Source organism: Cetorhinus maximus, chromosome 34 (assembly GCF_964194155.1).
Source record: "Cetorhinus maximus chromosome 34, sCetMax3.hap1.1, whole genome shotgun sequence".
In the NCBI taxonomy this organism is placed as follows: Eukaryota; Metazoa; Chordata; class Chondrichthyes; order Lamniformes; family Cetorhinidae; genus Cetorhinus; species Cetorhinus maximus.
Window position 1 is genome coordinate 4,240,336 of NC_135912.1, and position 60,948 is coordinate 4,301,283.

A 60,948-nucleotide genomic window follows, 5' to 3' on the forward strand; every position below is an offset into this window, starting at 1 on the left:
TGGGGTACGTTCACCCTTTTCTTCACTGCCATTGGGTTCAAATCCTGGAACTCCCTACTGAGCAGTACAGCGGTGTCGGAGATTAATCACACCGAGGCATCATTAATACGTAGAAACCCCATTCATTACTCGTGCACAAGGGAGACAGCACACAAAAGAGCTACTGTACAGTCTCGTAGCAGAATACACACAGACCTGTTAAAAGCATTTTTACAGCCAATCAGTAAATTTTGCACAAACCTATCCGCTTATTTGCATAAGTTAACTGACCAATCCATACAGTAGTAAATTTTCGTTCCCAGCACAACAGATGTTGCACTTACGTAAATGCTTATCAAGATCCTGATTACATTCGGCCTGAGGAAGAACAAAATGGAATGTCTCAGGGCTCATCCTACAACTGAGGTCAGACAAGATGGTATTGTTCTCAAGGTTGCAATATTTCTCTCTTAGGCCTGGGCGTAATTCAATTTCCACATTAACCCTTTTAGCACTAAATGGGTTCCCTATAGTTGTCTAGGCCACCACAGCGGGAGCATCTTCACTACAGCAGCTCAATAGGATGGCCCAGCAGTGGTCTCATCAAGGGCCACTGGGGCAGCAGGTAGTCAGCGGCATCCACATCGCAAGCATTTATGTATAACCGGAAACAAAACAAAGGCAAGCAGCTACTACTCATATGGGTAGAGCTGTTCAGTTCATCCCAGTTCCCCGTCTTTCCCCATCACCCTGTAAAATTTTCTGTTCAAGTATTGATCCATTTCTCTTTATTAAGCCTTTATTGAATCTGCTTCCACCGCCTTTACAGACAGAGCATTCCAGACCATAACAACTCGCTGTGTAAAGAAAGGTTTCCTGAGCTCTGGTCCTTCTGTCGATCGCCTTAAATCCATGTCCCTCTGGCCGCTGACCCTCCTGCCACCAGAAACAGCTTCTCCTTATTTATCCGGTCAAAACCCATTCATGATTTTGCACACCTCTGTCAAATCTCCCCTTAGCCCGAGAACAACCCCAGATTCTCCAATCTCTCCACCTAACTGAAGCCCCTTAACCCCTGATATATGCAAACGCACGAATTAGGAGTAGGAGTAGGCCATTCGGCCCCTCGAGCCTGCTCCCCCATGCAAGAAGATTATGGCTGATCTGATTGTCACTTCAACTTCACTTTCCTGTCTAAACCCACCCAGCCCGATAACCTTTGACTCTCTTGTCAATCAAGAATCTATCCAACTCAGACTTAAAATATTCAATGACCGACCCCACCCCTCTCTGGGGAAGGGAGTGTCACAGGCTCAGGTCGCTAAGTGGTCCTACTTTAAAATGGAGCAGGAAAAGGGTGACCTGGGGGTGTATGTACACGGGTCTTTGAAGGCAGCAAGCAAGTTGTAAAGGTTGTTAAAAATGGCATATGGGATCCCTGACTTTATTAATAAAAGCATAGGGCACAAAAGTAAAGTGAAATCAATAATACTCAAAATAAAAGTGGAAACTTCCTTGCAGATTCCTTCAGGAGGCAATTTGATAAAGCTGTTCAAAATCTTGAGGGATCTGGACAGAGTAGATAGGAGAAAAAAAAACGTCTCCGTTGGTGGAAGGATCGAGAACCAGAGGGACACAGATTTAAGACGGTTGGCAAAAGAAGCAATGGCGACAGGAGGAGAAACTTTTTCACGCAGCGAGCGGTTAGGATCTGGAATGCGCGGCCTGGGAGTGTGGTGGAGGCAGGTTCCATCGAGGCACCCGAGAGGGAATCGGATTATTATCTGAAAAGGAAGAATGTGCAGGGTTACGGGGAGAGTGGCATTGCTCGTTCAGAGAGCTGGCACACAGACACAATGGGCTGAATGGCCTCGTTCTGTGCTGTTAACAATTCTGTGAGCCTGCGGTTCCATGAAGTAAGGAGGTCAATGCAAATATTTATAAGGCTCTTGTGAGGTCTCAGCTGGAACATTTGTGTCCAATTGTGGGCACCATTTCATATGAAAAGATGTCAATGCCTTGGAGAGGGTCTAGAACAGATTTGTGAGAATGACATCAGGCTATTGGTGGGACCACATCTGGTGTACTGTGCACAGTTTTGGTGTCCTTATTTAAGGAACGACATAATTGCATTGGAAGCAGTTCAGAGACTGATTCCTGGGATGAGGTTATCCTATGAGGAAAGGTTGAGCAGGCTGGGCCTGCGTCCATTGGAGTTTAGAAGAATGAGGGGCAATCTTATTGAAACATATAAGACCCTGAGGGGGCTTGACAGGGTGGATGCTGAGAGGATATTCCCCCTTGCGGGAGAGACTAGAACTAGGAGACAGAATTTATAATAAGGGGGTCTCCCATTTAAGATGAAGCTGAGGAGAATTTTTTTCCTCTCAGAGGGTGGTCCTGAGTCTGTGACGCTCCCTTCCCCAGAGAGGGGTGGGGTCGGTCATTGAATATTTTAAGGCCGAGTTAGATAGATTCTTGATTGACAAGAGAGTCAAAGGTTATCGAGGGTAGACATGGAAGTGGAGTTAAGAGGGCAATCAGATCAGCCATAATCTTATTGCATGGGGGAGCAGGCTCGAGGGGCCGAATGGCCTACTCCTACTCCTAATTCGTACGTTTGCATATATCAGGGGTAAGGGGCTTCAGTTATGTGGAGAGATTGGAGAATCTGGGGTTGTTCTCGGGCTAAGGGAAGATTTGACAGAGGTGTGCAAAATCATGAATGGGTTTTGATCAGGTAAATAAGGAGAAACTGTTTCTGGTGGCAGGAGGGTCAGCGGCCAGACAGACATGGATTTAAGGCGATCCACAGAAGGACCAGAGCTCAAGAAACCTCTCTTTAACAGCGAGTTGTTATAGTCTGGAATGCTCTGTCGAGAAAGGTGCTGGAAGCAGATTCAAAATCAAGGCTTAATAAAGAGGATTGGATCAATTCTTGGACAGAAAATTTTACAGGGTGATGGGGAAGGATAGGGAACTGGGATGAACTGAACAGCTCCACCCAAGACCCAGTAAAGGCACAATGGGCCAAATGGCCTCCCAATCGTACAGGGAAGAGGCCCAAGCACATTCTGTGGTGACCCGACACACAATTGTTCCTTCAGGTTGCTGATGATTGAAGGATCCTGGGGCTGGGGGGGGTAGGTGGGCAGTGGAAGGAGTGAGGATGAAGTGACATCTCACACTCTGGCTGTGACTGGACTATCAATGAAAACAACAGGAAGCCCACCACAATTAGCAAAGCGCAAGAAGCAGCAGTCATGACAGGCTGGGAAATACCCAGAGCTGCCAAGCAGGCCTGGGCAACTTGCCTAGTGCCTTGGCCTGAAGGCTACCTTCCTCTCTGCTCTTTGCAACCCTGACAAGTGCCTTCCTCTAGTGGTTGCAGGACACCTGCGGTCTGTCCGCTAGAAAGACCCAAACCTCCCTGTCGCTTGCCATTTTAACACTCCACCCTGCTCTCTTGCCCACATGTCTGTCCTTGGCTTGCTGCATTGTTCCAGTGAAGCCCAACGCAAACTGGACGGACAGCACCTCATCTTCCGACTAGGCACTTTACAGCCTTCTGGACTGAATATCGAATTCAACAACTTTCGATCTTGAACTCCCTCCCCCATCCCCACCCCCTTTCCGTTTCTTCCCCCTCCCTTTTGTTTTTTCCAATAATTTATATAGATTTTTCTTTTCCCACCTATTTCCATTACTTTTAAATCTGTAATGCCCTGTCAGTCTTTCCACCCCACCCCCACTAAAGCTGTACCTTGAGTGTCCTGCCATCCATTCTTAATTAGCACATTCTCTTAGATAATATCACCACCTTTAACACCTCTTTGTTCCTTTGTCTGTGACATCTTTTGATTATCTGCTCCTATCACTGCTTGCTTGTCCCTACTACCACCACCACCTCCCAACTTCTCTCCCCCCACCTTAAACCAGCTTATATTTCACCCCTCTCCTAACTTTACTCAGTTCTGCTGAAGGGTCATGAGGACTCGAAACGTCAACTCTTTTCTTCTCCACCGATGCTGCCCAGACCTGCTGAGTTTTTCCAGGTAATTCTGTTTTTGTGTTATCATGATTTAGTTTCACTCTGCACTTCCTCCTGGAATTCCATTATTTTATTCTATATATAATATATATGAACCACAAACCCTCTGTGTTAGGTTCCGGCCTGCAACTAGCTGCCTCTTTCCTGTTTAGTTCCAATTATCTTGTTTCCTGTAATGACTGTCACACTGTCCGCTCATGAAATTCGATGCCTATTCAGCTTGTACTTTGCAGCCTGGCGCAAAGACCCTTTGCCAAAGTGTTCATTGACAACAGATGACCCTCAACGAGTGAGGGACACCCTCCCCCTTGGGGAACGGGCTTACAGAGGACAATTAAGGGGAGTGCCAGCGGAAAGCTACAAATTATAGGCATTCTGTCACTCGGGTTCCTCTGTCTGTGCCCTGGCCGTGCGTTACACTGTGGGCTGCGGACAGCTTCACTTTCTGTGGCTGCGTCTTAAACATTGCCTTTCTTGCAATCTCCTGTTGCCCAACTGTTGACAAGCTTAACATTGTCCCGCCCCCGTCAATTGCCGAGTGCCTTCCAGCATTATTTCCGATTTCCCGGCCCCTTGTCACACTTGGCTTTTGTCGACTGTCGCATTCAGTGCTGTTAATCTGCCTCAGCCTCCTCCAAACCCCCACCCACACAAGATAGAAACAAAAAAACTGCGGATGCTGGAAATCCAAAACAAAAACAGAATGACCTGGAAAAACTCAGCAGGTCTGGGCAGCATCGGCGGAGAAGAACAAAGTTGACGTTTCGAGTCCTCATGACCCTTCAACAGAACTGAGTAAAATTAGGAGAGGGGTGAAATATAAGCTGGTTTAAGGTGGGGGGTGGGGTGGGGAGAGAGAAGTTGGCAGGGTGGGGGATTGGTTGTAGGGACAAGCAAGCAGTGATAGGAGCAGATAATCAAAAGATGTCACAGACAAAAGAACAAAGAGGTGTTGAAGGTGGTGATATTATCTAAAAGAATGTGCTAATTAAGAATGGATGGCAGGACACTCAAGGTACAGCTCTAGTGGGGGGTGGGGTGAAATAAGACTAACAGGGCATAAAAGGTATAGATTTAAAAATAATGGAAATAGGTGGGAAAAGAAAAATCTATATAAATTATTGGAAAAAACAAAAGGGACGGGGGGGAAGAAGCGGAAAGGGGGTGGGGCTGGAGGAGGGAGTTCAAGATCTAAAGTTGTTGAATTCAATATTCAGTCCGGAAGGCTGTAAAGTGCCTAGTCGGAAGACGAGGTGCTGTTCCTCCAGTTTGTGTTGAGCTTCACTGGAACAATGCAGCAAGTCAAGGACAGACATGTGGGCAAGAGAGCAGGGTGGAGTATTAATTGGCTTGGAAAACTCAACAATGAAAGATTAATGTCCTGGACACTGTAGCGAGCAAAGATATTATGGGCGTTAACAACAAGGTCCCCTTTTCCCTGTTTTCTCTTGGACACTTTTGTTCTTAAAAAAAAACGGAGATGGGGGAACGAAAATAAAGGCTGTTTGATTGACAGTCGAGTATCGTCTAATTGAAGAGCGTTTGACTGCTTTCCAATTGGTGCTGAAAGGTGGGGATCCAATCAATGGCAGGAGCGCGGGGCGGTGTGGAGACGGGAGGTCATGTGATGAAACGTCCAGGAATCCATCTAAACAGGGTTGGCAACACTAATCTTATTTATTTGGGAGATGGGAATACTGAGCTTCTCAGATATTTTAATTTACCCTTGACATTAATGCAAGTTTGAAGAGAATGAAATGCTGAGTCTGAATATTGTTGAAAAGAGAGGTTTTGCTGAAGCTTTTTGTCTCGCACTCATCAGGACAAACACAAGAATGCCAAATTTCAAACAATAACAACAATTTATACTACAGGAGAAAAGGGTGCTGATTGGTTGGCAAGTCGACTCCGATTGGCCATGGGGAAAGCAAAGGGCGACTGTAGACTCCCCGAGCTCCCGAGTAATTCAAATGAGGGCAGAAGGCTTGATCTTATTCCTTTTGTTTGCAGAGAACAGGTCCCTGCGTATGAATGTATGACTGACCTATAAAATCAGCACCCTTTTCTCCTGTAGCATAAATCGTTGTGATTGTTTGAAATTTGGCATTCTTGTGTTTATCCTGATAAACGCAAGATGCAAAGCTGCACATACTTTTCAGCAATAGTCAAGTACTGTGACATCTGGTTAATACATTTGATTGATGGAAACACTGAAAGAACCTGCTGTGTCCTTGATTGTGGCATCAAAAATAACTCACATGCACAGACTCGTCAGTTGCTGTAAGTGTGTCATCTTGGCTGCTCACACTAGCCTCAGCAACATTAGTCCCTCAGGGTCTTGTGTGCACCATATTTTTTGCAGGATTAATTATATATCCCTAACTTGACGCTATATCATTGCATGCTATCCACATCTAATTGATATGTGAGTGCATTTACCTGACATGTCACTATGTTAAGTGGCATACTCATCGAATTTGGTTCATTGTTCTCTCCACGCTGGTCAGAAATAGTTTTCCCTCTCATCTTTTAGTGCAGCCCGCAGTGAACTCCACTCATGATTCACACTCCCCACCCCCATGCCCAGAATCTCTGGCGTCCTTCCCATTATAACTAACATGCCTTTTTTCTCTCTTACCACAGACTTATTGCGTAATGCCAGTCACAACCTCCAGCCACTGACCCTTTCATGGGGTGTGGGTGTTGCTGGCAAGGCTGGCATTTGTTGCCCAACAAACAATGTGCTGAGTGGCTTCGCTTAGCCATTTCAGAGGGGCAGTTAAGAGTCAACCACATTTGCTGTGGGTCTGGAGTCACATGTAGGCCAGACCAGGTAAGGACGGCAGATTTCCTTCCCTAAAGGGCATTAGTGAATCAGGGGTTTTTTTTTTGCCTGACTCATAAAGATAGTTTCACGTTTTCCATAACTGAAACAAGCTTTCAATTCCAGATTTTATTAATTGAATTTTAGAATCCACCAGCTGCCTTGGTGGGATTTGAACCAGTGCCCCCAAGAGCTTTAACCTGGGCCTCGGGATTACTAGTCCAGTGACATTACTACCCAGGCCTCCATCTCACTCTGATTGACCGAGTCAGCTACTTGAGAATCAACTTAAGATGCAAACAAAGGAACATATGAAATAGGAGCAGGAGTAGGCCATTCGGCCCCATGAGCCCGCTCTGCCTCTCATTCAGATCATGGCTGATCCGTTTGTGTTTCGAATCCCACGTTCCCATCTATAGCCAATAACCTTCGGATTCCCTTGCCTAACAAGAATCTATCTAGCTCCGCCTTAAAAATATTCAGTGACCCCCATCTCCACCGCCTTCTGAGGTAAAGAGTTCCAGAGTCGCACATCCCCCTGAGAGAAAAAAACTTTCTCTTTGTCCCTGTCCTAAAAAGGTGACCCCTTAAGTTTAAAACAGTGCCCAGATGTATACACACCGATGGTCATTTGACCTGAGGTGCGTACTCTCACAGAGTAGGGAGGCCTCAAAGGTGACAAGCCTACCAAAGCAAGTCCAGCATCAAGTCAATCCAACCCAGCAAAGCGATACTTGGGGGAGGCGGTTGTTGCTGGTCTATTAATCCAGAGACCCTGGTTAAAGCCCTGGGGATCTGGGTTCCAATCCCGCCACGGCAGATGGTGGAATCTGAACTCAATAAAAATCTGGAATTAAAAGTCTAATGATAACCAGGAAACCATTGTCGATTGTCGTAAAAACCGATCTGGTTCGCTAATGTCCCTTTAGGGAAGGAAATCTGCCATCCTTACCTGGTCTGGTCCTACATGTGACTCCAGACCCACAGCGATGTGGTTGACTCTTAAATGCCCTCTGAACAAGGGCAAAAGGGCAATTAGGGATGGGCGATAAACGCTGGCCTAGTCAGTGACACCCACATCCCCTGAATGAGTAATAAAAAAAAGAGCCTCACGGGCCTTCAGTTCTCAAGGGCACAGTTGATGAGTGTTTGTCCAGGTCAAAGGGCACACTGATCACATGCAAGGTAAGGGTGATATGATGGGCTGAATTTTCGAGGTCGGGAATGGAGTTGTGCGAGGCCAGAAAGTACCGCTGCCAGACCAGCGTGCCAGTCCCCAACCCTGTTTCCATCACTAGCCAATTTTTGCTGAGGCAGATTCAGAGCCAGCCAATCCCACGAGACGAGTAACCAGCTAGACTCACGAGGAGTCATGGAGGCCAGCTGGGATTTTTCTGGCTGAGCTCCGGTTTCTCAACACGAAGATGGCCCCTGTTTAACTGCCTGAAGTGGGGGGGGGCATCCAGCGGTAGGCTGGGGGGAACCAGCGATACAAGCAGGCCTACACTGGCTCCTTCTGCCTGCTTGCGTGTGGGCACAGCCAATGGCCGACCTGCAGAGGGATTCCACACCCCACCACCCCACCCCACACCCCCTTCCACCACTTCTTGTTCTGTTTTTCATTTTAAGCCTCCATATTGAAGTGCCCTCCCAGTCACTACCCTCTACTGCAGCCTCCTGCCCCTCTCGTGTTGGAAGGCCTCTGGTTGGCCCTCCAGCTTAGAGAGCCAATTCGGGGTGGGGGGGGGGGGGGGGGGGGCGCCTCCGTGACACTCCCAAAGAGCGACAGCTTCCCTCCGCCCGCCCCCACCCCCGAGAGAGCGAGTTCAGGCCCTGGGGGAAAGGTCAGCCCTATATTCGCACCCCTAACCCTGCAAATGGCCTCACTCTTATACCCAGTTGAGGTGGGGAGGGGGGAAGAAAATCTCCCAGTGAAACATGGGCAAAGCCTCAGTCGACCATCAAGAGCAGAGAGCAATGGACGACGAGAGGATGGTGCTGAAAGGGTTAATAAAATGGGACCAAGTGCTGCTGGCAGGGGGCCTAAACAAATCACAGAGTCCAGTCATCGAGCAGTGGGCAGATTCCTTAATACTCTTGGAATTTAGCACGTAACAGGAGACATTTTTCACTCCAGCCCCCAGAGAGAGATGATCAATTGGGTTTGCAGCTCTCACTCACAGTTCATTCCATACTGCCGGCCTCAGTTGCAAAATGAAAGGAGCACAAAGAACCATTACTTATAGCTCGAGGATTCAGATATGTCCACTGTTCCTTGAAGCTTTCCATGCTGAATAGCTGGATCCACTTTGCTGCTGTCAGTGAGTGTCATCATGTTGTACGTAAGATAGTTCTAGCTTTGGAACCACAGAAAGAAGGCCCATTGAACCCACCATGGCCGTGTGCCCTCCCTGAAGGAGGACCCCACTTAGCCCATCCCCAGCCCTTTCCCCACCCAGCCCATCGCCCCTGTGCCCTCTGTCTGAAAGACCTCGTACCCTTCAGCCCATCTCCCCTGTCAGAAAGATCTCGCACCCTTCGGCCCATCTCCCCTGTCAGAAAGATCTCGCACCCTTCGGCCCATCTCCGCTGTGTCATCTCTCTGAAAATCTTCCCTCCCCCCAGCCCCAGTTCGCTGCCGTTCTCTTTTACGTTTTACTTTTTTCAAAACTTTCTCCCTTTTTCGAAGCTGTTACAGACCCCGTTCCTTCCACGGATTCGGGCCAGGAATCCCATCGCCTGTCAACCCGCTGAGGAAGATCTTTCGCTAATCCCTCGCTTTGTACTTTTGGCGACCATCTTCAATTGGTTCCCTGGCTCATTGACTTGTGGAAATAGCTTTTGCCGAATTATATTATCAAAGTCACCGGGCGGGATTTTCCGGCTTGTCCACCACTGGGACCGCCCGTTCCCACCCGGGCTTTTGACTGGGCTGCCGAATATCCCACGGCAGGTCCAGTTCTTGTTTCTCTTTTACCCTAACCTGCTCCACTTTCTCCCCTCCTGGGGTTGCCAACTGTGGTTAAATATATCCCTAAAGATTTCATCACATGACATCCCCCCCCACCCTTCCCCCACTCAAACACTCTAGCCATTAGTCAGCCGACACATCCATCCTTGGGCCATACTGCCTTCCTTTCTTAAAAAAAATTCATTCATGGGATGTGGGCATCACTGGCTCGGCCAGCATTTGTTGCCCGCCCCTAATTGCCCTTGAACTGAATGGCTCGCTCGGCCATTTCAGAGTCAACTACATTGCTGTGGGCCTGGAGTCACATGTAGGCCAGAAGATTTCCTTCCCTCAACTGGGGGAACACGAGTAAACCAGATGGGTTTTTACGGCAATTGGCAATGGTTTCGTGGTCATCATTGCACCTTTTTGTTGTAATTTCCAGATGTTTGTTGAATTCAAATTCCACCATCTGCCGTGGTGGGATTCGAACTTGGGTCCCCAGGGCATTACCCCGGGTCTCTGGGTTACCAGTCCAGTGACAATGCCACCGCCTTCTCCTACGCCAATTGGATAGCTCATTACCCAATTGGGTGATGTTTGGCCGTCAGACTTTTCTCCCATTTTCAATATTTTTATATCTGGCAAAGAGAATTGTTCAAAGAAAATGACAAATAAAAATCTTTTCTAATGATGTTTCTCCAGGGTTGATGAAGGAATGGTCGATTTACTCATTTGAGAAAACGAATAAAATTAATTAACTAATTGGAAACAAATTAACAGCCCCTTAAGAGGGGCACTGTAACACAAGCAAAACTTTAATTGAAACTCATCTAATTCCAATTGAAACAATGTTCTTGGAGGGGATAATGCACTCCAGCACCTGAGGTGCCCACTGGTCACGGAGGGCATCAAGTGTACCAGCCGACACCGTGCCTCCCTGTCTAGGGTCACCCGAGTATGGATGTAGCCGTGGAAGAGAGGTAGTCGGGAACGACTCCCTCAATTGCCCGCTGCCCGGACCTGGGGATGTCCAGACTAACCGGACCCGAGCAGTGGGCTAATGAGGAGGTTCTCCGCCCTGTCTACGCTCCTCACCGGGTGGGAACAGCCGACGTCCTGGAGATTGATCTTCAATCCCTGGAGATTCCAGGCCAACACTGGAGGGTTGGAAACCCTATCTCCTCATAACGTGCCAGTGCTATCATGTTGTTAACCTACACTGTGACCTTAACATCCTATCCAGTTGTGCGTTATCCTCCGTGTAACACACTGCCAGTTGAGAGTTACACCAAGTTAAAAGTTAACGAGTTGGACCATTGGACAGGCAGGAAGTCACAGGCAAACAGAGAAGCAATTCATTTACCTTTTCATTCCCAATAAATTGGGTGGAATATATACAATGAGCACATTTCTCGGAAAGCAGGATGACATACGTGAGGTTATTGCTCTCTGGAAGTGGGTGAGGAATTTCAACCTGGATGATAAAGTCTTTAACGACGAGGAGGCAACCCATGATGACACTGTGAAGGATTCCAATTGGCTGATGACAGCACTAAAATGCCGTCATGCTCAGCATACAGCCTTGTATCTGTGTTCAGCGCCAAAGAAGGGAAATACTAAGACTCACCACATCTGGACTGTGGGTGATGACAGGAGAGTGGATGGCTTGTTCTTAGTATGAATCATTGAGTATGGAGGGAGGCCATTTGGCCCATCTTGCCTGTGCCAGCTCTCTGAAAGAACAAATTCACTCAATCCCACTCCTCCTGCTCTTTTCCCGTAGCCCTGCAATTTTTTTGTTGTTGTTTTTTAAGTATACATCCAATTCCCCTCTAAAAGTTATTATTGAATCTGCATCCATCTTTTTGCCAGACAGGACAAATGCAACAATGACAGATTTCAAACGATCACAGCAATTTATATATCAGGAGGAACCTAAAACATCCTTTTTTCCTGCCGTACAAATTGTTGTGAGAGTTTGAAATTTGATATTCTTGCATTTGTCCGGATGAGTGCAAGACAAAAACATGTTGGCAACATGTCTCTCTTCAGCAATATTCAACATAGATGTGACGCAGTATTGAACAATAGGATGTAGAGGGGACCCCAGGCTATATGCATGTGCAGCCAAGAAAAATAGGATAGTTACAGCTCATTCAGTCCATCGTTACTGTGCCAGCTCTCTGCAAGAGCAACTCACCTAGTCCCACTCAGCCCGCCTTTTCTCTGTAGCCCTGCAAATGTTTTATTTTCAGATAATGATCCAGTTCCCTTTTGAAAGCCATGATTGAATCTGCCTCCATCACACTCTCAGGCAGCGCATTCCAGATCCTAACCGCTTGCTATCTACTTAAGAGCATAAGAAATAGGAGCAGGAGTAGACCACACCGCCTGTCAAACCTGCTCCACCATACAATACGATTATGGCTGATCTTGGGCTTCAACTCCACTTTCCCGCCTGCTCCCTGTATCCCTTAATTCCCTGAGGCACCAAAAATCTGTCGATCCCAGCCTTAAATATATTCAATGATGGAGCATCCACAACCCTCTGGGGTACAGAATTCCAAAGGTTCACAGCCCTTTGAGTGAAGAAATTTCTCCTCATCTCAGTCCCTAAATGATCGGCCCCCTTATCCTGAGACTGTGCCCATGTTTAAAATTCCCTGACCAGCGGAAACAATTTCTCAGCGTCCACTCTATCAAGCCCCTTCAGAATCTTGTATGTTTCAATGAGATCGCCTCTCATTCTTCTAAACTCCAGAGAATATAAACCCAATTTACTCAGCATCTCATCAGAGGACAACCCCCTTATCCCAGGGGCCAACTTAGTATAAAATTACCTTAAATCTGTGCCCTCTAGTTTTGGATTCTTCCACCAATGGCAACAGTTTCTCCCTATCTACTCTGTCCAGATCCCTCCTGATTTTGTATACCTCTATCAAATCTCCTCTCAACCTTCTCTTTTCCAAGAGAGAACAGCCCCACCCTCTCCAACCTAGAACATAAGGACATAAGAAATTGGAACAGGAGACCCTCGAACCTGCTCCGCCATTCAATATGACCATGGTTGATCTTGGTCTTCAACTCCGCTTTCCTGCCCATTCCCTGTATCCCTTGATTCCCTATCTGCGTAACTGACGTTCTTCATAGCTGGGACCATTCTCGTGAATCTTTTCTACACCTTCTTTAATGCCTTCCCACGCTTCCTAAAGTACGGTGTCCAGGACTAGACAAAATACACCAGTGTTTTATACAGGTTTTTCATAACTTCCTTGTTTTTGTACTCTATGCCCCTACTTATAAAGCCCAGGACTCCGTATCCTTTACTAACCACTTTCTCAACCTGCCCTCCCACCGTCAATGGTTTGTGCACGTATACCCCTAGGCCCCTCTGCTCCTGCATCCACATGAGGTGTGGAATTTTCTGGCCTTGACATCGTCCTGGGCGGGGCGGGAAAATTCCAGCCTAGAATTCCATCCTTCACTTCGTAATGCCTCTCCTCGTTTTTCCAACCAAAATGAATCACTTCACGCTTCTCTGCATTCTCCATGTCCGTCCTTTCCAACAGCCTGTCTACATCCCCTTGAGGTCTATTACTGTCCCGCTCGCAGTTCACAATAATTCCAAGCTTTGTGCCTTCCTCACAGTTTGAAATTGTGCCGCATACGCCCAGGTCTAGGTTACTAATATCTATCAGGGAAAACAGGGGCCCTAACACCGACCCTGGGGAACCCCACTGTATGCTGTCCTCCACTCCAAGAAGCAACCATTCACAACCACTCTCTGTTTCCTGTCATTCAGCTAGTTTTGTACCCATGTTGCTACTGTTCCTTTCCTCTTGCTTTTGCATTTCTACAGTGCCTTTTATAGGATAATCTGTTTTGTTCATTCTTTCATGGGATGTGAGTGCAAGGCCAACATTTGTTGCCCATCCCTAATTGCCCTTGCTCGGCCATTTTCAAGTGAACCACATTGCTGTGTCACACATAGGCTAGGCCAGACAAGGTAAGGGCAGCAAATTTCCTTCTCTAAAGGAGCATTAGGGAACCAGACAACAATCAATGATAGAGACTAGCTTTATAATTCCAGGTTTATTAACTGAAATTAAATTTCACCAGCTGCCACAGTGGGATTTGAACCCATGTCCCCACAGCCCCAGAGCATTAGCTTGGGGTCCCTGAGTTACTAGTCCAGCGATATTGCCACTATGCCACGCCCTCCCACTGCTGATATTGATTAGGAGATAAATATTGTCCCAGGATATTGGGGAAAACTCCCTTGACTCCTTATGAAAACACATCCACCTGAGAAGGCTGATGGAAACTCAGTTCAACGTTTCATCCAGGGCATCTCTCAGCAACTTCCTTGTCGCTGTATCATGCGACTGCCGGAAGGTGAACTACATGGGCCTCACAGAATTATTAAGGTGCAGAAAGAGGCCATTCGGCCCATCGAGTCTGCACCAGCTCTCCAAACGAGCAACATGACTTAGTGCCATTCTCCTGCCCTTTCCCCCCGTACCCTTGCACATTGTTTCTATTTAAATAATCATCTAATGCCCTCTTGAATGCCTCGATTGAACCTGCCTCCACCGCACTCCCAGGCAGCGCATTCCGGACCCGAACCCACTCGCTGTGTGAAAAAGATTTCTCTCACGTCCCATTTGCTTCTTTTGCAAATCACTTTAACTCTGTACCCTCTCGTTCTGGATCCCTTGATGAGTGGGAACAGTTTCTCCCTATGCACTCTGTCCAGCCCTCTCATTATTTTGAACATCTCTATCAAATCCCCTCTTAGCCTTCTCCTCTCCAAGGAGAACAGTCCCAGCCTCTCCAAACTATCCTCATAGCTGAAGATTCTCATCCCTGGAAACATTCTTGTAAACCTCTTCTGCACTCTCCAATGTGTTCACATCCTTCCTATAGGATGGTGCCCAGAACTGTGCACAATGCTCCAGCTGAGGTCTAACTAGTGTCTTATATAAGCTCAGCATAACCTCCCTGCTCTTGTACTCTATTTCTCAGTCTAGCAGTTCCAAGAGGCACCCTTTTGATTCTGTTGTCTGACAGGTTGGAAGACTCAGCGAACTAGTGATAAAAGAGGATGAGTGGGAGTGTGAATGCAGCCTGTGGACAATGGTGGGATGCCTCCATACCATGAGTAATACTGCCATTTGCTAGCATTCCTGGTGATGCAGCAATCTTACACTGGGAAACATTGATGTGTGAAGCAAGGCAGCTGTCCCCATCTGCAGACTGAGGAGCCTCCCAGCCCTGCATTCTGAAAATGAGCTACAGAGACCCAGTGCCGGACACGTTTCTGGTCTGTGTGTTCGGTGCACGGTTTGTGGGAGTAGATCTTTACTCTCATCGTTAAAAAAAGATCATAAGAAATAGGAGCCGGAGGGGACCATTCAGCCCATGGAGCCTGCTCTGTCATTTAATAAGATCATGGCTGATCTGATTGTGGCCTTAACTCCACTTTCTTGCCTGCCCCACATTACCCTTGTCAATCAAAAATCTGTCTAACTCAGCCTTGAATATATTCAATGAACCAGCCTCGGTGGGGGAGAGAATTCCAAAGACTAACTGTTGTAATATGCCTTTAAGGGATAGTGGCATGACATCACTAGAAGGGAAGTGTGTCATGCGATCCAGTTTTAGTGTCACTTTTGCTTTTGAGCAGAACACAGCACAGCTCCGATGTTTTCAAGCTTTCTATCTTTGTACAACATTCTTGTGCGCCTAGTCTCAATAAATGAACTCGCAACATGTTTACCCAATCCCTTACGAGTGATCGGTCCCTTTACATCATTATAAAAACACAACATTAACAACCATCAGAGAAGAAATTCCTCCTCATCTTCACCTTATTTTGAAACTGTGCCCCCTAGTTCTAGATTCCACTCAGAGAATGGAAACATCTCCTCAGCATCCACCCTGTTAATCCCCCTCAGAATCTTATATCTTTCAATAAGATCACCTCTCGTTCTTCAAAACTCCAAAGAGTATAGGCTCAGCTTGCTCAAGCTTTCCTCACAAGACAAACCCCTTCAACCCAGGAATCAGACTAGTGAACCTTCTCTCATTGAAACATATAAAATTCTGACAGGGATGGACAGGCTGGATGCAGGGATGATGTTTCCTCTGGCCGGCGGGGGTCTAGAACAAGGGGTCACAGTCTCAGGATACAGGGTGGGCCATTCAGCACTGAGATGAGGAGAAGCGTCTTCACTCAGAGGGCAGTGAACCTGTGGAATTCTCTACACAGAGGGCTGTGGAGGCCAAGTCACCGAATATAGTTATGAAGGAAATGGATAGAGTGGGAGTATGGCATTGAGATAGAGGATCAGCATGATCACGTTGAATGGCGGAGCAGGCTCGGATGGCCGAATGACCTACGCCTGCTTCTGCTTTTCTATGTTTCCATAATTAAGAAGGGAATTGATTTCTAGACTCTAAAGGCATCAAGGGGTATGGGGAGAGCGCGGTAGTATGGCGTTGAGATAGAGGGTCAGCCATGATCATATTGAAAGGTGGAGCAGGCTCAAGGTGTCAAATGACCTACTCCTGCTCCTATTTTTTTTATGTTTCTATGTTTCATTGGCCATCCTGGGGTTGTGAAAGGTGCTAGAGAAATGCAAGTCTCCCTTTCTGCTTTCCTCATGAGACGTTTAACCAGGTAGATATCGCCGGCAGGCTTCAGGTGTGAAGAGCTGGTTGTGTGATCACTGTGCAGGATGAATCAAAAAGGAAGTGGATGAGGCGCCTAACGTGCCTATTTTGCTCAATGCCTTAACCCCGTTGTGTGTCAGTCTTGACTCACTCCCAGCATTGCGTAAGAAGGTTGTGGGTTCAACTCCTCTCACGAGACCTGACCACAAAATCCAGGCTGACACTTCAGTGCAGTACCGGAGGGAACACTACACCGTCAGAGGCGCCATTTTCAGATGCGGTGTTAAACAAAAGGCATTTCTTTATTCATTGGGAAGGGCATTTAAGAGTCAGCCACATTGCTGTGGGTCTGGATTCACATGTAGGCCAGACCAGGTAAGGGCAGCAGATTTCTCTCCCTAAAGGGCATTAGTGAACCAGATGGGTTTTTACAACAATTGACAATGGTTTCATAGTCATCATTAGACTTTTAACTCCAAGTTCTTACTGAATTCAAATCCACCATCTATCCATAGCAGGATTCAAACCCAGATCCCCAGAACATTGCCCTGGGTCGCTGGATCAGTAGTCCAGCAACAATATCACTACACCACCGCCTCCCCTCTTGTTACCCTATTCGGTGGAGAGAGAAAATCCCGTGGCACTGTTTCAAAGAACATGAGGAATTCACCCAGGTGTCCTGGGCTAACACTTACTATCAACTAACATCACTGAAAAAACACAATCGTCTGGCTATAGCCACATCGCTCTTTCAGCACGTTTGCAATGTCTAGAGTGGCTGCCATGCTTCCTAATTTTCTTATCTATTTTAACAGCATGTGGACATCGCTGGCTAGGTCAGCATTTATTGCCTATCCGTAATTGTCCCTGAGAAGGTGGTGGTGAGCTGCCTTCTTGAACTGCTGTAGTCCGTGTGGTGTAGGTACACCCACAGCACTGTTAGGGAGGATGTTCCAGGATTTTGACCCAGCGACAGTGAAGGAATGGCCGATATATTTCCAAGTCAAGATGTTGAGTGACTTGTAGGGAAACTTGCAGGTGGTGGTGTTCCCATGTGTCTGCTGACCCTATCCTTCTAGGTGGTAGTGGTCGTAGATTTGGAAGGTGCTGTCGAAGGAGCCTTGGTGAGTTCCTGCAGCGCATCTTGTAGATGGTACACACACTGCTGCTACTGTGCGTCGATGGTGGAGGGAGTGAATGTTTGTGGATGGGGTTCCAATCAAGCGGGGCTGCTTTGTCCTGGATGGTGTCAAGCTTCTTGAGAGACGTTGGAGCTGCACTCATCCGGGCAAGTGGGGAGTATTCCATCACACTCCTGACTTGTGCCTTGCAATTGTGGACAGACTTTGGGGGAGTCGGGAGGTGAGTTACTCAACGCAGATACATTATAGCAATGAGTACACTTCAGACATACTGGCTGTGAAGTGTTTTGGGGTGTCCTGAGGTTGTGAAAGGTGCTATATCAATGCAAGTTCTACCCTTCTTGAATGCAGTCCTCGGACTTGATGCCTGGGGTCACATACGCAAAACATTTGGAAATGACAGTGAAACACCTTAAGGCTGTTCAGAAAGCATACATGATTATAAACAGTGGCATAGATAACAAAAGAAAGTGAGTTGTGCCTAATGTTTCTAAATCACTGGGTCAACATGAGCTGAGTTCCATTCAGGACACTGCACACTAGGAAAGATGTCAAGGCCCTGGAGAGGGGTATTTTCTTATTCTTTCTTGGGATGTGGGTGTCACTGGCAAGAACCAGCCCCTAATTGCCCTTTATCTGAGTGGGCTCGCTCGGCCATTTCAGAGGGGCAGTTAAGAGTCAACCAGATCGCTGTGGGGCCTGGAGTCACAAGTGGGCCAGGCCGGGTAAAGACGGCAGATTTCCTTCCCTAAAGGGGCATGAGTGAACCAGATGGGTCTTTAATGTGAATCAATGAGGGAAGGTGGCGGCCCAGTGGTATTGTCACTGGGCTAATATCGCAGAGACAATGCTCTGGGGACCTACATGTGGCTCCAGACCTGCCCACAGCATTGTGGTTGACTCTTAAATGCCCTCTGAACTGGCTATAATCGCACTACATTTACCTTCTCCATCCACAACCTGCTGTATGTCAGCAACAAATCTGCTTCTCTCATGTTCCTTTTGGGCTGTAACTTAAAACCTGACGATCTTAATCCTGAACTTTATTTTTTTTAAAGAAAATCATGCTCTGCTTTCTGATAATTCTAAGTTGTGCATGATCAAGAATGAGCATCAAGCTGCCTGTTAGTAAAAAAAGGACAGCGGATCATTTATGACATACTACTTGGATTGGGATTGGGATTGGGCAACAAATGCTGGCCTAGCCAGTGTCACTCACTTCCCACGAATAAAGAAAACAGTTGCCATGGTCACCGTTCCTGAGATGAACTTTCAAATCCCAGATTTGGTCATCAGCTGCCATAGTGGGATTTGAACCACTATGTCCCCAGAGCATTAGCTTGGGTCTCTGGGTTAGTAACCTGGCCACTAGGCCTCCCCCACAAGTCACTACAGAGCAGGGTAAATTTACTGGAATGGTACCAGGGATGTGGGACCACGGTTACATGGAGAGAGGGATAGGGTGGAGAATGGAGGGAGGGAGGGAGGGCTGCAGAAAAACTGAAATGTCCATGTAGACCTTTATCTTCAGTCCTGAAGTACATGGCGAGGAAAATTCACTAGGGTGTTTAACGAGCTGGCAAAACCTTTTCATGCACACCACACGCAACCTGCGTCCCCCACCTCCACCAAGCACAACGACCCAGGTCAAAGCAAATGTCAATGCGGAGATAAAAACAAAAGGCTAAAAGCTAAAAGCATGAGGACTCGAAACGTTAACTGATTTCTTCTCCACCGATGCTGCCAGACCTGCTGAGTTTTCCCAGGTAATTCTGTTTTTGTCAATGCGGATATGAAAAGGAGGAGCCATCAAGTCTTTTGTAGTCGGGCGCCTTGCCCATCAGATACACGGGCAAAGTTCAGTCTGTTCTCCTCTGTCTCCCCAGCCAGCCACTCCCACCTTCCAGTGCCAATGCAGCGGTTAGGAACCAGCTTAGCTCACAGTGCGCACAAAGACCACAGACTCCCGGGCACGGCGTGCATGAAGGCAACAGGGCCAACTCCAAGTGCAATGCGCAGACAGGACGAAACATGACCAGGCAGGAGGCTCTGAGCAGTACCAGCTTCAAAGGAATCATTATCTCCTGGTACCCTGTCAGCTGACGGCCGTGACTCACTGGGTAGCACTCTCACCTCTTGAGCCAGGAGGCCGTGGGTTCAAAATCGCATCCAAAGACTTGAGCGCGTAATCAATTCGAGTTTTACTATAAAAGCAAAATGCAGCGGATGCTGGAAAACTGAAAATGCTGGAAAAAAACTCAGCAGGTCCGGCAGTATCTGTGGAGAGAGAGAGAGAGAGTTGACGTTTCCAGTCCGTATGACTCTTCTTCAGAGGTAGGTCCTCTGACCTTCCCCTCTCTGATGCTGAGCGTTCAGTGCTCAGCAAAGGAGTCAGTTTCACACCCTTACGCCCTCACGTCAATGGATTCTGGGCTCGGCACGATGCTGAACTCTTCTTCTGCCGTCTTTGTCTCCGTGCTCACTTCTTTAGGCAGGAGTCCTCTCCCCATTCAATGGATCCTTTCACCCGCCTCCAATATTCACACAAAGCGGGCAGCCCACCCAGCCACTGTCCACCCAGCCATCAGTCCACCCAGCCGTCTGTCCACCCAGCCACCTGACCACCCAGCCACTGCCCACCCAGCCATCTGCCCACCCAGCCACCTCACCACCCAGCCGTCTGTCCACCCAGCCGTCTGCCCACCCAGCCACCTGACCACCCAGCTGCCTGCCCACCCAGCCACCTGACCACCCAGCCTTCTGCCCATCCAGCCACCTGACCACCCAGCTGCCTGCCCACCCAGCCACCTGACCACCCAGCCTTCTGCCCATCCAGCCACCTGACTACCCAGCCACTGTCCACCCAGCCGTCTACCCACCCAGCCACTTCCCACCCAGCCGTCTGCCCACCCAGCCACTTCCCACCCAGCCGTCTGCCCACCCAGCCACTTCCCACCCAGCCGTCTGCCCACCCAGCCACCTGACCACCCAGCTGCTGCCCACCCAGCCACCTGACCACCCAGCCGGCTTCCCACCCAGCTGCTGTCCACCCAGCTGCTGACCACCCAGCTGCTGTCCACCCAGCTGCTGCCCACCCAGCTGCTGTCCACCCAGCTGCTGTCCACCCAGCTGCTGTCCACCCAGCCACCTGCCCACCCAGACAATGTCCACCCAGCTGCTGTCCACCCAGCTGCTGACCACCCAGCTGCTGACCACCCAGCTGCTGCCCACCCAGCCGCCTGCCCACCCAGCCACTGTCCACCCAGCCACTGTCCACCCAGCCACTGACCACCCAGCCGCCTGCCCACCCAGCTGCTGTCCATCCAGCTGCTGACCACCCAGCTGCTGACCACCCAGCCCCTGTCCACCCAGCCCCTGCCCACCCAGCCCCTGCCCACCCAGACACTGTCCACCCAGCTGCTGACCACCCAGCCACTTGCCCACCCAGCCACCTGCCCACCCAGCCCCCTGCCCAACCAGCTGCTGTCCACCCAGCTGCTGACCATCCAGCCACTTGCCCACCCAGCCCCTGCCTACCCAGCTGCTGCCCACCCAGCCATATTATGGTAACTCTTTCAAGTCAAAACAAATAAACTAAATTAACAAATCAAAGGACAAATTAAGAGGCAGCCCCTTAAAGGGAAACTGCGAAAACAAAAGACAAAATTGAAAAGACAAACATTAAACCAACATGTGGTTAAAGGGGTCAATAAAACACACGTATTATGTTATGTGCAACTTATTTGACCTTTAATTATTTATTTAAATATGGTGGGTGGGCTGCCGATTTCGACACCTGCCCACCTAGCGTATTATGGGGGTGGGCGGGAAACTGGTAGACGAGCCACCGGACATATTTTACCTGCTCCCTCTCCCACCAACCCTACCGAAAACATGCCCGGCAAGGGGGGGGAGGGGGCAGTGGTGAACGGTGGCGCAAAATCCAGCCCAAAGTAAACCGAATGGAAGAACAACGTAAAATCTCGTGTCGCTACGGTGCAGCACCATCTTACATCATCTCAGTCTCAGGAGGTTTCTAAACGTAAACTTCTAAACTTAGGCCTCGTCGGCTTTATGAGAAGTTTGTTGATCCTTTTTGTGGAATGTTTTTTTCTGCACTCCGTCACGCTCATCTTTGTTTCTCTCCAAAATGTCCTCGTATGTTTGAACGTACTCCTCCTTGATGAAGGTGGTCGGTATCTGACCTGGCACATAATCAGCCATGGTGGCAGCGTTTCTGGCTACAATCCTTGCCGCCTCCACAGTACCAGGGACCAGGTCGCTCTCTCCCACTCCTTTCCCTCTCTCTCTTTCTCTCTCTCTCTCTCGACTTGCCAACTGACGGCATGGAGTTCCTGGGCCCTCTCCAACTAGCGCTGCGGGAAGTGAGGGAAGATGCAGGGGATGCCAAGCGAGCATTCCCTGGAATGAGTCGAGTCATGGAAATTCCACCCCCCCGCCGGGTTTTACCCAGAGGAGATTTGAAACTGCTTCACGGCCACGCCATTTGGATGTTGCAGAGCTGGCTGGCACACCCGCTTGGGGAAGTGCTGCATTGCTGTCTTTTCAAGGAATCATTCAAGTGAGGCTCCACGTGGACATAAAAGATCCTGCAGCACACAATCCCGAAGGAGGGCAGGGAAATTTTCCTCGGTGCTCTGGCCAATATTTATCCCTCAATCAACAGCACAAAAAACAGATAATCTGGCCATTTCCACATTGTTGTTTGCGTGACCTCCCTGCACACAAATTGGCTGCCTCATTTCCTACAGTACAACAGTGACTGCACACTTAAAGTACTTCACTGGCGGTGAAGTGCTTTGGGGTGCCCTGAGGTCGGGAAAGGTTCGGAGAAAGGAAGAAAGCTTCCTTTCTTAAATATCCGTCAGAGGCCGACTGTCTACGATAACATCCATAAATCTTTGAAGTTGATGGGACAGGTTGACAAGCCTGCTAAAAAAATATTCAGGATCCTTGGCTTTACCATTAGAGGCAGAGGATACAAGAACAAGGAAGTTATGCTAAATCTCTAAATGGAAATCACTGATTAGACCTCCGCTATGGGATTGTGCACAATTCTTGGCACTTTAAGAGAGGCTGGAGAGCGGACAGAGAAGATTTACCAGGATAGGCTTCAGTTGCTAAGCAGAGAGAAATTGGGATTGTTATCCCTAGAGTGGAGTAGGTCATTAGAGGCATTTAAAATCACATGGGGTTTTGGTAGAGGAAATGAGGAGAAACTGTTTCCCATTGAGTCGGTATACAGAGGACACAGATTTAAAATAATTAGCGAGAAAGCTGGGAGGAGAATTTATTTTACACAGCAAGGTATGAGTTGAAACATGTTAAATGAAAGAACAGTAGAAGCACATTGAATCATAACTTCCAAAAGGGAATTGGATAAACAACTCAACGTTAAAAACTTTGCAAGGCTGTGAGGGGGTAGAGCAGAGGAGTGGAACTAATGGAATAGCTCATTCAAATGGACTCCTGTGACTCCCTAGAAATACATTTTATTAACACATCCTGTGCCGCAATGATCCACAGAGCCTTCAAGAAGCCAAGCCCTGACGTCTCAGATAGAGGAGGTCTCCTCTCATCAGGAAAGAATTATTGTATGAGAGGATGTCATTTTCTGGGCAACTGGCACCTCAGAGAGTCACAGAATCACAGGATCACAGGATCATAACAGCACAGAGAAGGAGGCCATTTGGCCCATCATGTCTGCACTGGGCTCTCCAAATGAGCATTGTGACCTAGTGCCATTGCCCTGCCTTTTCCCCGGACCCCTGCATGTTGTTTCTATTCAAATAGTCATCTGACGCCCTCTTGAATTCCTCGATTGAACCTGCCTCCACCACCTTTCCAGACCCGAACCACTCGTTGTGTGAAAAAGTTTGTTCTCACATCACATTTGCTTCTTTTGCAAATCACTTTCAATCTGTGCCCTCTCGTTCTTGATCCTTTTAAGAGCGGGAACAGCTTCTCCCTATCTACTCTGTCCAGACCCCTCATGATTTTGAACATCTCTATCAAATCTCCTCTCAGCCTCCTTCTCTCCCAGGAGAACATTCCCAACCTCTCCAATCTATCTTCGTAACTGAAGTTTCTCATCCCTGGAACCATTCTTGTAAATCTCTTCTGCACTCTCTCCGATGTGTTCACATCCTTCCTATAATGTGGTGTCCAGAACTGTACACAATATTCCAGCTGAGGTCTAACGAGTGTCTTATATAAATTCAGCATAACCTCCCTGCTCTTGTACTCTATGCCCCTATTAATAAAGCCCAGGATACTATTAACTGATTAACTGCTCCCTCCACCTGTCCTGCCACCTTCAATGACCTATGCACATATACACCCAGGTCCCTCTGCTCCTGCACCACCTGGTTTGCACAGATGCCATCTCCCCCAGAGCTAGAGCCCTCTTTCTGCTCTTTCTTTCTTCTTCCTCCCCTCCTGTACAGCCAAACCACTCGTGGTGCCACAAACTTGGCTCTGGCTGCACTCCTCTGAAGAACCAGCACCCTCACCAACTTACAAAACGGAAAACCGATTTGTGAGCGGGACCCGAGGGGGCTCCTGCATTACCTGCCTACTTCTCTTGGACTGCCCGGTGGTCAGCCATTCCCTCTCTGCCTCCAGGCCCTTTAAGCTGCGGTGTGACCACCTCTCTGAACGTGCTATCCACGTAGCTCTCAGCCTCACGGGTGCGCAACAGTGACTCCAGCTGCCGCTCAAACTCTGAAACCCGGAGCTCAGGCTTCTGCAGCTGACAGCACTTCCTGCACACTTGGTCATCTAGGAGACTGGTGGCACCCATGACTTCAATGGAGCCTTGTGCACACCTGCAAACTGCAGGAAACCGGCATGAGGTTATGCACCGGATGGTGAGCTACTCCACCAGTGTGGCATGGTCTGAAAAAGGCCCAGGGGTGTTTGACGGGGACAGTGTCAAGGGAGCTTAACTCTGTATCTAACCCCGTGCTGTATCTGTCCTGGGAGTGTTTGATGGGGACAGTGTACAGGGAGCTTTACTCTGTATCTAACCCCGTGCTGTACCTGCCCTGGGAGTGTTTGATGGGGACAGTGTACAGGGAGATTTACTCTGTATCTAACCCTGTGCTGAACCAGTGGTTCCTTAGCTAATATCGCCACCATTAACACCCCTTTGTCCTTTTGTCTATGACATCTTTGGTAATCTCTTCTTTGCCTCCACCTATCACTGGCCCTCTATCCAGCTCTACCTGTCCCACCCCCCTTCAACATGCTTATATTTCACCTAATTTCTATTTTTCCTTGGTTCTGATGAAGAGTCATACGGACTCGAAACATTAACTGTCTTCCTCTCCACAGATGCTGTCAGACCTGCTGAGCTTTTCCAGCAATTTTCGTTTTTGTTTCATATTTCCAGCATCCGCAGTATTTTGCTTTTATCTTCGAGCATTTGATGGTGACAGTGTAGAGGGAGATTTATTCTGTATCTAACCCTGTGCTGTACCTGCCCTGGGAGTGTTTGATGGGGATAGTGTAGAGGGAGCTTTACTCTGTATCTAACCCTGTGCTGTACCTGCCCTGGGAGTGTTTGATGGGGACAGTGTAGAGGGAGATTTACGCTGTATCTAACCCCGTGCTGTACCTGTCCTGGGAGTGTTTGATGGGGACAGTGTAGAGGGAGCTTTACTCTGTATCTAACCCCGTGCTGTACCTGTCCTGGGAGTGTTTGATGGGGACAGTGTAGACAGAGCTTTACTCTGTATCTAACCCCATGCTGTACCTGCCCTGAGCGTGTTTGATGGGGACAGCGTAGAGGGAGATTTATCCTGTATCTAACCCTGTGCTGTACCTGCCCTGAGAATGTTTGATGGGGACAGTGTAGAGGGAGATTTATTCTCTATCTAACCCCGTGCTATACCTGTCCTGAGTTTGATGGGGACAGTATAGATTTACATTGTATCTAACCTGTCTTTTAAGTGCCTTTCAGTAGTCCATTCTCCAGTTCAAGCCTCCTTCACGTTGATAATTCTTGAATAACTGCATTTCGGATGAATCTAATTAGAACATTTTAGCATGAGTAACCTGTCTGTTTCCTGTCCCATGAACTGACAATCTGGCATTAGGCCCGGAGGGTGGGTGGCGTTGGGAGCACGGGGGCTGGTGGTGGACCTCACTGCTTCAGCTAGATGTCCAGCTCTCTCCTTGACTGAAAAACTGTCCAATGACCAACACCAGAATCAAGGGCCTTCACGGAGACCAAAAAAACATCAGTAACCATGGAAACTAAAACAAAGGCCTTTTACAGGAGCTGTGTCCTCAGTGACGCAAACTAGCCACCGGGGGTGGAGAGTGGGGGGGAAACATCCTCCTGTGGTTAAGGAACATTTTCCAGATGCATGTGTGTTGCTGTTGTCCTCTTTGTTGAGATATCTGGCCCTCCAGACATCGCCCCCCCACCATCACCACTCATCCTCCGCCCGCCCCCACCCCCACAAACCCATTGAAGATGGAGATGAGGTTGGAATTCACGTTTGAATAACTCTACATTTTCGGATGAATCTAATTGGAACATTTTAGCATGAGTAAACTTCCTGTTTCCTGTCCTATGAACTGACAAGCTGGCATTAGGCGGGGGGCTGAGGGCTGGGAGTGGCGCCCCCCAAGCTCCTCCGCTAATGCAGTTGCCGCCAGGAGAGAGGAAGGAGACACCCAGGGGTTTGAGTTTTTTCCCGACTACCGTGAGCAGGTCCCCGCTCACCTGGGCCTCTCTGCCCAATCTGAGATCAAGGTGTTACGTGTGCCAGCAAGCACGTGCCCACTACAACCAACTCCCACATGACCGCCGCCTTCTCCCCTCGCTCCCTCAGCTGCCCGCCCTGTTAGGGGGATTCGCACATTTCACTCAATCCCACGCGGGCAACACCATGCCAACGGCAACCTGGGGAGGACTCCAAACTCCATTGGCATCAGGGCTTTCATGATACGCCATTGACGTCGGGTCAGTGACGCCACATAAGAATATGAAAAATAGGAGCGGGAGTAGGCCATTTGGACCCCTCAAGCCTCCTCCGCCAGCCAATGAGATCTTGGCTGACCTGATGTGGCTTAGCTCCTGCCAGCCCGCCCGCATAACCCTTCATTCATTTGTCCATCAAAAATCTGTCTAACCCAGCCTTCAGTATATCCAACTGACCCAGCCTCCACTGGTCTCTGGGGAAGAGAATTCTAATCACTAACGACCCTCTAAGAGGAGAAATTCCTCCTCATCTCCGTCTTCGATAGGAGACCCCTTATTTTGAAACTGTGCCCCCCTGTTCTGGATTCCCCCACAAGGGAAAACATCCTCTTGTTGTAATATGCCTTTAAGGGATAGCAGCATGACATCACTAAAAGGGAAGAGTGTCATGTGATCCAGTCTTCGGTTCACTTTGGCCTGTGAGCACACAGCTCTGTTGCTGATGTCTTCAAGTAGTTTTCTGCCTTTGTATAAATGTTTCATGTGCCTAGACTTAATAAGTGAAGCCACAACATGTTTACCCAATCCCTTATGAGTGATTGGTGCCTTTGTATCATTGTAAAATCACAACGCCTCTCAGCATCTATCGTATTAAGCCCCCTCAGAATCTTATATGTTTCAATAAGATCGCCTCTCATTCTTCTAAACTCCAATGAGTATAGGCCCAACCTGCTCAACCTTTCCTCATGAGACAAACAATAACACAGCAGTGATATCACACCAATAATGTCCTGGCAATGAGGTCACACCACTGAGCTGAGGTTGTTGATATCACAGCAGTGATGTCACACCAATGTTGTCATACCAACGATGTCATGTCACTAATGTCACACCAATGATGTCAAAGTGTTGATGTCACACCAGTAATGTCACACCAGCGATGTCACACTAATCGTGTCACATTGGTGATGTCACACCAGTAATGTCAAACCAGTGATGTCACACTAATCATGTCATACCAGTGATGTCACACTGGTAAAGTCACACCGGTGATGTCACGCCAATGATGTCACACTAATCGTGTCACATTGGCGATGTCACACCGGTAAAGTCACACCAGTGATGTCACACTAAGCACATCACATTGGCAATGTCAGACCAGTGATGTCATTCTGGTGATGTCACACTAAGCACATCACATTGGCGATGTCAGACCAGTGATGTCATTCTGGTGATGTCACACTAAGCACATCACATTGGCGATGTCACACCAGTAATGTCATTCTGGTGATGTCACGCTAATCACGTCACATTGGCACTGTCACACCAGTAATGTCATTCTGGTAATGCCACATTAATCATGTCACATTGGCGATGTCACACCGGTAAAGTCACACTGGTGATGTCACACTAATCATGCCATGTTGGCGACGTCACACGGGTGATGTCATGCTGGTGATGTCACATTAATCGTGTCACATTGGCAACATCACACTGGTGATGTCACACTGGTGATGTCACACTGGTGATGTCACACTAAGCACATCACATTGGCGATGTCACACTGGTGAAATCACACCAGTGATGTCACACTAATCATGTCACGTTGGAGATGTCACAACGGTGATGTCACACCGGTGATGTCACACTAATCGTGTCACATTGGTGACGTCACATCAGTGATGTCGCGTCGGTGTTACAGAGTGCTCACCGACTTCTGGAAGTAGGTCGAACCATTGGGTACAATCTCCCTCATTTATAATGTGGATAGTTCCCTGGAGGAGTACACATTGAACAATACAAGACTGGCCTCAGAGTCAATCTGCTTTCCCAGATCACAGGCTAGGGCAGGTGTTGGATCAGAAAGGGGCGGAGGCAGGAAACCACACGGGAGAACATCACGTGGATGTGAAACTGACATCCCCCATGATATGAATGAGAAAAAGATAGAATCTGTTCCATATTAATTTCTGTCCATTTCTGCCTGGTCCAGCTTCAGTCATAATACCAGGCACAGGAGCTAAAAAAATTGGCCCCCAACGAATTGAAAACAAAAAATGGAAACAATGCTAGCCCACAGAAACCTCTGCCTACCCTAGTATGTCAGCTGTGGCTTAGCGGTTTTGGGTTCAGGTCCCGGGGAGTGCGCACAAAATCTAGGCAGTGCTTGAGGGAGTGCTACACTGTTGGGGGTGCTGCCTTTCAGATGTGATGCTAAAGCGAGGCCCCGTCTGCCTCTTGAGTGAATGTAAGAGATCCCCATGGGCAATTCAGCGGTCGCACTTGTGATGGGGGGTGGGATGGGGGCCGGGTGCACAGCCATTTTGTGTGATTGACCCGTATTTTTAACGTTTGTCCCATGTCCTGTCGGAAATCTCCCCACGGCGCCATCCATCCCACATTTCCATTTGTGCGCCAATGTCCGGCGCTGCTGTGACAGGCTGAGAAGTTTTGGTCTCCGGGGTGGTGATGTGGGCAGTGGGGGTCGGTGGGGGGGCGCCTCAACTTGCCACAGTCTTTGGCTCTTTGTTGCTGAGGCTCAGGCTCACTGGGCTGGGCCATGAGGTGAAGGAATGGGAACTGCGCGAGGTGAGGGAGCGAGGGTGGGGGGGTGGGGGGAAGACTCATTTGCCTTAAGCGCACTTCCATCAAATGCACCAGTTGAGCGAATGTGCTCATTGATGGCACACGTGGTCGTAGGATTTGTTAGAGCCTAATAGGTTAATTTGATGGATGTTAAATGCCTCTTTGGAGGTAATAAGGTGAACAGTTGTTGGATATTGATTAGTTAATTTTACTCAGATGTGTATATAAAGAGCCGGGCCACACTGGGTGTCTGTGGTTAGAGTGGGGAAGTAAGCTCTGTGGCAAGCAATAAAACAGTCCCAACCAAAGCATCCTAATCTCAATGTCTTCTTCACAACCAGGCTTGGGAATTTGTCTAACAGGAGTTGGCATTGTGTTGATCTTATATAGGATGAACGGCAAGTCAAGTGTAATTACCAAATGCACTGTCGTGGGTAAAACTCATTAGATTCTCTATACTATCCACTTTCCTGTCTGCCTCCGAAGCCTGGACAATAAGTAAGGATCTGCGGGAGAAAATCGAGGCCTTTGAAATGTGGGTACTAAGATGTTTGATGAAAATCCATTAATCAGACAAATGAAATTGCAAGAGCAAAAAAATACTCTTAAAAAGTGACAACTAGAAAACAAAATGTCAGTATTTTGGCCATTTGCTCAGAGCTGAAGAGCTACAGAGGTCTCTGCTAGAGGGCAACGTGGGCGGCTGTAGAAAGAGCAGTCAACCTAGGGATGACAGTGAAAATGAACTGGACTAGCCATATCAATACCGTGGCTACAAGAGCAAGTCAGAGGCTAGGAATCCTGTGAGAAGTAACTGACCTCCTGACTCCCCAAAGCCTGTCCACCATCTACAAGGCACAAGTCAGGAATGTGATGGAATACTCCCCACTTGCCTGGATGAGTGCAGCTCCCACAACACTCAAGAAGCTGGACACCATCCAGGACAAAGCAGCCCCGCTTGATTGGCATCCCATCCACAAATGTTCACTCCCTTCACCACCGACGCACAGTAGCAGCAATGTGTGTACCATCTACAAGATGCACTGCAGGAATTCACCAAGGCTCCTTCGGCTGCACCTTCCAAACCCACGACCACTACCATCTAGAAAGACAAGGGCAGCAGACACATGGAAACGCTACCACCTGCAAATTCCCCTCCAAGCCACTCACCATCCTTGACTTGGAAATATATCGGCCGTTCCTTCGCTGTCGCTGGGTTAAGATCCTGGAGCTCCCTCCCCAACAGCACTGCGGGTGTACCTACACCACATGGGACTGCAGCGGTTCAAGGGGGCAGCTCACCACCACCTTCTCAAGGGCAAGTAGGGATAGACAATAAATGCTGGGCCCAGCCAGCGAAGCCCACATCCCGTGAATGAATTTTAAAAAATAGAGCGGTTGTAGATGAGCTGCAATGGATGAGTGAGGATGGATCCAGATAGACAAACATGATACACTATGACAACACATATTCTAGTAGGAGCAGCTACAAGCAGCAGCAAATAGTGAATTTACAACCTTTTCATGATCTAATCATGGTCTGCTGGATGCTATAATATCAAAAGGGAAGTACCTTAACAAGTGATTTCACCAGAAAATTCCAAACTTTTACAGTCAAATGTTTAAGAAGTTTAACCAAATCCAAAAGATGATAATAAAGGAATATTTACAGTATAAGATTACACATTTACACCCTTGGGATCAGTGATGACATGAGTCATATGAATCGTGGCATCTTTCCATCTCATACAACAATGGTTTACGCCATGGTAGTTAAATCTGTGTTGAAATCTCACAAAATGGTATGCAAACGGTTGTTTGGTAGTGCAGAAGTGCTGGAAAAAGAGACATACTGTCTAAGTTTTTCATCTTGCACTCATCAGGGCAGATCGCAAGATTACGAACACTAAAGAGAACAACAATTTATGCGGCATGAGAAGAGAGCGCTGATTGGTTGGCAAGTGGACTCTGATTGGTAGAGGCGTTGTCATGGAGAATGCAGCAGGGAACAGTTGGCTGCCAAGCTTTTGTTCAAATTCAAAGCAGGCAGGTTCTGATTGGTCAAGGCACTGCCGTGGGGAATGAACCAGGGAATGGCTGTCTCCCAAGCTTTCGTTTCGTTGAAAAAGGGGCAATGCGTGGACGTGGTACATCAAAATGGTTTATCAACATATATTATGGATACATGAAAATGTAACCAGACTGGGTTCACACTGAATGGTGGCTGAACAACAAATGTCAAAGTTCAATTCACATATGCAATTACAGAGTTAAAGTGAGCATAAATGAATCTAAATTATTTTGCTACCCTTGAACCATGTAAACCACAATTTGTATGGGAAGGAGGTATATTTTATATACAGTCCCTTGGTAGTACAGAACTTGGATATTTTCAAGACAAAATAGAGACACGTTGCCAAATCTTCTTGTCCTGGACAAACACATGGATATCAAATTTCAAATGGTCACAACAATTTATACTACAGGAGAATAGGATGCTGATTGGTTGGCAAGTCAACTACGATCGGCCGAGGTGTTGCCATGGAGAAAGCAACAGGGAACCGTAGGCTCACTTTTCAAGTCTTGGCTGAATATATATTTTCAATGAAAATGGTGGGGGGGGGGTGGGGGGAAGAATGCAGTCAGGAACAGTTAACTGCCAAGCTTTTGTTCAAATTCAAACCAGGCAGATTGACTCTGATTGGTCAAGGCATTGCCATGGGGAATGAACCAGGGAATGGCTGTTCCCCCAAACTTTTGTTTAGTTGAAAGAGGTGCAATGCATGGACATGGTATGTCAAAATGGTATATCAATACAAATTATGGATACATGAAAATGTTAATAACTGACCAGGCAGCACCATTTCACAGAATCACAGAATCACACTGCAGAAGAGGCCCTTCGGCCCATCGAGTCTGCACCGACACGTGAGAAACACCTGACCTACTTACTTAATCCCATTTACCAGCACTTGGCCCATAGCCTTGAATGTTATGACGTGCCAAGTGCTCATCCAGGTACTTTTTAAAGGATGTGAGGCAACCCGCCTCCACCACCCTCCCAGGCAGCACATTCCAGACCCTCACCACCCTCTGGGTAAAAAAAAGTTTTTCCTCACATCCCCCCTGAACCTCCTGCCCCTCTCTTTGAACTTATGCCCCCTTGTGACTGACTCTTCAACTAAGGGGAACAGCTGCTCCCTATCCACCCTGTCCATGCCCCTCATAATCTTGTACACCTCGATCAGGTCGCCCCTCAGTCTTCTCTGCTCCAACGAAAACAACCCAAGTCTATCCAACCTCTCTTCACAACTTAAATGTTTCATCCCAGGCAACATCCTGGTGAATCTCCTCTGCACCCCCTCCAGTGCAATCACATCCTTCCTATAATGTGGCGACCAGAACTGCACACAGTACTCCAGCTGTGGCCTCACCAAGGTTCTATACAACTCCAACATACCCTCCCTACTTATGTAGTCTATGCCTCGATTGATAAATATGCCATATGCCTTTTTCACCACCTCACTAACATGCCCCAAAAAAAATTTCAAGGTGAAAAATATTACAGCTCTTCACCTCCCCCTCAATCTCAGGCTTCAGCTTTGTGTGCCCTCCTGTGGTCCAAGTGTTCCTTCTGTCTTCTCTTTAAGAGCTGGTTACCCTGAGTGAGGTTGCGGGGGTGGGGGGGGGGTTGCAGTGTAGGGGTAAGAGAGTCAGCTTTTCTTACAAGGGGCGCACCACAGCTGAGCCTAATCCCACTGGGTATCCACGCTATGGGAAGGGGAGGGGAGGCGTTCTCCCCGGTGTCCTGATCGACAATCTATCCCTCAGCCGACATCGTTAAAGCGGGTTATCTGATCGTGGCTGTTTGTGGGAGCTTGCTGTGCACAAATTGACTGCTGTGCTTCCTCCAGTACCCACGCGACAAGAGTGCCTCCTTGGCTCTAACGTGCTTTTGGGACATTCAGAGGTGGTGAAAAGCATTGTGTAAATGCAAGTTCCCTTGCTGCCGCACCATCGCCTGCAACCCTCCCTCAGCTCCTCCATGCAGTGGTGAGGGAACCAGGCTTGTATTGGCCAATGCCGTATGTCAGGCTGCTGTCAGTGAAAGCAGGGGTGAGTGTGCTTATAGTCAGCCTGAGGGGAAGGTGGAGCGTAGCATCACTGGGTTCATGCCAACAACCTCGCAACAATTCCATGCCCCTAGGGCGAAGAAATGCTCTCAATCTGCTTGACCTGAAACCAAGCCAGGAAGAGAGGCAGTGGGAGGGGATCGCTGAAAGTTTAGCTCAGGAGAGCCGAGAGTTGTCAGGGACTGCTTTTAAGAGGCAGGGAGAGAAAGAGGGAGACAGAGGGGTTGAGCGGCACATTTCCAGAGAGAGGCAACGAAAGAAAACTAAGTCAAAGGGGAGAAATGTGACGGCAGAGGAGGAGATGACAGAGATAGATAGGGCGGGGCGAAATCATCGAGGAATTTTCTGATCGAGTATGTGGCTAATGATGATTAAGTTATATTGCACTGAGGGATGTGGGACCAGTTTATATCAGTGAGGTTTGCAAGGATAGGGGAAGGGGTGATGGAGAAGGCGGGGGGTGGGGAAACTCGCCGACAGACAGGGTTCCTGGGGCAGGGCTAGAGGACTGGAGACTGGAGATGATGATGGCGTGGGTGAGGGTTTCAGCAGTGGAGCAGCTGAGGGCGGGCTGGAGGCAGGCGACGGTGCGGCAGCAAGGGAACTTGCAGTTACACAATGCTTTTCACCACCTCACAATGTCCCAAAAGCGCATTAGAACCAAGGAGGCACTCTCGTCGCGTGGGTACTGGAGGAAGCACAACAGCCAATTTGCGCACAGCAAGCTCCCACAAACAGCAGCGATCAGATAACCCGCTTTAACGATGTCGGCTGAGGGATAGATTGTTGATCAGGACACCGGGGGGGAGAACGCCTCCCCCTCCCCTTCCCATAGCGTCAGGGGATCTTGTGTGCTCTGGGTTTAACGTCTGATCTGAGGCTGCTGCACTCCCTCAGCACTGACACGGAGATGGGATTTTGCGAGAGGCCCCTGCCCTGGAGAGGGGGAGGGGGCGGGGCGAGATTTGAAGCGCGGCTTGGGGGTCAAGTAGGAGGCCGAGGCGGAGATCTGTCTGCCTCAGCCGGGCTGTGGAGCAGAGTGGGTAAGGCGGGGGGGGGATGGATTCGGTGGGGAGGGAGCAGAGTCTCTGGCGGGGGCTAAAGATCAGGGCATTGGCCTTCCTGCAATTGGGCGGCAGATTCTGGGGATGGGGTTGCCAACTGTGATTAAATGTGGAGATTTCATCACTGGACTAGCCCCCAAACTCCATCCATTAGTTGGCCAACACATCGATCCTTGTGACGCACGGCCTTCCTACGCCAATTGGAAAGCAAAAAGACTCATATCCCAAATGGATGGTGCTTGACTGAGAGCCAAACAGCCTTTATTTCGCCCCCCACTCCCCACCATTTTCAACAATTTTATACCCGGTAAAGAGAAAAGTTCAAAGAAAAATCTATTTAAGAACCATCTTTTTTTCACGTCCCAATGATTATTCTCCAAGGTTGCACATGGGGGTCGGTCTTCGATTCCTGGAGGCTCCAGGCCAATCCTGGAGGGTTGGGAACCCTAGCTGGGGGCGAGGATCTGGACAGCGCCGAGGTTGAAGCTGGTCGGGAGTTGGGGGGAGTGGCGGGGTTGGGGGTACGATCTGGGCGTCCCTGATTGGCGGGCAGGAGTTCACCCACACCCTGATGCCAGTTAGCCAGGCAGGGAAGGGCGATGCAAGGGGCGAGAAAGGGGAAACAGCGATGTCATGCAAGCTGTGTGCGGAGAGGAAATCGAGGGGTTAACGTGTAGGGGGTGGTTGTTGGGGGGAGCAATCTCTGATCACTATCCAGAACACCTCCCACCACCCCACCTCGCCTCCTCCCCCAACCCCACACCCCCTCCTCCACCGCCCCTACCTCTTGGAAAGTGCCGTGTCGTGAGGCTAGCTGCGTGCCCCACAAGGTCGATGAGCTCAATGCCGGTCTGAGCATGTGAGTGGAGACTGGACACCTGGCACCCACGAACCAGCATTCAGGGCCGATCCGCGTGCCTTCAACAGGGGGAGAAAGCGGGAGGTGAGGAGAGTGCAAGACACTGAACGTCACGAGCTATAGGTTTCACGGACCCAGGGGAGGGGATTATCCTCGGAACATATTTCACGTGCGTAACCCCTGAGTTAGCAAAGCAGTGAGAAAGGCCGGCCCAAAAATACAGTGAAAACAGTGGAAAACTGGGACATTCGGTTCCGACACTGGTCCCCCTGGAGTGATTCCTTGGCCGAGTTCCTGAGGCCCGAAGCCAGATCTCTGGGTCATCGAGTGAGGCCGAATCACCCCAGGACTGGAGAGAGCCAGCTGGCTTTGCTGCCTCCCAGTGGAGACAGGCAGAATCGGCGGCCGCGCACATTCACATCCCGAAAGTGGAAGTCTGAACAGGAGGGAAGGAGCTAATTACGAAAACCGTCACAGTATCACCGCTGCCGGTGATTTAAACGCGCTTCTCCGACAATGAGCTGTGAAGGCATCTCCCTGGAGGGGCTGGAGGGATGGGTGGTTGGGGGGAGTTTAAAGTTTAATTGAGAAGGAAATGATCTGGCACACAGAAAACCCGCATTCACATAGCACCTTTCACAATATCAGTACATCCCAAAATAGTTAGCACATACAGCGACAGACCCGTCCCCACCAGTACTGTACCCCAGTGTTATACAGCGACAGACCCGTCCCCACCAGTACTGTACCCCAGTGTTATACAGCGACAGACCCGTCCCCACCAGTACTGTACCCCAGCGTTATACAGTGACAGACCCATCCCCACCAGTACTGTACCCCAGTGTTATACAGTGACAGACCTGTCCCCACCAGTACTGTACCCCAGTGTTATACAGTGACAGACCCGTCCCCACCAGTACTGTACCCCAGTGTTATACAGCGACAGACCCGTCCCCACCAGTACTGTACTCCAGTGTTATACAGTGACAGACCCGTCCCCACCAGTACTGTACCCCAGTGTTATACAGTGACAGACCCGTCCCCACCAGTACTGTACTCCAGTGTTATACAGTGACAGACCTGTCCCCACCAGTACTGTATCCCAGTGTTATACAGTGACAGACCTGTCCTCACGAGTACCGTACCCCAATGTTATACAGTGACAGACCCGTCCCCACCAGTACTGTACTCCAGTGTTATACAGTGACAGACCTGTCCCCACCAGTACTGTATCCCAGTGTTATACAGTGACAGACCTGTCCTCACGAGTACTGTACCCCAATGTTATACAGTGACAGACCCGTCCCCACCAGTACTGTACCCCAGTGTTATACAGTGACAGACCTGTCCCCACCAGTACTGTACCCCAGTGTTATACAGTGACAGACCTGTCCCCACCAGTACTGTATCCCAGTGTTATACAGTGACAGACCCGTCCCCACCAGTACTGTACCCCAGTGTTATACAGTGACAGACCTGTCCCCACCAGTACTGTACCCCAGTGTTATACAGTGACAGACCCGTCCCCACCAGTACTGTACCCCAGTGTTATACAGTGACAGACCCGTCCCCACCAGTACTGTACCTCAGTGTTATACAGTGACAGACCCATCCCCACCAGTACTGTACCCCAACGTTTATACAGTGACAAACCTGTACCCACCAGTACTGTACCCCAGTGTTATACAGTGACAGACCTGTCCCCACCAGTACTGTACCCCAGTGTTATACAGTGACAGACCTGTCCCCACCAGTACTGTATCTCAGTTTATAGTGACAGACCTGTCCCCACCAGTACTGTAACCCAGTGTTATACAGTGACAGACCCATCCCCACCAGTACTGTATCCCAGTGTTATACAGTGACAGACCTGTCCCCACCAGTGCTGCTCCCCAGTGTTATACAGTGACAGACCTGTCTCCGCCAGCACTGTATCCCAGTGTTATACAGTGACAGATCTGTCTCCGCCAGCACTGTACCCCAGTGTTATACAGTGACAGACCTGTCCTCACCAATACTGTACCCCAGTGTTATACAGTGACAGACCTGTCCTCACCAATACTGTACTCCAGTGTTATACAGTGACAGACCTGTCCCCACCAGTACTGTATCCCAGTGTTATACAGTGACAGACCAGTCCCCACCAGTACTGTACCCCAGTGTTATACAGTGACCGACCTGTCCCCACCAGTATTGTACCCCAGTGTTATACAGTGACAGACCCGTCCCCACCAGTACTGTACCCCAGTGTTATACAGTGACAGACCTGTCCTCACGAGTACTGTATCCCAGTGTTATACAGTGACAGACTGTCCCCACCAGTACTGTATCCCAGTGTTATACAGTGACAGACCTGTCCCCACCAGTACTGTACCCCAGTGTTATACAGTGACAGACTCTATCTCAGTGTTATATATTTCTCAATGCTTCCCTCAGCGAGTTGCTTAAAGCCCGCGGAACTGTCCCAGCAACAGTTAGCATTGCCAAGAAAGGGTTAAGAGGGCATTTGATTCTCATTGACGGGCACTGCAGACTGGCAGTGAACCGGTTAACTGAAGGTTCTCATAAACTCGGTGAACACCACGTTCCTGGCGATGGTCTTGGGGAAGCCTGTGTACACTTGTTTACAGTAACCGTTGTGTGGGGGTGGTAAGGGGGAGGGCAGTCCTGGAGCTGGAGTGATTTACTCAGCACATCAGCTTCCGCCTGGAGAAGGATAAAAGGGAGCGGAGGGAGGGAGAAGTCAATGAGTAGAGCTGTTTCGCAGCACTGAAGCTAGCAAAGAGTCTACTGCAGACAGTGCAAAGTACAGACAGCACAGAAGAGAGATCACTGCCTGGCACCGTAAGTCACTCAATGTACTGGGATTATTTGTGTGTGTTTATTCCTAACTCTGTGTGTGTGTCTTTGTGTGTGTGTGTGTGTGTGTATTTATATCTCCTTGTGTGTGTGTGTGGACTGGTGTGTATACTGTTTACGATTGCATATACCCATCCTGGTGTGTGCATCCCTATCATAGTCGATGTTGTCTCCCGAGTGTGTATCTCTGTGTAATGTATGTATATACCCCATCTGTAAAAAATATCTTGCATGTGTGTGTGTATATGTATCCCTAATCGTTGGGTGTGAATGTGTGTGTGTGAGAGAGAGAGAAAGAGAGAAAGTATGTAACTGTGTGTCTCTGTGTCTGTCTCTCTGTCTGTGTGTGTGTGTGTGTGTGTGTGTGTTCTTGTGTCTGAGTCCGTGTGAGTCTTTTTATGTGTCTGTGTGAGTCTGTGCGTGCATGTGTCTGTGTCCGTGTGTGTGTCTGTGTCCATGTGTGAGCCCGTGTGTGTGTAAGCCTGTGTGTGTCCATTGTGTGTGCCCGTGCCTGTGTCTGTGCGTGTGTGTGTGTGTGGTGTGTCTGTGTGTCCCTGTCTGTGTGTGTCTGTGTGTGCCTGTGTGTGTCTGTGTCTGTGTGTCCCTCTGTGTGTGTCCGTTGTGTGTCCCTGTGTCTGTGTCCCTGTGTGTGTGTGTGTCCCTGTGTCTGTGTGTCCCTGTGTGTGTCCGTTGTGTGTCCCTGTGTCTGTGTCCCTGTGTCTGTGTCCCTGTGTGTGTCTGTGTGTCCCTGTGTGTGTGTGTGTGTGCCACTCTATCTGGGAGTGTCACAATCCGGCAGGAAAGAGCTTTAGGGTCTTGAGATCCTCTGCTTAGATTCCCCCTGGTCTCCCGTGCACCGTGCTGCACAGTGGGCAGATTATGACAAAGTTGGGCTGGTGTGTTTGGGACATGCCTTTGGTGGGACTGACTGCTGTAAGCCAGAACTGTGGAGCTGGGTGGAGAGGATCTGCTTTGTAGATCAGTCATGCCGGCACAGCTAGAGCAGCCTGGACTGTGGCATTTACCCATTCCTCTGGAGACACAGTTTACAACTGGGGATAGGGAGCTCTAATTCTGTGCACATCAGGAAGTGACTTTGTTTCAGTGAGTGGAAAAGTGTTTTTATTTGTCTTCTGTTTGTCTCAGTGAGTAGCACTCTCACCCTCTGAGACAGAAGGTTGTGGGTTCAAGTCCCACTCCACAGACCTGGAGCATGTAATCCAGTCTGGCACTCCAGTGCAGTGCCGAGGGAGTGCTGCACTGTTGGAGGTGCCGTTTTGAGTTAAGAGACCACTGCTCAAGTGGGTTAGGTACAGGTTAAACGATGTCCTGGTGTTCAATTCTCCTAATGTTAGTAATCTCCCCCTCTTTGCTGATCTTTTAGCTGTGAGTTCAAACAGTTAGATAATTAATTTCCTACTTAACAGAGGTTTTAGCACTGCCCTGTATCTGGTGATCTGCATCTTCTCCATTTTCCAGCACTGAAACAGATAAAACTGAACAGATAAAAGAATGGACTTGCATTTATACAGGATCTCTCAGGGCCCTCCCGAAAGTGCTTCACGGCCATTGAAGTAATTCTTAAAATGTAGTCTCTGTTGGAGGGGAAAGGAGCTGGTCCTCTGAACCAGTTGCCGCACGTGGGATCTTGCTGTGTGTAAGGTCAGCGGCAGCCTTTCCCCTGCCAGACAGGGCTGGCCGCCCTCGGTTTCATTTCAGGTTGCTCAAATCGCCAACCACCACCATCACCACACCCCCTCTCATCCCCACCCGCCACCCACCCCCCCTACCTCCACTTCACTCCACTCCTCCTGAAGGTGCTGCCTTCCCTTGGGTCACGCTGGCAGCCCTGTGGCACCTCGTGCCCCCCTCTGCACGCGGGCCTTGTGGCGCGCTGGGCTATTCGACTGCGGAGGCATCGCGGTCCACCTTCTGTCCCTGATGCCTGCTCGCGTGCTATTCCCCAGCAGCGGGGGTGGGGGAGGGGGCTATCTGAAATAAACCGAGGGCGGCCAGCCAGCTGGATAGAATTCGGGGGGGCACCACGCCCCCTCCTGCCCACCCCGCCATTCCCGGAGCCGCTGAGGTTAATTGAGACTTCCACTTCCTCGGGGCCCCTCTCGCCCTGACGCGTCCGCTCCCTCAGTCGCTTCGTCTGAATTTCTTCTTGCTGGGGTGCGGAATCGGGGACAGAGAGGACTTGCATTTGCGTAGCGCCCGGCACCACCTCTTCCCACCCCAAAGCACTCTGTCGCACAGCGAATCAACGGGATGGGGAATGCAGCGTGTTGGAGGAACTGTCAATCGCGGCATTGGCCCTGAAAAGGAAGAATTGTACGGGGGGCAAAAGCATGAGGTAAATTGCCCATTGGGAGAGCCAGTACAGACAGGATGGGCCAAATGGCCTCTTTCTGTGCTGTAACAAAGTGTGCCCGTGCGGGAATCCATGTGTGTAAGTCTGTGTGTCCGTGCAGATTATGTCAGCCGACTGTCGGAGCCAATTTGCGCACAGCAAGTTCCCACAGACCGTAATTCGGCAATGACCAGCTCAGCTGGCGTTCGTGATGTCGGGCGAGGTTTTTAATGTTCACGCTCCTCTCCTCTTTCAGGTGCCCCCCAATGACCATGAAGAGCAGCGGCAAGTCCTTCCTGTGCCTGGCCATCCTCCTGGTTGCCTGGGCAGCCCTCTGCCATGCCAACAACGGCGCGCCCGTGTCTGAGCTGGGCGCCGACTTCGGGATCCGCGTCTTCCGGGAAATTGCCGCGTCTGCCGGGGACCGGAACGTGGTGTTCTCGCCCTACGGTGCAGCGGCCTTGGTGGGAATGGCACAGCTGGGAGCGGCCGGGAACACACTGGAGCAGCTCCAGGCTGCCCTGGGATACAGGCTGGAAGGTGAGCTCGGGGTCCGTGTGTCTGCTGGGATGTTTTATCGGTGCAATGTTGGTCTCAGGATTTAAGTGTGCCCCTGCAATCCATACATGAAACCTCACTGCGTCTGCCTGTGTGTGTGAGAGTGCATGTGTGACTCTCTCTCCCTCTGTGAGTGTGTGTGTGTGTCTCTCTCTCTCTCTGGGAATGTATATGTGTGTGTCTCTCTCTCTCTCTCTCTCTCTCTGGGAGTGCATATGTGAGTGTTTCTCTCTCTGGGAGTGTATATGTGAGTGTTTCTCTCTCTGGGAGTGCATATGTGAGTATTTCTCTCTCTGGGAGTGCATATGTGAGTGTCTCTCTCTCTGGGAGTGTATATGTGAGTGTCTCTCTCTCTGGGAGTGTATATGTGAGTATTTCTCTCTCTGGGAGTATATATGTGAGTGTCTCTCTCTCTCTCTGGGAGTGTATATGTGAGTATTTCTCTCTCTGGGAGTGTATATGTGAGTATTTCTCTCTCTGGGAGTGTATATGTGAGTGTCTCTCTCTCTCTGGGAGTGTATACATGCGAGTGTCTCTCTCTCTCTGGGAGTGTATATGTGAGTGTTTCTCTCTCTGGGAGTGTATATGTGAGTGTTTCTCTCTCTGGGAGTGTATATGTGAGTGTTTCTCTCTCTGGGAGTGTATATGTGAGTGTTTCTCTCTCTGGGAGGGTATATGTGAGTGTTTCTCTCTCTGGGAGTGTATATGTGAGTGTTTCTCTCTCTGGGAGGGTATATGTGAGTGTTTCTCTCTCTGGGAGTGTATATGTGAGTGTTTCTCTCTCTGGGAGTGTATATGTGAGTGTTTCTCTCTCTGGGAGGGTATATGTGAGTGTTTCTCTCTCTGGGAGTGTATATGTGAGTGTTTCTCTCTCTGGGAGGGTATATGTGAGTGTTTCTCTCTCTGGGAGTGCATATGTGAGTGTCTCTCTCTCTCTCTGGGAGTGCATATGTGAGTGTCTCTCTCTCTCTGGGAGTGTATATGTGAGTATTTCTCTCTCTGGGAGTGTATATGTGAGTGTCTCTCTCTCTCTCTGGGAGTGTATATGTGAGTATTTCTCTCTCTGGGAGTGTATATGTGAGTGTCTCTCTCTCTCTCTGGGAGTGTATATATGCGAGTGTCTCTCTCTCTGGGAGTGTATATATGCATGCCTCACTCTCTTTCTGGCAGTGTGTATGTGTGTGTGTGTCTCTCTCTCTCTCTCTCTCCCTGGGTGTAAGTGTGTGTCTCTGTCTCTTTCTCTCCGACTCAGTGTTTGTCTCTGCGTGGCTCTCTCTGTGTGCATGTGAGTGTATGTGTGAGTGTGCGTGCATGTCTCTCTCTGCCTGCCTCTCTCTGTATATGTCTCTCTCTTGTTCAATGTCTCATTCTTGCACTTCCTCTCTCTCCCTCTCTCTCTCTCTCGAGTTCTCACACACGCTATTTGCTGTATCTCTTCTACCTGCTCTCTCTCGCTCATTCTGTGTTTGCCGCTCTGTGTTTCTCACTCTCGGTCTCTCTCTCTCCTCACCGTCTCTCTCTCTCTCTCTCTCTTCTCCTCTTCTTGTGACTCTTCCTGCCTCCCGCTCTGTTTCTTAGTTTCTCAGACGAGGAGGAATTTCTTCACTTGGAGGGGTTGTGAATCTTTGGGGTTCTCTACCCCAGAGAGCTGAGGATGATCAGTCATTGAGTATATTCAAGACAGAGATCAAGAGATCTTTGATCTCTCACGCAAGAGGGTGGGAAGAGCAGCTGAGGTAGCTGATCAGCCGTGATTGTATTGAATGAAAGAGCAGGTTTGACGGGCAGAATGGTCGATTTCTTATGTTGTATCTCATTATGTCTCTTGCTTTGTGCTTGTCAGTCCCTCATTCGCGCTTTCTCTGTTGCTGTGTCTATCCTTGCCTTGCACTGTCTCGCTTTATGTCACTCTTTCTTTCCCTCTCGAACTGCCACTCTCCCTCTCTTGCTGTGTCCCTCCTTCTGCTCTGTGCCGGGTCTCTGCGTTAGGGTCTGTACGTTAATCCGGGGGGTTCACCTGCCTGACCTGTGAGGCCGGGTACGCCAGGGTCTTGGGGTGTACCGTGCGTCAACAGGATGGAGATGAACCTTGGGGGTGTGAATCAGTCCTCAGTCACGTTCTGCATTCGGGCAGGCTGCCCTTAGTCAGACGGCGCACACGACCAGGTGTGGGTGAGTCTGCACGCCTTGCTATGTGGGCGTAGGGGAGATTGGAGACACAGATTAGAGAAACCAATTCCCTGCAGAAGTTAACAGACGGAGTTGAAATGCTTTGTGCCAATGTCCACGCAGCTAACCGAGGGCCCCTGGCGGTGAGAGTCAACCACTGCCACTTTAAATTCTTTCGAATTATGAACAGTCACAGATTGCAACTCTTTCGAGTACAATCACAGTTCTTGGTTTCCGGGAGTGGGGACATGAACCCACAACCCTCTGATTCAAAGGCGAGGGTGCTATGAACTGAGCCACAGCTGACACCTCCCACTGCCACTTTAAACCCAGCCCCAGGCCTGGTGATCGAAGCTCATCTCCTTACCGCTACACACACTGAGCTCACAGAATCAGAGCATTGTCACCGCGCAGAGAGAGGCCACTCAGCCCATCGTGCCTGCACCAGCTCTCCGAATGAGCAATTGGCTTAGTGTGAACGCACCCCCCCCCCTCCCCAGGCTTTCTCGCCATAACCCTGCACATTCTCCCTTTTCAGATAACAGCCTAATTCTCTTTCGAGTGCCTCGAGCGAACCTGCCTCCACCCCCCTCTCTCTCTCTCAGGCAGCGTGCTCCAGATCTGAACCCCACCCTGCGCGCAAAACCTTTCTCTCATGTGGCTAGAAGTTAATCGCTAGTAAAGAATTCTGGAGAAAGGTCTTCAAGCGGAGAGTGGCGAGGGAGTGGAACGTGCTGTTTTGCGGGATCTTGCTGTGCGCAAAGTGGCTGCCGCGAGTCCCACATCACAACAGTGATGCTTCGAAAGGGCTTCGTTGGCTGCAGAGTGTTTTGGCGGCGGGAGGTGGTGGGGGAGGGGTGGGTGGGGGTGGGAAGGGGTTTCCTGAAGGGCGCTATATCAATGCAGATTCTTTATTTTTCACATTGAGCAGATGAGGCGACTGGGGCTGGAGACGAAGCTGGACAGGAGCACGAGGGGGTAGGGGGTAGGGGTAGGGGGAGAATAGAAGGTGACACCGAAAGCGTGAGGTAAAGTAAGATAAGAGGAGGTTTGCCTGGAGGAAAATTGCCAGAATAGAGCAGTTGAGCCGAATGGCCCTTTCCGATGTTCTTGGAAAGCCGGAATGAAGGCTTCCCTGTCCCTCTCACACAGCCCCTATCACCACCCGAGCTCTCTCTATCGTGGGATTCCTCAGCCCCGCTCCGATGTTTCCTTCCGTTACAAGCTTTCAAGATCCAAGCTTGTGGCTGCCATCTCTTGGTTATTTTATCTTTTAAAAACTAATGGCGCTCGCCTCTGGTCCCAGATGTGAGAATCGCCTCGCTGCCCAAATGGATCCCGCTCTCCCGGCTGCCTCTCTTCCTTCAGCCCCTTCCTTTACCCGCTTCCCCCCACCACCGCCCCCCCCTTGACTGCCACCAAACCCCACCACCCTCCCAACCAAACCCCCCCCACCTATCCATCCCCACCATCCCCAACCCCTCTACGTCCACACCCCCACCCACACCACCACCACACCCACCCCACCACCCCCACCAAACCTCCGACGCTGCCCCACTCCTCCCCACACTCACGCCGCCCCCCCCCCCAACCATCTCCGGCTCCTTTCACACCCCGAGGCGTCCCTCCGACCTGAGTCTCGAACCCACCTTTTGCCCACTTTTACAAGCCCTGGGCACGGACGCAGGGAAGTAAAGTGTCGTCATGGTCGCCGGAGTAGGCAGCCGCGACGTGAGCCGGTGACCCTGGGTTGTGTTTTCCCTTTGAGTCGGTCAGCCCTTTGGAAGACCGTACATGTCAGACCAAGCACAAGGCCTGCCCTCGGAACCCATTCAGCTGCCACGCCTTTCATTCCTCGCCACGACAACAACTCGCATTTAGACAGCGCCTTTCATGTCACGAGGCGCTCCCCCGGGGGCGCCAGGGGTTGACGCCAAAGCCAAACGGGAGGCGGAGAGGTTTAGGGAGGAGGGAGCTCTGGGGTACTCAACGGAATTTCTTTTCTCGCCGGCAGACACGGGCGTGCCCCTGGCCCTCAAACGCCTCCAGAAAGAGCTCACCGCCAAGAGCAACCGGGACATTGTCTACGCGGCCAACAGCGCGTTCATCCAGAGGACCATGCAGCTGCCCAGGGCCTACCTGAAGAATTACCGGAAAACCTTTAACGGCTGGCCGAAGCAGGTGCACTTCAAGGACTCCAAGATGGCCACCTACATCATCAATAAATGGGTCGAAATACAAACCAGAGGTGAGGCCGCAGCTCCTGTTTTCATTCATTTAGATAAATAAACTCATTAATTTTCGTAAATAAACTCCCTGAGGGATCTGGGTGGGGTGAGGCTTGAGACACTTTCCTCGGAGCCTCGGGATCGAATCCAGCCTGACTGACAAAAACAGCCTCCTCTCTCTTCAGTCTTTCTGTCTGAAGCCACCCAATGAGTAGGTAGTCTCCCAACTTCACTTCTGGGCCCTGTGTTTACTTGTTTAATGTGGACAGTGTAGCGGGAGCTTTACTCTCTATCTAACCCCGTGCTGTACCTGCCCTTGGAGTGTTTGATGGGGACAGTGTAGAGGGAGCTTTACTCTGTATCTAACCCCGTGCTGTACCTGCCCTGGGAGTGTTTGATGGGGACAGTGTAGAGGGAGATTTACTCTGTATCTAACCCCGTACTGTACCTGTCCTGGGAGTGTTTGATGGGGACAGTGTAGAGGGAGCTTTACTCTGTATCTAACCCCGTGCTGTACCTGTCCTGGGAGTGTTTGATGGGGACAGTGTAGAGGGAGCTTTAGTCTGTATCTAACCCTGTGCTGTACCTGTCCTGGGAGTGTTTGATGGGGACAGTGTAGAGGGAGATTTACTCTGAATTAACCCCGTGCTGTACCTGTCCTGGGAGTGTTTGATGGGGACAGTGTAGAGCGAGCTTTACTCTGTATCTATCCCCGTGCTGTACCTGTCCTGGGAGTGTTTGATGGGGACAGTGTAGAGGGAGATTTACTCTGAATTAACCCCGTGCTGTACCTGTCCTGGGAGTGTTTAATAATGGGCATTGGGTAAAATTGTGCTCCCCATGCTGAGATTGCTCAGGTTGAATTGGAAAAAAATAATATTTCCTGAAAGAGACCAAAAAAATAATTGGGGTGGGAAGGAGTGGGGGTGGGGCAGGGAGAAGGAAGAGAATCTGAGGGGAAGAAAGTGCGGGATGTCTTTTCCTGTGTGTGCCAAGCTCCGACTCCACCTTATAATGAGTATTTCGTTTCAGCTTCGCACCGTGTATTGAAGATCCCTCAGTCTGACTGAATTCCTTTCTCCTCCCTCCCACCCTCCTCTCTGTCCAGGTATGATCCCTCACTTTCTCCGCCCGGACATGCTGGACCCATCTCTGACCCGCATGGTCCTGCTCAACGCTGTCTACTTCAAGGGCCTGTGGAAGATTCCGTTCCCTACCGAGGGCACACATCAGCGCGAGTTCTACAAGGCGGACGGGACCAAGATCCTGGTGCCTATGATGTCGCAGAGCGCCAAGCTGAATGCCAGTGAGTAAAAATGTCCCTCTGGGTCGCTGGAGTTTGGGGGGTGGCGTGGGGTGAGGGAAGTATCTGGCAGTTGCTCCCCTCTTGGCCAAAGCTCTGAAATTCCCTCTCTAAACCTCTCCCCCTCCCTCTTCCCCCTTATGGACATCCTTACAATGCACCTCTTTAACCAAGCCCCTACCATCCTCGCTTGGCCAGCGCCAAGCTCTGTTTGATAGCACCCCTTCGCCATGTCTTGCGGACAAACACCGCTGCTGGGTGAGGCCGAACAGGCGTTAGGACAGGGTGGGCACACGCTGCACCTCAGCAGAGAGTCCGTGGAGGGGAGAGTTTGTTTCTCAGGCAGGAAAGTGCTGGGGGGAAACTCAGCAGGTCTGGCAGCGTCGGCAGGGAGAGAGTTAACGTTTTGAGTCCACCATGACTATGTTGGGCTCGAGACGTTAACTTTGCTTTTCTCTCTCCCCTGATACTGATGCCAGGCCTGCTGAGTTTTTTCCAGTCCTTTCTGTCTTCATTTCAGAATCTCCAGCATCTGCAGTCACTTTCAGTTTTTGTTTTGTTTCCCAGGCAGCAGCTGAGCTTGGGGCAAATGAACATTGTGCTGCGTTTTGATGTGTGCCTCAGGGAAAGTGGTTAATCCAGCCCGAACTTCCCAGCTGCAGGGTGCAACTCCTTGCGCCTACCTAACGCACGAGGACGTCGTGTGCTGCCCTCACTCGCCCCAGAGCTAGTGTCAGCCAAATAGAAACCATCCTGGAAGACCAGTGAAAGAGGAAGGTCATGTCTGAGAAAGTTAGCGACGGACAGACCAGCAGTTCGGCCCGTCAAACCTGTACCAGCACCCACCCCCCTCCCCACAGTCTAATCCCACTCTCCTATCCTACGTTACAACAGTGGCTACACTTAATGGGCTATGAGGTGCTCTGAGATGTCCTGAGGCCGTGAAAAGGCACTACATAAATGGAAGGTTTTTTTTTATATGTTCTCTGAGCCAGAAGGTTGCAAGCTCCATTGCAGAGGCATAAGCACAGAAGCTCAAAAACAGTAGTGCGATAAATGACTGGACAGAGTAGATAGGAGTAGAAAGATACCCTTTCCCATTGGTGGAATGATCGCGAGCTAGGGGGGGGGCACAGGTTTAAGGTGATTGGCAAAAAGAAGCAATGGCGACACGAGGAGAAACCTTTTTCACGCGGCCAGCGGTTAGGATCTGGAGCGCGCTGCCTGAGAGTGTGGTGGAGGCAGGTTCGATGGGGGCTTTCAAGAGGGAGTTGGATTATTATCTGAAAAGGAAGAATGTGTAGGCTACGGTAGTCGGGGGGGGGGGGGGTGGTGGGGGGGGGGGGGGGGTGGGTAGCGGCACTAAGTGCATTGTTTGTTTGGAGAGCCAGCACAGGCACACTGGGCTGAATGGCCTCATTCTGTGCTGTAATCATTCTGCAATTCGGTGATCAGACAATCTGTTTTCGGTGTTATTGGTTGAGGGTTAAAGGTTAGCCCAGGACACGGAGGAGAATTGAGCGGACGTTGGGGGATCTTTTAGGTCCACCTGAGAGGACAGACGAGCCCTTGATTTAATGTCTCACCTGAAAGACGGCACCTCTGACAGTGCGGCATTCCCTGAGTACTGTACCGGAGTGTCAGCCCAGACAATGTGCTCAAGTCTCTGCAGTGAATAGGGTTTGAACGTGAACTTCTGGCTTGGAGGGGAGAGTGCTACCCAGTGAACCCAGGCTCCGTGTTAGGTCAGATTCAATAGCTTACACTGTGCTATGCTCTTGTGGCTATTACTGCACCGCGTAAGCTAATGAAACTGACCTAACACGGAGGGAGGTGTCACGTGAGCAGGGGGGAAAGTGGTTGACTGGTCGGCCAGAGAGCCAATCCTGATGCTTTATTCCTCCAGGTGAATTTGTGACCCCCAGCGGCCTGGACTACGATGTCATTGAGCTGCCGTATCATGGGGAGACCCTCAGCATGTACATCGTGGCTCCGTATCAGAAGAAGGTTCCACTGTCCGCTCTCACAAACATCATCACCGTCTCACTGGTCAACGAGTGGAAGGACAATCTAGAAACGGTGAAACGTTATCTGGTCCTGCCCAAGTAAGTGACTGCGCGTTGTGACATAGAGGGGGAGGGGGGCCAGTATTTATAATAACTGGCGCCTTTGGATTCATGATTATCCTAATGTTGTGGGGGTGGAAGTGGGAATTAGACCCTGACTCTAACCTAGTGTAGCAGGCGGAGTGCCTACCTGGTATATATAAGAAATAGGACATTTGGTCCTTGAAGCCTGCTCCGCCATTCAATAAGGTCATGGCTGATCTGATTGTGGTCTCAACTACACATTCCTGCCTGTCCCCATAACCCTTAACTCCCCTGTAGATCGAAAATCTGTCTAACTCAGCTTGACTATATTCAGTGACCCAGCCTCCACTGCTCTCCGAGGTAGAGAATTCCAAAGATTCACAACACTCTAAGAGAAGAAATTCCTCCTCATCGCCATCTTCAATGGAAGACCCTTTAATTTGAAACTGTGCCCACTCGTTCTAGATTCCCCCCATGAGGGGAAACATCCTTTTATCCTGTCAAGCCCCCTCAGAATCTTATATGTTTCAATAAAAATCACCTCTCATTCTTCTAAACTCCAATGAGTATAGGCCCAACCTGTTCAACCTCTCCTCCTAAGACAACCTCTTCATCACAGGAATAGGAGAGCAATGCAATATTCTTTCTTGGGATGTGGGCACCACTGGCAAGACCGGTATTTGTTGCCCATCCCTAATTGCCCTTGAACTGAGTGGTTTATTTCAGAGGGCAATTAAGAGTCAACCACATTACTGTGAGTCTGGAGTCACACGTAGGCCAGACCAGGTAAGGTTGGCAGATTTCCTTCTCGAAAGGACATTAGTGATCTAAAGGCAGTCATTAAGTCGGGAGGCAGTGTTGACAGGGGAGGGGTGACTGGGCCCAACCATGTGGCGGAACTGGATTAACATCAGGTTGCATACAGCAGTAGCCCTGGGATGAGGGGCTGTTGAGTGACCGTGCAACTATAGAGATGCAGTCAATAACACAGGGTGCTAGGCAGAGGGAGTTACTGCGAGAGCTGGGATAGCATTAGAGTGTTTTAGTAATTATGCAATTACATTCAATGTGACTTAATTAAGTCTTCTCTTGTCAGGTAGTTCACCCCCCAGAGTATGTTAATAATGTGATCACGACACGTTCTGTTTAATTAAAAGCAATTCTGCAGTTTCAAATGGTGCGAGGCGGTTTTGCTAGGCATGTCCCTGACATATTTACACATTTTTCCTGGCAGGTTTTCCCTGGATAGTGAGACAGATCTGAGGAAGCCGCTGACAAACATGGGAATGACAGACATGTTTAATGCGAGAACAGCGGACTTTACTAAGATCAGCAGTAAGTACTCACTCATGGGGCACAGAAGCCTCGGAATGATATTGGCTCTAGGGGATGCTGTGGGGTTGAGGTGGGAGGGAAGGGCGGTTGGAGGGAGTGTGGAATATTCTGAGGAGCAGTCCTCGGTGGGTGGGTGTTGGGGTGGGTGAAGTCAGAAAGGACGGCAAGGCCACGAACAGTCTGTGAAGTAGGGTCGGTGGCAACGGAGAGGAGTTTTTTGTTGGTGTTGATTGATCTGTGTCGGTATTCCCGGAGCTTTTATTAAATTCTTTCTCGGGAGGTGGGGCGTCACTGGCATTCACTGCCCACCTCCCTCGTTGCCCTGGAGAAGGTGGGTGGGTGAGCCGCCTTCTTGAACCGCTGCAGCCCCTGCGGTGTTAGGGAAGGGCGTTCCAGGGTTGCGGCATAGGACGGCTGTCAACAGGGATGGCGTGTGACTTTGAGGAGAACTAGGATGACGTTCCTGGGCACCTGCTGCCCTTGCCCTCCCAGGTGGTAGAGGTTGTGGGTTTGGGAGATGCTGTGGATGAAGCCTTGTCAAGTTGCTGTCGAGAGTGTACCAGTGCTGGAGGGAGTGGATGTTTGTTCTCAGGCTGGGGCATCACCAGCGTTTCTTGCCCACCCCTTACCTAACAAACATTTACTGACGTCTAGCTCAAATTGCACTTGACCCACAGCCTTTCGGAGAGGAGGGAATTCCTGATCTCCACTAGCTTGTGCGTGGGGAGAGTGCTTCCCGATTTCACTGATGTGGGAATGACCCAATCTAACCTTAGTTGAGTTGGAAGGGGGGGGGGGTGCGATTTCCGTTTGTGCGTGAATGGAGTGTCAGACTGCAGACTAATCCTCCCCCTCTCCTTTTCCTCCGATGTAGAAACTGAGCCACTGTTTGTGTCAAAGGTTCTGCAGAAAGTAAAGATTGAAGTCAACGAGAGCGGGACCAAGGCCTCTGCAGCCACTGGTGAGTCTGGTCATCCTCACTGGCTTCTCTGATGTCGCAAGTTATCCCTGAAGGTTCAGTGTACAATGGGCAGTGGCGAACACACACTGCCAATTCACGTCCTGGTTAATTTTAAATCAAGTGCGAATATAGAACCATGGATCCCTTCACTGCCATTACTGGGCTGCCTGCCACAGTGAATTTCATACCCCACTCCCCTGCCGCACCCCCTCTTTACCCAATCTTTCTTGCTAGGTTCTGTCGCTTCTGCGTACCTTGTACCTCCCCAACTCCCTCCACCACTCGAAACGGGTTTGTGGAGGGGTGGGGTGCGCTATTTGGCCGTGCAGGGCATCACAGCTGAGCCCGATTTCTGACGGCGATTTTTTTTATTTTAGAAGCAGAACGTCGGCTGGCTTCGGCCACTTCCTAGCCACGGGGTGCCGGGGGGCCGTTTATTAGGGTTTTGCCTGGCCGAGATCAGCTGAATCAGGATTGGCGCTGGTCCGTATCCACGCTTTAATGTGCCCTTACTCAACAAAACCACCGCAGCGGCACCGCTTTCTCTCAGGTGCTGCCCGCAAAGCGCCCCCAGTCACTCAGTAGCTACCTTAGGTATTGCTTATTCCATCCTTCCTCGTTCGGCCTTCAAGGCGATGATGTTCACCATCTGGGGCGAGGTGTCAGCTGTGGCTCAGTTCATAGCACCCTCGCCTTTGAATCAGAAGGTTGTGGGTTCATGTCCCACTCCCGGAAACCAAGAACTGTGAATGTACTCGAAAGAGTTACAATCTGTGACTGTTGATAACTCGAAAGAGTTCTGGGGCGATTGGTAGGGTCCCGGTGGGCACATAGGTGACCGCTGAGGCTGATCTCCACCCAGAAAGTTCTTCCGCACATTTGGGACAGGGTACCACTGATGATTGTTGTTTTGGGGGAGTTTCTGGCTTGGGGATTTCCTCTCCTTGCCTTTTCTCTCTGCCTCTGATACGCGCTTGCTTTTGAAAAGAAGCCGCACCCTTTTTTTGAAATGTGTTTGGTAGCGCCAGCTGCGGCGATCCTGGGCCACCTTCTCCCAGGACCTAGGAGCTGACATCCAAAATCCTAAGCGAAGCCCTCAGAATGTCCTTGTGTCGCTTCCTTTGAATTCCATGAGAGAGCGCGGGTGCCACAGGCCCGAGCTCCCCATGGAAGATTGGCTTTGGTAAGCGAGCGGCGGGCATTCTGGCAACATGCCCAGCTCAGTTGTGACTGTCTCAGTGTGGCGTGGCTGCTTGGCCCACCAGCTTAGATGAGCACCTCAGTATCTTTACCCTGCCACTTGATCTTCAGAGCCTTTTTTTAATTATAAATGGTAGGTGGTTTGGTTTTTTTAGTTCGTTCATGGGACGTGGGCATCGCTGGCCAGGCCAGCATTTATTGCCCATCCCTAATTGCCCTTGTTCAGAGGGCGTTTTTATAAGAGTCAACCACATTGCTGTGGGTCTGGAGTCACCTGTAGGCCAGACCAGGTAAGGACGGCAAATTTCACCCCCTGGAGAACATTAGTGAACCAGTTAGGTTCTTACAACAACCGGCAATGGTTTCATGGTCATCCTTAGACTTTTCATTCCAGATTTTTATAGAATTCAAATGTCACCATTTGCTGTGGCGGGGTTCGAACCCCAGTCCCCAGAGCATTGCCCTGGGTCTCTGGATTACTGGTCTAGTGACAATACCATTATTCAGATGTCCATTGACTTCGGCAGGACCGTAAAATCCTGCTGGCGTAAAATTCGGCCCTTGGTACACTCACGCCACAGAGTCACCCCGTGGTCAGAGCACGCAATTGCCTTGTTGTAGCCAACTGTTTACATACAGCTCTCACCTTGCCAATCTTCAATCGAAGGTTGTTACCACTGACGTGCAATATCTTATAGAACGAACTGTACACACGTAGACAGCGTTGTATTGAGTCAATAATCTGCTAACCTTTGGCTTCCATTTTGTTTTTTTTTAACAGCTGCCATCCTTTATGAACGTATGGCTCCTCTTGAAGTGGTTATCGACAGGCCCTTCCTATTCTTGGTGCGACACAACCCCACAGGTAAGGCAATACTTTTGCAGAGGGTCGACAGCCACTTGTGGGAAAGACCCTTTGAAACTACAACTACTCTAGCATAACGGAAGCAAGAGCAGGCTTCTCAGCTGCTCGAGATTGTCCGGTCCCTCATGGGAACATTGGGATCAGGAGCGGACTAGTCAGCCTCATTAAACCTGCTCCTTCATTCATTTAGATCATAGCTGACCGGTAGCGCAATCCCATTTTCTCAGTTTTGATTCCTCCTTGCTACTCAAAATGAAGGCTCCATCCAAGGTGCCGCGGTTCTTGACTGAGTTGCATAGCAAACATCGTGGAATCACGACTGACTAAAGAAAGCAACACCCAACTCCTCACCTTCATCAACTGGATCTTAGATTGCAGAACTCTTGAGGTGCAGAGGGATCTGGGCATCCCGGTGCATGAATCACAAAAAGTTATTGTGTAGGTACAGCAAGAGATTAGGAAGGCAAATGGAATGTTGCCATTTATTTTAAGAGGAATGGAATATAAAAGTAGGGAAGTTTTACTGCACTGGACAGGGCTTGGTGAGGCCACATGGACAGTTTTGGTCTCCTTATTTGAAAAGAAGATATAGAAGCAATTCAGAAGGTTCACTTGACTTATACCTGGGATGAAGGTCTTATCTTATGAAAAAAGGTTGAACAGATTGGGACTATACCCATTAGAGTTTAGAAGAATGAGAAGTGATCTTATTGAAACATATAAGATCCTAGAGGAGGATGTTTCCATTTGTAGGGAAGACTAGAACAAGGGGACACGGTTTAAGAATAAGAGATCTCCCTTTTAAGATGGAGATGAGGAGAATTTTTTTTCTCTCAGAGGCTCATTGGTCAGTGGAATTCTCCCCAGTGAGCAGTGGAGTCACTGAATATGTTCAAGACTGAGTTAGACAGGTTTGATAGATAAGGGGGTCAAGGGTTATGGGGTGAGCAGAGAGGAAAGTGGAGTTGAGACCCCAAGCAGGTCAGCCATGATCTTATTGATTGGCGGAGCAAATGGCCTACTCATGATCTTAAGTCCTATGTTCCTGTGGATGACTAACATGGGCAGCCTGAAATCTAATGTTAAGTCTTGATTAATATTGGCCTAGTGGACCTGCCCGGGATGAAGGGGTACGGGGGGGCAGGGAGTGGCGCTGTTGGCTAACCCGAGAGATCACCCTGGCTGTCGGATCTTGACACTCCAGCCCTGTGGACCCTGCCCGTCACAGCTGGCATCTGGGATCGATCTTGGGCTCGCAGCCTTTAATCTGCAGAAACACTGCGAGTTGTTGTCCTGCTCCTAGTCTTTTGTCCTTTAGAAACTTGGCCCTACAAGGGAGATGTCCAAACTACGCACAACGCCCACCCACCTAGCGGTGACGATCTGGTTCTGAAAGCCCAGAGCACCGTTTAAATCACCAGCAGATCTTTAAGTAGAACACTCTAAGGTGCTTTACTATCAGCAGCTTGAGATGTCTTTAAGTTAATATTTTTACACTCTGCCCGTTTCTAGTTGCAATAAGTTGCTCTGCTGGGCTACTCCAGTGAGTAGCTAAGAATCAACTTTACTATTGTGGAACATTAGTCATTTATAGAACCAGACCAGATAAGGAAGGCAAGTTTCCATTCATGATGACCCAGTTGAGGTTTTAACGATACTTTGACAGATTCATGACCATTTTTACCGATGCCAATATTTTTTTCTCTTTTAAATGCGATGGAATTTAAATTTACATTCCCTGAATGACTAATTCAATACTGCTAACCCCACACTGCTCAATGTTTGAACTATATATGGCTCCCTGAACATGAACAATCCATTGCAATAAAAGGCTCAGTGTTATGACTGACGCAGTTGGTAAAGCTGAATTATTTAAAAATCCCAGAGGGAAACTTTAAACAACTGTCATAACCTATAATTTTAAGCGTTATGTTTGAGATGCGACTCCAAACTCAGGAATCAGACCATCAGTTCTCGAAGTTTTACATTAAACTAAAGGAAATACTTTATTAATTTACACAGGTTAAAATATATATACACATGGCTACAAATTACCACTATCATAACTTTTGACAAATCCCCAAACTAATCTCCATTAAGGCAACAGCAACCCATAGACTTAACCAAAACACCAGGCAAAGCATTTTCACCTTATGAATTCAAAATGAGGTTCTTTTCACTTTGGTTCCTGTGGAGCCAGTTGGAGGCTTACAGCTGCCTTTTGGTCTCACGTTGCCTCTGCCCTGCACACCCGAAAACTGCTGAAGTTATACCTACCACCCCCGTTGAATGTAAATTCTCATTGTATCACCAACCTCTGAACTAAACCTCTCTAACCATAAAACCCCTTTCATAGTGCCAATTTTATTAGTAATATAAACATATTGCTTGGTGTCTGCTAGATGGGCATCAGTTTTCACACCACTTCTTGAATGCTCTATTCAAAAAATGCAAATGCACTCTACCTCTCTGTTTACATCTCAAGACTAGTACATATCCAAGCACCCAGGAGTGTTAATCCAATTAAGACACACCCACAGACTAAACCTCTATTTTAAGTGAAAAATATTTTCCAATAATATTATATACATTAATAGCTTCATGACACTCAAGCACACCCATCCTACACGGCCATTCACCTGGACTTAGTTGGTGTGGGGTGGGGGAGAGGGACGCCTCAGTGTCTGGTCCATCTCCACTGCAATGGACACTTGAGAAAGGTCAGAGGGCAAGGAATGAGGGAAGCCAAACGTGTTGCAAAGGCATGACTGAAATAAAGTTGGGCTTTAGTTTGATGATGTTACTCTCTCTTGTTTCATAGGCACCATTCTCTTCATGGGACAAGTTATGGAGCCATAGAAAGTGGCAATTATTCTGAAAAGACAATACTCAGGTATCATATCTGTAGAAACCCACAAGGAAGATACAGTACTGGAATTAACTGGCAGAAAAATGTATAAAGGAAGATTTGGGATTTTAGCTCCAGAGATGATCATCATTTCCCTGCCTGAAACTCGCTCATATATAACCAGCAGTGACTTCTGAACTCCAGCCTTCATTGATAAACATGGTCACGGAATGAGTGATCTGATTCATTTCATACGTCCTTCCCTGATATTAGACACCCTACTTGCAAAGTCTCGCACCTGGACCAACTACGCCCACTCGTCCTAGCGAAATATTTCGATGCTGTCTGAGTTCAATATGTATTCCCAAAGTGTTTGTGTATTGCTGTACGAAGGTAACCCACCCTCCTGCTCTGTCTGCCCCACCCCAGAGCTCATTGCTATTGAGTTCTGAACCCCAGCGCGCATTCTGATGGAAGACACCCAGCTGTCTTCTCCCCTTCGCTAAGCTCTGAGGCACTTGGGCCAATTGTTGTAGCCAAAGAACTTGCGTTTACACACAACCTCAAGACAGCTCAGAGCGCTTACAGTCAGTGAAGTACTTTCAAAGTGGAGCCACTGTTGTACTGTAGGGAACACAGCAGCCAATTTGTGCACAGGAAGCTCCCACTGTGTGATAATGACCAGATCGCCTATTTTAGTGACTTGGTTGAGGGATAAATATTGACTGGGACACCCCTTCTACCGAACCTATCATTTCTGGGGCCTGAGTTCAGCGAATCCAAGTTCAGTAATCCCCCACGGACCAGGGATCAAACCTTTTGGATGAATTTGGCTATGCAACACATGGTCCACTTGCACTTCCGGGTCACCAGGGGAGATGTTGTGATGAACATCATTATCATATTCCGGGAAAACCTCCCACAACTTTATCCTCTAGTATTTTCCGACTGGAGGGAGCACTTATTGACTGGACGTGCTACAATGACTGTAAGCAATGCAGCCACGGGCTGCTCGAAGGGGTTTGGGAGGGGGGGGGTGGTGTGGGTGGAGGTGGTGGGTGATGGTGTGCTGCAGATCACACCTCGTGAAACATGGAGTATGAGGAAATACAGGTGTTTACTTGTATGTCACCACATTCCGTAGCACATTGGATGGGAACCATTAACAAACTGTGACATTGCTCTCCTTGAACTCAGTTTATTTCCCCGTGGTTTTTATTTTTGTATAAATTTCTGATTTTTCCCACTGTCAGTTCCCACACTGTTTGTGACCGCCCAGAGCTGACCCTATATTAATTTCCCGAAAGTGTGGAGAGGCTGCAATTCGAGATGAATGCTTGGGACCAGCTATCTGCTCACCCACTGTGTATGAGTAGAAATTCGAGTTACATTCTTATTTTACATGTATAGGACTTGCACTGTTGCATTATAGAAATGCTTTACTATTGAAAATATGAAACCTCATAGTCTAGTTTGTAATATATTTTTGGGATTTATGTAATTTATTTCTTTTGACGTTAGAAGTTTGGTATTTAAGAAAAAAACGAAAGCTATATTGATACGTGGAATGTGAGCGTTGAGGAATAATTGATGTTCAGTGGAATTCCAACCAGTCCAGTGTACACAGGGAGTGCATTCTAGGAACAGGATGAGGCCATTCGGCCCCTCGAGCCTGTTCCGCCATTCAACTAGATCATGGTTAACTCCAATCACCCGCCCATTGTAACCTATCCCTTAATCCCCTTGCCTAACTAAAACCTATCACTGTTTTCAAATTTTCAATTGACTGCCCCAGCTTTTGGGGTGGGGAAGAGAGTCCCAGATTTCCACTCCCCTTTGTGTGAAGAAGTGCTTCCTGACATCACCCCTGAACGGCCTGGCTCTCAATTCAAGGCTCTGCCCCTTTGTTCTGGGCTCCCCACCCCCTGCCAGAGGAAATGGTTTCTCACAGTCAACCCTTTCAAATTCTTTCACCATCTTTAGATCAGACCCACACTCTGCTCCTATCAGGCTATCTGTGCACAATATCGCACGCTTATCAAAACGCCGGGCAAGAGAGGGGAGTGTTTAAGTTCTGTTCCCACTCTTTGACCAGAGAGCTCGTGCTTCAGCTGGTGGAGGGGGAATATTTCAAAACCTGCCGTCAAGGCCCCAAGTGACTGCTCGTAAGGAGCTGTTAGCGAGGTAATTAACGCCCTCTCTGCACTTTCACCAGCAATAAGGAAGCATCAAGCCTGGATTCCCACCCCCCGTCCTGTTTTAGGCACTTGGCGAAAACTGTCAGGCCTGTCAGGAAAAAGTCTACCTACCCCCTTGATCCTTCAGCTAGGATCCAACGCCCAGAACATAGTGTGGTGTCGGCGGTTTGATGCCTCGGTCACTGTCCTTCAGTGTACACTACACTGGTTGCCTATTCCAGGTCTTTTCGTTAGGGTAATGTTTCAAATTATCTGGCCAAGCCAACAACAACCAGAGGATAGACCAGGAGGAACAAACCTGGGCAGTCCTCCCACGCTTGGAGCTCACTAAACCACAAGCATTGGTTTCATCTCTTTGTATTGTATGAATGTTTAAAGCCTACCTGTGCTTGAGAATATTTTTATACTGTTTGTGCAACTGTATTTCTCAATTTATTGTAAGAGTGGGGAAAAAATAGGGCCATTTGTATTTTCTCTGTCTCTGTGTTTTGCAATAAGATTTAAAATAAATATCTCTCTTACTGAGCACTAGATTTTCATGGTTATTTCTTCCTTTGTTTCATTTTCTGCCCCTACACCCTTCAGTAAAGTCCAGTTACAATGGCACAGTTGGTTGTTCTCCCAGAATTGGTCTAGTCCCTATCTCAGAATCGGGATGTAGAATTAGTTTGCCAGTCTCTGTCTCAGGGATGGGGTGTGGGACTCACATGAGCAAATTTACCGATCCTGGAGCAGACAATACCCAACGAATCAATCCTGGGACAGAGACTACCCAACAAACCAAACCTGAGGGACAGGTTAACCACAATCCTGAGACAGGGATCACTGCTACCCAATTGCTTTAGGATAGGGATTAACTGACATGCGATTACTGACCTAAAGAGCAACACAAGCCCTTTAACTCTAATATAGAAACTAAGCAGCGTACATCCATGTAAGCAAGTGAGCTGTGTGAGATGCGATGGGGTTCTGAACATATTTCCAACAGCAGCCATCTTCTCCTTTCAATCGACCGCTTAGAGAATTCACCGACACGCTCTGGCATGTACAACATGACTGGTTTCTAACTTGGTGTTGGGTGGGAATGTGGTTGGCTTATGCAACTACAGGAAGGTCAGCCTGATCCCTTTCCAGACTAGCTGTGGTTGGGGCTGAACCGTCTTGCCAAGTCTGTGAGGGTTGCACATTCCAGGCCGATCCTGGTCTCAGCTCTGAGAGAATTCCTGGTTTACAGGATCAGGAGTTGTGGAATTTGGACTCAAGGCTGAGTTCACTGTTAAAGAAGAGGAGCCGAGTAGAGATGAATAAAGGAATCACTCACGTCTCATAAGGCAAAAAAATTTCTTATGGATTAATTAGGTGGGCGTCTTGATTTACTTGGCTGCTCCATTGATGAAGTCCAAAAGGACAGGCGATGGGAGACGTTTGACAAAGTTCTTGGAAGCAGAGAGGAAGAGGTAAGGCAAAGAGATTTAGGGAAGGGATTCCAGAAGTTGGAAATGAAGGTGGCTGAAAGAGTGGCCTTTAGTGAACGAGGGATAGATGTTGGCGTTCTTCAAGACCTCTAATGTGAAATGGCTCAGTGTTACATAGAATTTGCAGCACAGAAACAGGCCAGTCTGCCCAACTACTCTATGCTGGTATTTATACACCATACTTGTTGAGTCTAATGACTCCGTTAGTTTGTACAACTTGAGGACGTTGGTCCTATTTAGGGCTGAAAGTCCTTGTATACAGCAATGGATTCACTGCACGCACGCTTTGCTTAATCATATTTTGTAATTAGCCACCGAAGCTTAGAAGTTGTATAGTTAGTTCACTGGTACACTTCTTAGAGCAGAGGGAGTTCAGGGGGCAATTTAATAGAGATGTTCAAAATTATGAGGGGCTTTGACAGGGCAAATAGGGTCAAAATATTCTCACTGTCAGGAGAAAGGATATACTTAAGATAAGTGTAGAACTAGAAGTCGGGGGGGTGGTGGGGAGGAAGATAAATCTTTTTAACGCAGCCGGTTGGCATAATCTGGAACAAGCTGCCTAAAATGGCAGTGGAAGCAGATTCAACAGGAACTTTCACAGGGCAATTGGCTAAATATTTAAAAAGGTAAACATTTCAGGCCTTTGGGGAAAGAGCAGGGGGAGTGAGACTAATCGAGGTGAGGCGAGGGGCGAGAAAAATTGGAGAGCTCCTTCAAAGAGACAGCAGAGGCAGGATGGGCCAAATGGCCTGTGCTGTATAACTTTGTAATCACGGGTTATGTGCAAATAACTGTTTGCCTTAAACTGAAAATACAGCTCTACTGCACCAATGCGTCATGTCCACTCACCACATCTCCGCAGTCCTCCTGAACAATGCTGTGATTATATTAACACCCATTTTGGGCAGTGGGCTGTTGAGGACTCAGGGCCTGATTGAGCACCTCCCAAAGTCATTGCACGGCGGGTCGCCACGGCTGGGGGAGAGCAAGGCCTATCACTCTCTCACTTGCCTGGGGTAGATTCGAACCAGGGTCCCAGACCAATAATGGTGCTCCAAAACCACTGTACCAATCCAGTCCTCGTTCCCCACCTATTCCACCAGGATCTGCTCTTGATAGAAGGCGTCTTTCTCTCCGACCACCCATTAGGTGCTGGATGATATCAGAGTGGAAGGGATTAACTGATGACAGCTTCTCAAATGTTAACTCAAAGCTGTTGCAGGACAAGGCCTGGCAATGGCAACTAAATTGGGAATTTGCAGATTACTGAGCAGTGCCTCCATT

General features: G+C 49.1%; 1 protein-coding gene across 1 annotated transcript; it reads left to right on the plus strand.

Moving 5' to 3' along the window:
• Nucleotides 1–40,697: 40,697 nt before the first annotated feature.
• serpine1 (serpin peptidase inhibitor, clade E (nexin, plasminogen activator inhibitor type 1), member 1) lies at nucleotides 40,698–58,711 on the plus strand. Its single transcript, XM_078533864.1, has 8 exons — nucleotides 40,698–40,971; nucleotides 45,173–45,406; nucleotides 46,495–46,692; nucleotides 48,596–48,794; nucleotides 50,014–50,114; nucleotides 50,989–51,075; nucleotides 53,057–53,140; nucleotides 55,962–58,711. The coding sequence occupies exons 1-8, from the start codon at nucleotides 40,698–40,700 to the stop codon at nucleotides 55,997–55,999; spliced, it is 1,215 nt and encodes a 404-aa protein (XP_078389990.1). The 3' UTR covers nucleotides 56,000–58,711.
• The last annotated feature ends 2,237 nt before the right edge of the window (nucleotides 58,712–60,948 follow it).

Excerpts from the sequence above, each read along its gene's own strand:
- serpine1 (XM_078533864.1), top strand. The coding sequence starts at position 40,698 with ATGACCATGAAGAGCAGCGGCAAGTCCTTCCTGTGCCTGGCCATCCTC. Across the intron at positions 40,972-45,172 it reads CCTGGGATACAGGCTGGAAG|ACACGGGCGTGCCCCTGGCC; the intron begins GTGAGCTCGGGG and ends TCTCGCCGGCAG. Across the intron at positions 45,407-46,494 it reads GGTCGAAATACAAACCAGAG|GTATGATCCCTCACTTTCTC; the intron begins GTGAGGCCGCAG and ends CTCTCTGTCCAG.